Source organism: Oncorhynchus masou, unplaced genomic scaffold, assembly GCF_036934945.1.
Source record: "Oncorhynchus masou masou isolate Uvic2021 unplaced genomic scaffold, UVic_Omas_1.1 unplaced_scaffold_1911, whole genome shotgun sequence".
NCBI lineage: Eukaryota > Metazoa > Chordata > Actinopteri > Salmoniformes > Salmonidae > Oncorhynchus > Oncorhynchus masou.
The window spans coordinates 35,033-101,271 of NW_027008409.1; the positions used below are offsets into that span (position 1 = coordinate 35,033).

General features: G+C 45.7%; 2 protein-coding genes across 7 annotated transcripts; one reads left to right on the top strand and one right to left on the bottom strand.

The window, feature by feature from the left end:
• Window positions 1–10,158: 10,158 nt before the first annotated feature.
• Window positions 10,159–51,676, top strand: LOC135532568 (gamma-secretase-activating protein-like). Of its 6 annotated transcripts, none has more exons than XM_064960048.1 (32): window positions 10,161–10,568; window positions 10,709–10,779; window positions 12,592–12,648; window positions 12,865–12,934; window positions 13,353–13,400; window positions 13,922–14,010; window positions 14,168–14,237; window positions 14,399–14,448; window positions 14,540–14,644; window positions 15,492–15,548; window positions 15,647–15,693; window positions 15,830–15,919; window positions 16,848–16,921; window positions 17,068–17,151; window positions 17,603–17,695; window positions 19,103–19,244; window positions 19,517–19,601; window positions 21,729–21,798; window positions 21,883–22,043; window positions 22,507–22,641; window positions 25,745–25,812; window positions 26,935–26,966; window positions 31,773–31,834; window positions 37,237–37,332; window positions 38,319–38,389; window positions 38,578–38,672; window positions 38,899–39,018; window positions 42,889–42,950; window positions 48,565–48,669; window positions 48,790–48,886; window positions 49,286–49,424; window positions 51,406–51,676. In XM_064960048.1, the coding sequence occupies exons 1-31, from the start codon at window positions 10,481–10,483 to the stop codon at window positions 49,384–49,386; spliced, it is 2,595 nt and encodes an 864-aa protein (XP_064816120.1). In that variant the 5' UTR covers window positions 10,161–10,480; the 3' UTR covers window positions 49,387–49,424; window positions 51,406–51,676. The 6 variants fall into 6 exon arrangements, with proteins under 6 accessions (XP_064816123.1, XP_064816120.1, XP_064816119.1 ...); XM_064960047.1 differs by having other exon boundaries at window positions 49,286–49,403; XM_064960046.1 differs by having other exon boundaries at window positions 49,286–51,676.
• Window positions 51,677–52,304: 628 nt separating this feature from the next.
• On the bottom strand, window positions 52,305–59,176 carry LOC135532570 (coiled-coil domain-containing protein 146-like). The gene is made up of 6 exons (XM_064960052.1): window positions 59,141–59,176; window positions 58,568–58,696; window positions 58,062–58,199; window positions 54,894–54,995; window positions 53,484–53,630; window positions 52,305–53,106 (listed from the first exon to the last, which is right to left on the bottom strand). Exons 1-6 carry the CDS (start codon window positions 59,174–59,176, stop codon window positions 52,906–52,908), a joined length of 753 nt encoding a protein of 250 aa, XP_064816124.1. The 3' UTR covers window positions 52,305–52,905.
• Between the last annotated feature and the right edge of the window lie 7,063 nt (window positions 59,177–66,239).

The following is a 66,239-nucleotide window of genomic DNA, read 5'->3' on the forward strand; positions in this document are numbered from 1 at the left end:
GTAAATGTGATATTACATTATTTATACATTTTTATACAACATTTCTAGAAACCTGTTTTTTCTTTGTCATTATGGGGTAACGTGTGTAGACTGATGAGGGGGATTTTTTTTAATAAGGTTGTAAGGTAATTGTTTTCTTCTAAAAAGTCAAGGGGTCTGAATACTTTCCGAATGTACAGTATCTATAGAAAAATAAATTCATACACATCAATTACACTATACCTATATACACATCAATTACACTATACACATATACACATCAATTACACTAGACCTATATACACTATACCTATATACACATCAATTACACTATACCTACATACACATCAATTACACTATACCTATATACACTATACCTACATACACATCAATTACACTATACACATATACACATCAATTACACTATACCTACATACACATCAATTACACTATACCTATATACACTATACACATATACACATCAATTACACTATACACATATACACATCAATTACACTATACCTACATACACATAAATTACACTATACCAATATACACTATACACATATACACATCAATTACACTATACACATATACACATCAATTACACTATTCATACACATCAATTACACTATACCTATATACACTATACCTATATAAACATCAATTACACTATACCTACATACACTATACCTATATACACATCAATTACACTAGACCTATATACACTATACCTATATAAACATCAATTACACTATACCTACATACACTATACCTATATACACATCAATTACACTAGACCTATATACACTATACCTATATAAACATCAATTACACTATACCTATATACACTATACCTATATACACTATACCTATATACACTATACCTATATACACTATACCTATATACACATCAATTACACTAGACCTATATACACATCAATTACACTATTCATACACATCAATTACACTATACCTATATACACTATACCTATATACACATCAATTACACTATACCTATATACACTATACCTATATACACTATACCTATATACACATCAATTACACTATACCTATATACACTATACCTATATAAACATCAATTACACTATACCTACATACACTATACCTATATACACTATACCTATATAAACATCATTTACACTATACCTACATACACTATACCTATATACACTATACCTATATACACATCAATTACACTATACCTATATACACTATACCTATATAAACATCAATTACACTATACCTACATACACTATACCTATATACACTATACCTATATACACATCAATTACACTAGACCTATATACACTATACCTATATAAACATCAATTACACTATACCTACATACACTATACCTATATACACTATACCTATATACACATCAATTACACTAGACCTATATACACATCAATTACACTATACCTATATACACTATACCTATATACACATCAATTACACTATACCTACATACACTATACTTATATACACTATACCTATATAAACATCATTTACACTATACCTACATACACTATACTTATATACACTATACCTATATACACATCAATTACACTAGACCTATATACACTATACCTATATAAACATCAATTACACTATACCTACATACACTATACCTATATACACTATACCTATATACACATCAATTACACTATACCTATATACACTATACCTATATACAAATCAATTACACTATACCTATATACACTATACCTATATACACATCAATTACACTATACCTACATACACATCAATTACACTATACCTATATACACTATACCTATATACACATCAATTACACTATACCTACATACACATCAATTACACTATACCTATATACACTATACCTATATACACATCAATTACACTATACCTACATACACATCAATTACACTATACCTACATACACATCAATTACACTATACCTATATACACTATACCTATATACACATCAATTACACTATACCTATATACACATCAATTACACTAGACCTATATACACTATACCTATATAAACATCAATTACACTATACCTACATACACTATACCTATATACACTTACCTATATACACATCAATTAAACTAGACCTATATACACATCAATTACACTATACCTACATACACATCAATTACACTATACCTATATACACTATACCTATATACACTATACCTACATACACATCAATTACAATATACTTGCAGTAAAAACATAAAGACATTCAATGTGTCAACGCAGAGACACATAGGGTTCAGTATGGGCTCTCTGTAAATGATATCCCTACCAGATACAGAAGACTGTAGGAATATCAATGGTTCTGAAACTATGAAAAGATAGAAGACCGGTCAGCAAAGAGATGGAATAGGCTGCAACACTCCAACCCTTCACTGAATCCAGGTGCCTTGAGTTGACAGAGACCTCTGGAACAGAATCCTTTCTTGTTCATATTTTGGAAACCTAAACAGCATGGGAGTCCATATACACCCACACAAAGAATAGAAACAACATGGGAGTCCATATTCACCCACACAAAGAATTGAAACAACATGGGAGTCCATATTCACCCACACAAAGAATAGAAACAACATGGGAGTCCATATTCACCCACACAAAGAATAGAAACAGCATGGGAGTCCATATTCACCCACACAAAGAATAGAAACAACATGGGAGTCCATATTCACCCACACAAAGAATAGAAACAGCATGGGAGTCCATATTCACCCACACAAAGAACAGAAACAACATGCGAGTCCATATTCACCCACACAAAGAATAGAAACAACATGGGAGTCCATATTCACCCACACAAAGAATAGAAACAACATGGGAGTCCATATACACCCACACAAAGAATAGAAACAACATTGGGAGTCTATATACACCCACACAAAGAATAGAAACAACATGGGAGTCCATATTCACCCACACAAAGAATAGAAACAACATTGGGAGTCTATATTCACCCACACAAAGAACAGAAACAACATGGGAGTCCAGATTCACACACACAAAGAATATAAACAACATTGGGAGTCCATATTCACCCACACAAAGAATAGAAACAACATGGGAGTCCATATTCACCCACACAAAGAATAGAAACAACATGGGAGTCCATATTCACCCACACAAAGAATAGAAACAGCATGGGAGTCCATATTCACCCACACAAAGAATAGAAACAGCATGGGAGTCCATATTCACCCACACAAAGAATAGCTATATACCTATATATACCTATATACACATCAATTACACTATACCTACATACACATCAATTACACTATACCTATATACACTATACCTATATACACATCAATTACACTATACCTACATACACATCAATTACACTATACCTATATACACTATACCTATATACACATCAATTACACTATACCTATATACACATCAATTACACTAGACCTATATACACTATACCTATATAAACATCAATTACACTATACCTACATACACTATACCTATATACACTTACCTATATACACATCAATTAAACTAGACCTATATACACATCAAATACACTATACCTACATACACATCAATTACACTATACCTATATACACTATACCTATATACACTATACCTACATACACATCAATTACAATATACTTGCAGTAAATACATAAAGACATTCAATGTGTCAACGCAGAGACACATAGGGTTCAGTATGGGCTCTCTGTAAATAATATCCCTACCAGATACAGAAGACTGTAGGAATATCAATGGTTCTGGAACTATGAAAAGATAGAAGAACGGTCAGCAAAGAGACGGAATAGGCTGCAACACTCCAACCCTTCACTGAATCCAGGTGCCTTGAGTTGACAGAGACCTCTGGAACAGAATCCTTTCTTGTTCATATTTTGGAAACCTAAACAGCATGGGAGTCCATATACACCCACACAAAGAATAGAAACAACATGGGAGTCCATATACACCCACACAAAGAATAGAAACAACATGGGAGTCCATATACACCCACACAAAGAATAGAAACAACATGCGAGTCCATATTCACCCACACAAAGAATTGAAACAACATGGGAGTCCATATTCACCCACACAAAGAATAGAAACAACATGGGAGGCCATATTCAACCACATAAAGAACAGAGACAACATGGGAGTCCATATTCACCCACACAAAGAATAGAAACAACATGGGAGTCCATATTCACCCACACAAAGAATAGAAACAACATGGGAGTCCATATTCACCCACACAAAGAATAGAAACAACATGGGAGTCCATATTCACCCACACAAAGAACAGAAAAAACATGGGAGTCCATATTCACCCACACAAAGAATAGAAACAACATTGCGAGTCCTTATTCACCCACACAAAGAACAGAAACAACATGGGAGTCCATATTCACCCACACAAAGAATAGAAACAACATTGGGAGTCTATATTCACCCACACAAAGAACAGAAACAACATGGGAGTCCATATTCACCCACACAAAGAACAGAGACAACATGGGAGTCCATATTCACCCACACAAAGAACAGAAACAACATGGGAGTCCATATTCACCCACACAAAGAACAGAGACAACATGGGAGTCCAGATTCACCCACACAAAGAATATAAACAACATTGGGAGTCCATATTCACCCACACAAAGAACAGAGACAACATGGGAGTCCAGATTCACCCACACAAAGAATATAAACAACATTGGGAGTCCATATTCACCCACACAAAGAATAGAAACAACATGGGAGTCCATTTTCACCCACACAAATAATAGAAACAGCATGGGAGTCCACATTCACCCCCACAAAGAATAGAAACAGCATGGGAGTCCATATTCACCCACACAAAGAATAGAAACAGAGGGGTAATGGGAGGGGTGCTGTGGCTTATGTGGCATTGGGTGCTACATGTGTGTGTGTGTATAGTGACACCCTCTATGTGACCCACATCAATCCCTCAGACTCCAGGCTGCCTGTCTCTGTCCCAAATCATATGTCTGTTTCATTCTTAACTCTCTGATTTTCACACACACACACACACACACACACACACACACACACACACACACACACACACACACACACACACACACAACAGGGTCCCGTCCACCACGACTGTCTCTCCCATTCTGCTGAGAGCCAGATGGAGGCGGTCGGTCCCTCTGTCAGATTTAGAACCTCCACATAATTGCTGTCCCGGCCTGTATGTGTGAGAGCTGTGTGTGTGGAAATGTGTGTGTGTGTATCTGTGTGTGTGTGTTTGTGACCTGTGTGTGCATGTATCTGTGTGTGTGTTTGTGAGCCATTTGTGCGTGCATTTGTGTATCTCTGTGTGTGTGTGTGTGTGTGTGTGTGTGTGTGTGTGTGTGTGTGTGTGTGTGTGTGTGTGTGTGTGTGTCTGTGTGTGTGTGTGTGTGTGTGTGTCTGTGTCTGTGTGTGTGTGTCTGTGTCTGTGTCTGTGTGTGTGTGTGTGTGTGTGTATGTCTGTGTCTGTGTCTGTGTCTGTGTGTGTGTGTGTGTGTGTGTGTCTGTGTGTGTGTGTCTGTGTCTGTGTCTGTGTGTGTGTGTGAGAGAGAGAGAGCCATGTGTCGTGTAAGCCATGTGTGTGTTATTCTGTGTTTTTCCAAGGTCCTGCAGGACCACGGGGGGAAGAGTCCCTCACGGACTGAACCGCAGTTCTGAACAGAAACACAAACACATGAGAACCCACTGGCAGAACAGAACCAGCTGGAACAGGCCATCCATCAAACAATAATGGAACTGAAAACCCAAACTAAAGAAAGACGTGCCCACCCCCCTACCCCACCCCGACGTGCCCACCCTGTCGAGAGGAGGGCGATGGTGTGGTGGCATGGGTGCCGCCATGCCTCAATCCAGACCCACAGTGTGTCTGAAATAGCACCCCGATCCCTATATAGTACACTACTTTTGACCAGAGGGCACATAGGGCCCTAATCAAAAAGTAGTGCACTATATAGGGAATAGGGTGCCATTTTAGACTATCCTGTCTTCAGGAAGTGCTGTCTGGTTGGCTGCAGCAGTGTTGTCCCTGGGTTAGCTGTTGTTAGGCTGTGAATCACCGACCTCATCTGGGGTGTGTTGGTCTCTGGGTCAGAGGAGACTTTGGTCTCTCTAGTCTTCTATGAGCAGTGAACACACATCTGCTTGAAATGCAGTGACGGGAGATTTTGGTTTTCATTAAACTGAGCAATATTTTTAGAACGTTCAACAGAGGTTGAATGAAAGGTCAAGTGCATGTTATGAATGACAACTGTACAGTTCTAGGTTTGCATCTTAAATGGAGCCATATTCCCTAAATAGCACCATATTCCCTAAAGAGCATCCTATTCCCTAAATGGCATCCTATTCCCTAAATGGCATCCTATTTGTTACGGTTTTCTTCTATCGAAAGGGAGGGGGACCAAAATGCGCGTGGTTATTCATAAACATCTTTAATAAAAGATGAAAAATGCAAACAGTATACAAAAACAATAACCGTGAAAAAACCGAAACAGCCTTATCTGGTGCAACAAACACAGAGACAGGAACAATCACCCACGAAACACTCAAAGAATATGGCTGCCTAAATATGGTTCCCAATCAGAGACAACAATAAACACCTGCCTCTGATTGAGAACCACTCTAGGCAACCATAGACTTACCTAGACTACTTCACGAAACCACAATCGCATAACCTACAAAAACCCCCTAGACAAAACACACCACATAAATACCCATGTCACACCCTGCCCTGACCAAAATAATAAAGAAAACACGAAATACTAAGGCCAGGGCGTGACACTATTCCCTTAATAGCATCATATTCCCTAAATGGCATCCTATTCCCTAAATGGCATCCTATTCCCTAAATGGCATCCTATTCCCTAAATGGCATCTTATTCCCTAAATGGCAGCCTATTTCCTAAATGGCACCCTATTCCCTAAATGGCACCCTATTCCCTAAATGGCACCCTATTCCCTAAATGGCACCCTATTCCTTATACAGACAGGGATGTATCAAAGCCTGAAACACACTGGTCTGGTATGAAGGCTTGGCGGGAAGGAAACTCACACTGACAGTATGTCCAGTCATAGTTCAATTCAAATCAATTCCCTCCTAATGAGGACATTGACTCACAAAATCTACAAAACCAACATTCCCCACATGCACAGTGAGTACCAGTCATTACTGAGTCACACCAGCTCAACAATAGAATGGAGTCATGTCAAATGCAGGTACGGACCATTGTAGATACACTCACCATCACTTCTATACACTGTAGGTACACAAGCTGATCCTAGACCTGTGCCTACAGGAAACTACCACAATGTACACTCCCAGGGCCGTCTCTAGGACCTCCCAGGAAGTCCACCATACACCAGGAAGAGGATGTTAATTACTGTAAGATAATTGGACATTATATGAGTCATGTTGATGGTATCTCAGTTATAATGTGTCTAGAGTCATGTTGATGGTATCTCAGTTATAATGTGTCTAGAGTCATGTTGATGGTAACTCAGTTATAATGTGTCTAGAGTCATGTTGATGGTATCTCAGTTATAATGTGTCTAGAGTCATGTTGATGGTATCTCGGTTATAATGTGTCTAGAGTCATGTTGATGGTAACTCAGTTATAATGTGTCTAGAGTCATGTTGATGGTATCTCAGTTATAATGTGTCTAGAGTCATGTTGATGGTAACACAGTTATAATGTGTCTAGAGTCATGTTGATGGTATCTCAGTTATAATGTGTCTAGAGTCATGTTGATGGTATCTCAGTTATAATGTGTCTAGAGTCATGTTGATGGTAACTCAGTTATAATGTGTCTAGAGTCATGTTGATGGTATCTCAGTTATAATGTGTCTAGAGTCATGTTGATGGTATCTCAGTTATAATGTGTCTAGAGTCATGTTGATGGTATCTCAGTTATAATGTGTCTAGAGTCATGTTGATGGTATCTCAGTTATAATGTGTCTAGAGTCATGTTGATGTTAACTCAGGTATAATGTGTCTAGAGTCATGTTGATGGTATCTCAGTTATAATGTGTCTAGAGTCATGTTGATGTTAACTCAGGTATAATGTGTCTAGAGTCATGTTGATGGTATCTCAGTTATAATGTGTCTAGAGTCATGTTGATGGTATCTCAGTTATAATGTGTCTAGAGTCATGTTGATGGTAACACAGTTATAATGTGTCTAGAGTCATGTTGATGGTATCTCAGTTATAATGTGTCTAGAGTCATGTTGATGGTATCTCAGTTATAATGTGTCTAGAGTCATGGTGATGGTAACTCAGTTATAATATGTCTAGAGTCATGTTGATGGTATCTCAGTTATAATGTGTCTAGAGTCATGTTGATGGTATCTCAGTTATAATGTGTCTAGAGTCATGTTGATGTTAACTCAGGTATAATGTGTCTAGAGTCATGTTGATGGTATCTCAGTTATAATGTGTCTAGAGTCATGTTGATGTTAACTCAGTTATAATGTGTCTAGAGTCATGTTGATGGTAACTCAGTTATGATGTGTCTAGAGTCATGTTGATGGTATCTCAGTTATAATGTGTCTAGAGTCATGTTGATGGTATCTCAGTTATAATGTGTCTAGAGTCATGTTGATGGTATCTCAGTTATAATGTGTCTAGAGTCATGTTGATGGTATCTCAGTTATAATGTGTCTAGAGTCATGTTGATGGTATCTCAGTTATAATGTGTCTAGAGTCATGTTGATGGTATCTCAGTTATAATGTGTCTAGAGTCATGTTGATGGTATCTCAGTTATAATGTGTCTAGAGTCATGTTGATGGTATCTCAGTTATAATGTGTCTAGAGTCATGTTGATGGTAACTCAGTTATAATGTGTCTAGAGTCATGTTGATGGTATCTCAGTTATAATGTGTCTAGAGTCATGTTGATGGTATCTCAGTTATAATGTGTCTAGAGTCATGTTGATGGTATCTCAGTTATAATGTGTCTAGAGTCATGTTGATGGTATCTCAGTTATAATGTGTCTAGAGTCATGTTGATGGTAACTCAGTTATAATGTGTCTAGAGTCATGTTGATGGTAACTCAGTTATAATGTGTCTAGAGTCATGTTGATGGTATCTCAGTTATAATGTGTCTAGAGTCATGTTGATGGTATCTCAGTTATAATGTGTCTAGAGTCATGTTGATGGTAACACAGTTATAATGTGTCTAGAGTCATGTTGATGGTATCTCAGTTATAATGTGTCTAGAGTCATGTTGATGGTATCTCAGTAGTTGTAGCTGATGCAATACCTTATAATCTGAGCAGTTTCACACGTTTCCATTTGAAATGTATACTAAGTGCTAGAGAGAGGAGTCACTACAGACACCCAGGTTCGAATCCAGGCTGTATCACAACCGGCCGTGATTGGGTGTCCCATAGGGCGGTGCACAATAAGCTACTGTAGGTTCATTCAGAACAGTGTTCGGCTCGCATGAGGTTTTCTATACACTTCCGCCACCGTGTGGGTACAAAGCTCGGTTGCAGATTTGATGAAAATGGAATTTGAGACGGTGCTGATATAACTAGCCTAATTTATTGTCAGGTAGTATTACATAGCGCTAAAACTAGTAGATTGAATGGTCAATGGGGTAACCTTTTAGCCGCCCCAGGGTTACAGTGTTGGACTAGTAACCGAAAGGTTGCAAGTTCAAATCCCTGAGCTGACAAGGTACAATCTGTCATTCTGCCCTTGAACAGGTAGATAACCCACTGTTCCTAGGCCGTCATTGAACATAAGAATTTGTTCTTAACTGACTTGCCTAGTTAAATAAAGGTACAATAAAAAATCAAATAAATAATAGGATACAATGCATGAGGGACACAAAGACACCAACATAGCAAAACGAAGATAAAGGAGGCTGTTGTGAATGTTAAATAAATAGCCTTCTGTGTTTGTTTATGTTTTACCCTCTGGTGGTCGCACAGCACCTCCATTCTTTTATTTTTTTTTATGTTGTCCATAATCAGGTGACACCCAGCCCAGGCAGGCAGCAAAGGCGGTGAGATATTCTGAGCCACCGGAGTGATCGCTTGTCCGGCCTATCAGAGCGGGCCTCTCCGCTGTCTGACCCGAGAGGGAGGGCTCTATGAAGAGTGCACAGCGAGCTGTGAATATTGTTCGGTGTGAAGTTGAGTAAATTACTGTATGGCTGCAGATCTCAAGGGAAGTGATTCCCTTTCAAATTATGCCTTCTGCTTTATTTTCGGTGCGTTCAACACTGCTTAAACGGCTACTGGACTATCATCAAAACGTTATTTACAACTATCACATGATGCTGCATTGTATGTCAAGTTGTAACTTCAGGCTATAGGCATGGCGTCTTCCGGATAGTGTGAAATCGCAGAGGCTCTAATTGAAGACATTTCTTCATAAGTGTTTGATGCATAATAGAAGTGGAAATCAGTAAGTTGTGGAGGAGGTCAACCGCACACATGTTGCAACTAAGCGCAACTTTCGATTTGCAGCAGGATGTGGTGTCAAGTATATTTAAGAAAGAGGCGACTGTAGGAATAATCAAAGGTAAGAGCTATCTGGTTGTATCGCTCGACCGATATCCAAAACGTATACTTTGTGCCTTTACGCACAAGGTGACAATGTGTGACAAATACCATGATAGTAGTGACACATGTAATGGCAAAATGTATTTTTTTCTACTACAGAATACTCAGGGATCGTTGACACTCGGATCCTCAACATTGAAAGGGATGGAGGAGTCCTCTACTCCTGGAAAGTAAGTGGACACTGGGCAAGGGGCGTCCACATAGCATTATAATGGGTATGTCAAGCGTGACGTTCCACACATAACCAACAGTGTGCTCTTCAGGAAGTGGTGGGGACATTCTCTCTGTCTAGGGTGCATCCCAATGGCACCCTATAGTGCAGCATCCCAATGGCACCCTATACTCTATAGTGCAGCATCCCAATGGCACCCTATTCCCTATAGTGCAGCATCCCAATGGCACCCTATACCCTATAGTGCAGCATCCCAATGGCACCCTATTCCCTATAGTGCAGCATCCCAATGGCACCCTATACTCTATAGTGCAGCATCCCAATGGCACCCTATACCCTATAGTGCAGCATCCCAATGGCACCCTATACTCTATAGTGCAGCATCCCAATGGCACCCTATACCCTATAGTGCAGCATCCCAATGGCACCCTATACCCTATAGTGCAGCATCCCAATGGCACCCTATACCCTATAGTGCAGCATCCCAATGGCACCCTATTCCCTATAGTGCAACATCCCAATGGCACCCTATACTCTATAGTGCAACATCCCAATGGCACCCTATACTCTATAGTGCAGCATCCCAATGGCACCCTATACCCTATAGTGCAGCATCCCAATGGCACCCTATTCCCTATAGTTCAGCATCCCAATGGCACCCTATACCCTATAGTGCAGCATCCCAATGGCACCCTATACCCTATAGTGCAGCATCCCAATGGCACCCTATACCCTATAGTGCAGCATCCCAATGGCACCCTATACCCTATAGTGCAGCATCCCAATGGCACCCTATACCCTATAGTGCAGCATCCCAATGACACCCTATACCCTATAGTGCAGCATCCCAATGACACCCTATAGTGCAGCATCCCAATGGCACCCTATACCCTATAGTGCAGCATCCCAATGGCACCCTATACCCTATAGTGCAGCATCCCAATGACACCCTATACCCTATAGTGCAGCATCCCAATGGCACCCTATAGTGCAGCATCCCAATGGCACCCTATACCCTATAGTGCAGCATCCCAATGACACCCTATACCCTATAGTGCAGCATCCCAATGACACCCTATACCCTATAGTGCAGCATCCCAATGGCACCCTATACCCTATAGTGCAGCATCCCAATGACACCCTATACCCTATAGTGCAGCATCCCAATGGCACCCTATACCCTATAGTGCAGCATCCCAATGGCACCCTATACCCTATAGTGCAGCATCCCAATGACACCCTATACCCTATAGTGCAGCATCCCAATGGCACCCTATACCCTATAGTGCAGCATCCCAATGGCACCCTATAGTGCAGCATCCCAATGGCACCCTATACCCTATAGTGCAGCATCCCAATGGCACCCTATACCCTATAGTGCAGCATCCCAATGGCACCCTATAGTGCAGCATCCCAATGACACCCTATACCCTATAGTGCAGCATCCCAATGGCACCCTATACCCTATAGTGCACCACTTTTGACCAGGGCCCATGGGGATCTGGGACGTAGGCTCCAAATAGAAGCCCAAAGACTCATGACAGACCACTGCAGCTGAATAAGATACTGGTTAAGAGCTACTGGTTAAGAGGTATTCCGTTTCTCTATAACATAGAGTTGTTCATAAAGTATCCTCAGACTGTGAGGGAGTGTTGAGCCCCACATAGACAGCTGAGATGTCATGGGCATAAGTATAGATCATTACACACACACACACACACACACACACACACACACACACACACACACACACACACACACACACACAGTCATTATGAGCCGTAATGGCTTTGCTCCTCTCATCTCTCAGGGGGAAACCGGGACCACCAGGATCGGGAAATACGACCCCAATACCAGACAGAATAAGGTAGAGCTTCCTCTGTGTGGGTGTGTGTGTGACTGTGTGTGTTTGACTGTGAGTGAGTGTGTATATATGCCAGTCCATAGTCTTAATGGAATGTGAGGTTACTCCTAGTACACTGCCTGATCACCACCAGCTGTTTGTAGTGTTCATCATGGGCCCTAACCCCTGTCCTCTGTCCCCTAACCCCTGTCCCCTTACCCCTCTCCCCTCTCTTCACAGCTCCTCTACACATTTGACAAGCAGGTGTGTGTCAGCAGCTGTTCTCTGAATAAGGAGGAGACTCTGCTGGGTAAGGACCTGTTCATGGACTAAGAAATATAATGTGTAGAACATAGAGATACATTAATTGTTCTATTGAATTCTATGGTGTAGAACAGATAAAACTCTAGAATCCATACTTTTCTAATTCTATGTGACACACATGCGTAGTACAAAGACACACAGACAGTGAAACAAGGATCCTCACTGAAGTGTTGAGCCAGTGTCTCCTCCCCTAGTGTGTCAGTGTTAGACTAGATACAGGTTTTCCTACATACAGCCGACTGACATTTCCAGTCCAAGATTGTGATCACCCCGTGGGAGAACCTTATCATCACGAGAGAGGAACAATGTCTTGTGACTGAGCCGACAGCCAAGAGCCATTGTATTGAAGTCACGTCACTGAACCCACATCAACTCACATACTTGTCTTTTAATCTAATTTTTAGCGGTCAGTTTGGCACAGAGGACAAGAACAGAGGAGCGCCTCAGACCAGGTACCTGTCTCCCTTGGCTCGACCCCCACAAACACACTGACACACACACACCTCCCAACTCTGATACAGACAAACAAACACAGAAGCTGAAGATTAGAGAAATGCAACTCGACAGAAAACCATGTAAATCTACAGTATGTCATGAAGAGGGAAGTGGTAAGCTATATCCTGCTGATAACTAGCTCTCTGTTTCCCTCTGGTTCTCTGAGCCTTTAGGGAGACAGACCCGTGGCTGTATTCACTACAACTCTAATAGTCAGATGGGTAACATTCAGGATGTTATGAAGTATCTATCCACACATGCACCACAGGTTTTTGAGTGTTTCAAGTGTACTCTACACGACAGGTTCAAACTGTACACAACTATTGGCTGTAGGCCGCACGATATCGGTCACCTGTGTGTGTTGAATGAGTAGCAGTGATCACAAGGGCAGCGCAGGCACTGAAGCAGTTTTCTGCTGTTTCAGGTCAGGGAAGTTAATCATTACCATATATAACACCTTTCAATTGTCTACTCCTAGTTTCAAAATGTCTGACCCTCCTCATTGAGATCCATCCCATTAACAACACTAAGGTCCTGAAGGCTGTCGACTGCCGGGTCAGAGTTCAGGTATAGAGCTGTTTTGTACTTGGACTCTACTGTACTCTTATCAGTTACACCTATTACAGTAAGCTTCCCCTCGGTTGTTATTACATTGATGTAACAACGTGCTATAACCTGGTTCTACTACAAAGAATGTTAACCAGTCATCTTTGGTTCCATACAGTTCCTCCATCCAGACACAGAGAGGGACTCGGTGCTGGAGAGTCACCTGCTGCTGGTAGCAGAAGATGGCTGTGAGTATCTGGGAAGTGAAGTGGTGTGGAGTCTCTGAGGGTCACAGCTTTTAACTATGATAGTACAAAGACATTAGATGACACTGTTCTGTGTTTTTGGGAGGGTAGGGCCACTGGGCCTTCAGGGTTTAGGTTTTGAACTTTGACCTTTGACCTTTTAGATGTGGAGCAGCTCCATGTGATGCTGGTCAGACAAGAGGGTTACAGAGTGGTAAGAAACACTGTCACAGACTATAGAGAACTGGAATGGAATGCAACTGTTCCGTAGTGACATCACTTCCGGTTGACTGATGTTCTAACAGGTGATGTTGAGCCCAGAGTGCCTGGCCAGAGACAGGGTGGCAGAGGAGTTCAGCTGGGTCCAGTGGGACAGCCAGACACAGAGACTCTTCTACCTCACACACAGGGTAACATACCACATATATACAGTACCAGTCAAAAGTTTGGACACACCTACTCATTCAAGGGTTTTTCTTTATTTTTACTATTTTCTACATTATAGAATAATAGTGAAGACATCAACACTATCAAATAACACACAAGGAATCATGTAGTAACCAAAATATTCTTAAACAAATCTAAATAGATTTTATATTTTAGATTCTTCAAAGTAGCCAGCCTTTGCCTTGATGACAGCTTTGCACTATTGGCATTCTCTCAACCAGCTTCACCTGGAATGCTTTTACAACAGTCTTGAAGGAGTTCCAACATATACCGAGCACTTGTTGGCTGCTTTTCCTTCATTCTGCGGTCGTACCCATCCCAAAACATCTCAACTGGGTTGAGGTCGGGTGATTGTGGAGAACTAGGTCATCTGATGCAGCACTTCATCCCTCTCCTTGGTCAAATAGCACTTACCCAGCCTGGAAGTGTGTTGGGTCATTGTCCTGTTGAAAAACAAATGATAGTCCCACTAAGCACAAACCAAAGTAGGGTGGCTACTTTAAAGAATCTCAAATATAAACTATATTTGGATTTGTTTAACACTTATTTGGTTACTACATGATTCCATATGTGTTATTTTCATAGTTTTGATGTCTTCACTATTCTACAATGTAGAAAATACTAAAAATGAAGAAAGACCCTTGAATGAGTAGGTGTGTCCTAACTTTTGACCGGTACTGTAGGTAACACACTGTAGGCTCTGACCTGGGCAACAACACCTTAAACTAACCGGTTCCTTTTGAACTGTGAAGAAGAACGCAGAAATTCCTCCTGATAATGAAATAATGACCTCCCTTCTTTCTCTGTCAGGAAAAAGCTGTGCTGAAATGTGTGCAATTCAGCCATGACCGCGACTGTGAGACCTTGGTGAGACTTAGCAGCAGAAATCATTTAATCATGAACACTTTATGGGTAGTGTTTGATTTCAGGTCCGGATTCTTAATGCTTCCCCCTCTTTCCGACAGTTTGAGCTTGTACTGGAGTTGCCCTCTAACCCTTTCACCTGTATGAGGTAAGAATGAAAAGTGAAATTGAATTAAATAAGATAACTTTTCAGCTAAACTGTGTATTTCCTGAAAACACTTCATCAATATTCAGCCATTTCTCGTCATGCTGTATGGATAACTCCTTGTGTGTTTGACCCCTAGGTTTGTTAATCTGGGCTTTGACCATCACCAAGAGACGCAGCAGGAACGGGAGGAGATGAGGATGGTGGTGATCACCAATAACACAGGCAGGTTTTGGTTGAACGTAAACTGATTCACCTCCATACTGTACTGTGTTGATAATGTTCTATGCTCGGAGAACATTCCTCTTTCATTAAGTTTGTCGTTACTTTTTGTTTGACATGGGACGTGAATGGAAACAGAGGGTAAGTGCTGTAGCTACTGTGATCTAGATGAACTGTGTCACTCCTTGATCAATGGACAGTTCAGTCCACCACCAGCACAATCACACTCCCTTCACAAAGCCCAGATTTAATACAACTTCTCAATTCTCAAGATTGCATTAGTCAAGCTGCACAATTGGAAATGCTGCAGGCTTCTCAATCGTAAAAATAATTTGTGTCTCTTTGAAAGGCCTATCAAATCTAAAGATGGTTGACGACGGCCCAGGGCCAGGATCATAATCACTTCATTGTGCTACTTATTCCAAATGACATTCAAGATTCAACCAATGAAACACTGTTGCTTTTAATAAGACCCCAATCAATACCACATTGTTAAAATTCTTCTGCTTCTTCTTCTGGTTCTGCTTCTTCTTCTGGTTCTTCTGCTTCTTCTTCTGGTTCTTCTTCTGGTTCTTCTGCTTCTTCTTCTGGTTCTTCTGCTTCTTCTTCTGCTTCTTCTTCTGGTTCTTCTGCTTCTTCTTCTGGTTCTTCTGCTTTTTCTTCTGCTTCTTCTGCTTTTTCTTCTGCTTCTGGTTCTTCTGGTTCTTCTGATTCTGCTTCTGCTTGTTCTTCTGCTTCTTCTGGTTCTGCTTCTTCTTCTGCTTCTTCTGCTTTTTCTTCTTCTGCTTCTTCTGGTTCTGCTTCTTCTATTTCTTCTTCTGGCTCTGCTTCTACTTCTTCTTCTGGTTTAGCTTCTTCTTCTTCTTTGTATTAATCTGTTGTTAGAGTGTAATTGGTTGTTTTAATACCTGCTCCTTACTGTTGATTGCAGGGAGTATGTGTGTGTGTTACAGCCAGCCTGCTTGTGTCAACCAGGAGATCACATACACCATAGTCCTGGTGCACAGAGGTTCAGTATTATACGTCTTACCATGTTGCATTGGTTCCATACATTATTCACAAATGACTAATTCAGTTCCGTCAGAGAAAATCCTAAATTCTTCTAAGTTTCAAGTTGTACATTGTAATCTACCAGAGCCTCTTTGCCCTCTACAGGCTGCAGTAAAACGTTCTCAGTGGCTCTGGATGGCACCCCTAGTCCATGTAGTACAGATCTCCTCCCTCTCTTCATCCCTATAGGTCAGTCAATACATCTGTCTCACAGATGTCCCGTCCATCCTGTCACAGCCCCTTCAGAACCTGCTGGAACACTCTCACACAGCCCATCCATCCTATCACAGCCCCTTCAGAACCTACTGGAACACTCTCACACAGCCCATCCATCCTATCACAGCCCCTTCAGAACCTACTGGAACACTCTCACACAGCCCATCCATCCTATCACAGCCCCTTCAGAACCTACTGGAACACTCCCAGACAACCCATCCATCCTATCACAGCCCCTGATAGTGCTACTTCTACTTGGGACTGAGGAAGTGGTTTTAGGAGTTATTTGTGATAGGATGTTTATTATTATTGTACAGTAGACATTTACATAAGAGAACAAACAAATAAACCAACCAAAAACATTTGAGATCAGTCCAAGATAGCTGATGAATAAATGTAGACAAGCCTGCTGTTCTCTGCCCAGGTTACTATGTGGTAGTCTACCTGTCTGGTCACTTCCTGCACTGCATCAACACCAGGCAACAGGAGCTGCTCTGCCACAGCCTCTTCCTCTCAGGTAAGGCTCGACCTGGGGCATGTTCATCAGGACACACCGTAGCCAATTGTTTTGCAATGGAAAAGGAAATAGAGTTTTTATTTTTACGGTTGAGACACCTCTTTGTTTCACTCCATTACGTGTCTATGAACACGACCCTGGTTACCGACAGAAGTGGACTATATGAGGAATAGGGAGTCATTTCAGATGCAGCCCAAGTGTGTGTTTGTTAAACTGGCCTCAGTGTAACTGTGTTGCAGGTGTTGATGATGGCCCCAGTGTAACTGTGTTGATGATGGCCCCAGTGTAACTGTGTTGATGATGGCCCCAGTGTAACTGTGTTGATGATGGCCCCAGTGTAACTGTGTTGATGATGGCCCCAGTGTAACAGTGTTGATGATGGCCCCAGTGTAACAGTGTTGATGATGGCCCCAGTATAACTGTGTTGATGATGGCCCCAGTATAACTGTGTTGATGATGGCCCCAGAGTAACTGTTGATGATGGCCCCAGTGTAACTGTGTTGATGATGGCCCCAGTGTAACTGTGTTGATGATGGCCCCAGTGTAACTGTTTTGATGATGGCCCCAGTGTAACTGTGTTGATGATGGCCCCAGTGTAACAGTGTTGATGATGGCCCCAGTGTAACAGTGTTGATGATGGCCCCAGTGTAACTGTGTTGATGATGGCCCCAGTATAACTGTGTTGATGATGGCCCCAGAGTAACTGTTGATGATGGCCCCAGTGTAACTGTGTTGATGATGGCCCCAGTGTAACTGTGTTGCAGGTGTTGATGATGGCCCCAGTATAACTGTGTTGATGATGGCCCCAGTGTAACTGTGTTGATGATGGCCCAGTGTAACTGTGTTACAGGTGTTGATGATGGCCCCAGTGTAACTGTGTTACAGGTGTTGATGATGGCCCCAGTGTAACTGTGTTGATGATGGCCCCAGTGTAACTGTGTTACAGGTGTTGATGATGGCCCCAGTGTAACTGTGTTACAGGTGTTGATGATGGCCCCAGTGTAACTGTGTTACAGGTGTTGATGATGGCCCCAGTGTAACTGTGTTGCAGGTGTTGATGATGGCCCCAGTGTAACTGTGTTGATGATGGCCCCAGTGTAACTGTGTTGATGATGGCCCCAGTGTAACTGTGTTGATGATGGCCCCAGTGTAACAGTGTTGATGATGGCCCCAGTATAACTGTGTTGATGATGGCCCCAGTGTAACTGTGTTACAGGTGTTGATGATGGCCCCAGTGTAACTGTGTTGATGATGGCCCCAGTGTAACTGTGTTGATGATGGCCCCAGTGTAACTGTGTTGATGATGGCCCCAGTGTAACTGTGTTGATGATGGCCCCAGTATAACTGTGTTGATGATGGCCCCAGTGTAACAGTGTTGATGATGGCCCCAGTGTAACTGTGTTACAGGTGTTGATGCAGAGCTGGGTGTGTTGGGATCAGACAGTGTGGTGTTGTCTCTACCCGAGTCCTCTCTGCTGGACCTGAACACAGGCAGGATGTACACTGTAGACCTCAACCCCTCCTTCCTCATGGACCTACTGCACTGCAGGTAGAATGGACTCGAATAGAATAGAATAGAATAGAATAGAATGGACTAGAATGGAATGGAGTAGAATGGAATGGAGTAGAATGTAATAGAATGATATAGAATAGAATAACATAGAATACAATATAGCTCAATCCATTGTTGAATGGAAAATGGTCTTGAGTGTGTATTTCGTGCTTACTGCATGTAGAAGGTACTGGAGCATTGAGTGTTATAGTGATGGTACACTCCTCTGTTTATGTCGTATTCATGATGTCTTATGCTCTGTGCTGTAGCCACAGGAGACCTGACGCTCAACGCCTGGCTGCCCTGCACTGTCTGCTGCTCTACATGGGACCCAACGCTGCACTAGAACTGAAGGTAGGAGATGCAAGCAAAACCCACGAGAACACTTTGTTCAGAGAGGGAGAGAGAGCAAGAGAGACACAGTGTGTTTAAAATATATATATTTAACCTTTATTTATCCAGGTAGTCTAGTTGAGTTCTCATTTACAACTGCAACCTGGCCAAGATAAAGAAAAGCAGTGCGACACAAACAACAACACAGAGTTACACATGGAATAAACATACAGTCAATAACACAATAGAGAAAAAGTCTATATACAGTGTGTGCAAATGAGGTAAGATAAGGGAGGTAAGGCAATAAATAGGCCATAGTGGCGAAGTAATTACAATATAGCAATTAAACACTGGAGTGATAGATGTGCAGATGATGAATGTGCAAGTAGAGATACTGGGGTGCAAAGGATCAAAATAAATAAATAACAGTATGGGGATGAGGTAGTTGGATGGGCTATTTACAGATGGGCTATGTACAGGTGCAGTGATCTGTGAGCTGCTCTGACAGCTGGAGCGTAAAGTTAGTGAGGGAGATATGATCTCCAGCTTCAGTGATTTTTGCAGTTCGTTCCAGTCATTGGCAGCAGAGAACTGGAAGGAGAGGCGGCCAAAGAAAGAATTGGTTTTGGGGGTGACTAGAGAGATATACCTGCTGGAGCGTGTGCTACAGGTGGGAAATGCTATGGTGACCAGCGAGCTGAGATAAGGGGGGACTTTACCTAGCAGGGTCTTGTAGATGACATGGATTCAGTGGGTTTGCCGACGAGAGTGAAGCGAGGGCCAGCCAACGAGAGAGTACAGGTCGCAATGGTGGGTAGTATATGGGGCTTTGGTGACAAAACGGATTGCACTGTGATAGACTGCATCCAATTTGTTGAGTAGGGTATTGGAGGCTATTTTGTAAATGACAACGCCGAAGTCGAGGATTGGTAGGATGGTCAGTTTTACTAGGGTATGTTTGGCAGCATGAGTGAAGGATGCTTTGTTGCAAAATACGAAGCCAATTCTAGATTTAACTTTGGATTGGAGATGTTTGATATGGGTCTGGAAGGAGAGTTTACAGTCTAACCAGACACCTAAGTATTTGTAGTTGTTCACGTATTCTAAGTCAGAGCCGTCCAGAGTAGTGATGTTGGGCAGGTGCGGGTAGCGATCGGTTGAAGAGCATGCATTTAGTTTTACTTGTATTTAAAAGCAGTTGGAGGCCACGGAAGGAGAGTTGTATGGCATTGAAGCTCGTCTGGAGGGTTGTTAACACAGTGTCCAAAGAAGGGCCAGAAGTATACAGAATGGTGTCGTCTGCGTAGAGGTGGATCAGAGAATCACCAGCAGCAAGAGCGACATCATTGATGTATACAGAGAAGAAAGTCGGCCCGAGAATTGAACCCTGTGGCACCCCCATTGTCCGGACTGCCAGAGGTCCGGACAACAGGCTGTCCGATTTGACACACTGAACTCTATCAGAGAAGTAATTGGTGAACCAGGCGAGGCAATCATTTGAGAAACCAAGGCTGCTGACTCTGCCGATAAGAATGTGGTGATTGACAGAGTCGAAAGCCTTGGCCAGGTCGATGAATACAGCTGCACAGTATTGTCTCTTATCGATGGCGGTTATGATATCATTTAGGACCTTGAGTGTGGCTGAGGTGCACCCACGACCAGCTCTGAAACCAGATTGCATAGCGGAGAAGGTACGGTGGGAATCGAAATGGTCGGTGATCTGTTTGTTAACTTGGCTTTTGCAGACCTTAGAAAGGCAGGGTAGGATAGATATAGGTCTGTAGCAGTTTGTCTAGAGTGTTGCCCCCTTTGAAGAGTGAAAGAGAGACGTTTTGGAGGGAGAAGTTTAGGACTGGATGTTGACCATGAGTCAGGTTGTTTATAATAGAGAAAGTGCTGCACTTGAAATCTCCATCTGCAGTACTTGTTCTAAACGGTGTCTCTGTGGCCATGACAACACAGTTAGAGAGGTAACCCGTTTTAGAGGTCCGGGAGGACGAGGCTGCTGTGGTTTCATCCACTCTGTGGAAACCCTTTACATAACATGGCTTCATGCATGTGTGGTAACACTGGAGTTACTATAGTAACACTACCAAGATGTTGTTACATAGCATAGCACTGCTGTTACTTCATGTGTTTTCTCTGCAGATCATAGATTGGATCTGTGACAATGTCATGCCGTTCGACACCTTCGATCAAATTCAGGAATTTATTCTGGGTAAGTGGAACAAGACTTATCATCGTTTTAAAATCTATTTTTGTGGTGTTTTATGGAAGACTCATCGTCTCCCTTCAACGACAGCGTCACTGTACAGGATCATCTATAAGAAGTGTCTCAGTCTGGATGAAGTCCTACCCTACTCCTCTGTGTTTGAGAAGAAGAAGGTACCTGAGGCTCTAGACCAGGTCCCCGGTGTCACCTGCACCACAGAGCTCCATGCTGAACCAGTGTTCAAAGGAAAGGTAAGATGTCTTTCACCCACTCGAGCTATTCAACTACCTGATCAGTCACGTGTGTAATATTTAGTGATTTATTTCCAGGTTAGACACTAGGGGGCAGACAAGAGTGGGAAGCAGATCCAGTGCTCAGTAACAGATAAAGAATGCATATCTAATGAATTAAATGAAGAAGAGTTGTGTTGAAAGTAAGGACGTAATAATATTATATAAACTGGGCTATTTACAATGAAATACCCAGTGATTATTCTGTAGATGGAGGCTGTCTTTAATTAAAGGCAAAACATGAACCATTTGTTACAATCAAGTGCATTTCATTTAATGTTATGTAGTATGAACACCGTGCCATAAATCATTTAGTTTCCAAGGAGGTCTCAAGATGACCATAACAAATGGACTTAATTTGCACAAACTGTAAAAGTAGTAAACATCTGGTGTTTACTAGATGTTTGGTGATGTTTGGCTGCAGGCCAGGAGTCTCCAGGGTTATTGGGAAGAGCTGCAGTGGAGCACAGAAAAGATGAAGTACTTTGAGGCGGTTCCAAACCCACGATACAGAGCATCTCAGAACCTGCCAGACTGGACCAAGCTGCTCACTACCCTGGTGAGTTCTGTTCAGACCTAGAAATATGTAGCAGCATTGGTGAGTTCACACATATTAGAGGATCAAACTGCAGATCCAGAACCTCTCACAGTCTGCCAGACTGGACCAAGCTGCTCGCTACCCTGGTGAGTTCACACAGAGAGACTGGAATATAGATTATCTCTGGGAGCTCAGTGCACCACAGGAACCATGGTCTCTCTCTCTGATCCCAAGCTTTACACTGCAGCTAAGCAGTAGGACAGTATGGAACCATGGTCTCTCTCTCTGATCCCAAGCTTTACACTGCAGCTAGCAGTAGGACAGTATGGAACCATGGTCTCTCTCTGATCCCAAGCTTTACACTGCAGCTAACAGTAGGACAGTATGGAACCATGGTCTCTCTCTCTGATCCCAAGCTTTACACTGCAGCTAGCAGTAGGACAGTATGGAACCATGGTCTCTCTGATCCTACGCTTTACACTGCAGCCAGCAGTAGGACAGTATGGAACCATGGTCTCTCTCTCTGATCCCAAGCTTTACACTGCAGCTAGCAGTAGGACAGTATGGAACCATGGTCTCTCTCTCTGATCCCAAGCTTTACACTGCAGCTAGCAGTAGGACAGTATGGAACCATGGTCTCTCTCTCTGATCCTACGCTTTACACTGCAGCTAGCAGTAGGACAGTATGGAACCATGGTCTCTCTCTCTGATCCCAAGCTTTACACTGCAGCTAGCAGTAGGACAGTATGGAACCATGGTCTCTCTCTCTGATCCCAAGCTTTACACTGCAGCTAGCAGTAGGACAGTATGGAAACATGGTCTCTCTCTCTGATCCCAAGCTTTACACTGCAGCTAGCAGTAGGACAGTATGGAACCATGGTCTCTCTCTCTGATCCCAAGCTTTACACTGCAGCTAGCAGTAGGACAGTATGGAACCATGGTCTCTTTCTCTGATCCTACGCTTTACACTGCAGCTAGCAGTAGGACAGTATGGAACCATGGTCTCTCTCTCTGATCCCAAGCTTTACACTGCAGCTAGCAGTAGGACAGTATGGAACCATGGTCTCTCTCTGATCCCAAGCTTTACACTGCAGCTAGCAGTAGGACAGTATGGAACCATGGTCTCTCTCTCTGATCCCAAGCTTTACACTGCAGCTAGCAGTAGGACAGTATGGAACCATGGTCTCTCTCTCTGATCCTAAGCTTTACACTGCAGCTAGCAGTAGGACAGTATGGAACCATGGTCTCTCTCTCTGATCCTACGCTTTACACTGCAGCCAGCAGTAGGACAGTATGGAACCATGGTCTCTCTCTCTGATCCTACTCTTTACACTGCAGCTAGCAGTAGGACAGTATGGAACCATGGTCTCTCTCTCTGATCCTAAGCTTTACACTGCAGCTAGCAGTAGGACAGTATGGTACCATGGTCTCTCTCTCTGATCCCAAGCTTTACACTGCAGCTAGCAGTAGGACAGTATGGAACCATGGTCTCTCTCTCTGATCCTACTCTTTACACTGCAGCTAGCAGTAGGACAGTATGGAACCATGGTCTCTCTCTCTGATCCCAAGCTTTACACTGCAGCTAGCAGTAGGACAGTATGGAACCATGGTCTCTCTCTCTGATCCTACGCTTTACACTGCAGCTAGCAGTAGGACAGTATGGAACCATGGTCTCTCTCTCTGATCCTAAGCTTTACACTGCAGCTAGCAGTAGGACAGTATGGTACCATGGTCTCTCTCTCTGATCCTACGCTTTACACTGCAGCCAGCAGTAGGACAGTATGGAACCATGGTCTCTCTCTGATCCCAAGCTTTACACTGCAGCTAGCAGTAGGACAGTATGGAACCATGGTCTCTCTCTCTGATCCCAAGCTTTACACTGCAGTATGACAGTATGGAACCATGGTCTCTCTCTCTGATCCTAAGCTTTACACTGCAGCCAGCAGTAGGACAGTATGGAACCATGGTCTCTCTCTGATCTTAAGCTTTACACTGCAGCTAGCAGTAGGACAGTATGGAACCATGGTCTCTCTCTCTGATCCTACTCTTTACACTGCAGCCAGCAGTAGGACAGTATGAAAACATTCATCACTTCCAATTCCTGACATATTCCCTTATAGAACCACTTCAACAGGTAGCCTAGCGTTTAAGAGCGTTGGGTCAGTAACCGAAAGGTCGCTGGCTCAAATCCCTGAGACGAATCTGTTGATGTTTTCTTGAGCAAGGCAATGAACCCTAATTGCTCTTGTATGTGCTAAATGACTAACATGGACATGCAACATGTAGTACAGTATACCTTCATAAGAGGAAGTTAGAGAACACTTTCTTCACTCTGTCTGTTCCAGAAGTCAGAGAACATGTTCCTCCCTCTGTCTGTTCCAGAAGTTAGAGAACACTTTCTTCACTCTCTGTTCCAGAAGTCAGAGAACATGTTCCTCCCTCTGTCTGTTCCAGAAGTTAGAGAACACGTTCTTCACTCTGTCTGTTCCAGAAGTTAGAGAACACGTTCCTCACTCTGTCTGTTCCAGAAGTTAGAGAACATGTTCCTCCCTCTGTCTGTTCCAGAAGTTAGAGAACATGTTCCTCCCTCTGTCTGTTCCAGAAGTTAGAGAACACGTTCTTCACTCTGTCTGTTCCAGAAGTTAGAGAACATGTTCCTCCCTCTGTCTGTTCCAGAAGTTAGAGAACATGTTCCTCCCTCTGTCTGTTCCAGAAGTTAGAACACGTTCCTCCCTCTGTCTGTTCCAGAAGTTAGAGAACAAGTTATTCACTCTGTCTGTTCCAGAAGTTAGAGAACACGTTCCTCCCTCTGTCTGTTCCAGAAGTTAGAGAACATGTTGCAAGTACAAATCCCGAGCTGACAAGGTACAAAATCTGCCGTTCTGCCCCTGAACAGGCAGTTAACCCACTGTTCCTAGGCCGTCATTGAAAATAAGAATTTGTTCTTAACTGACTTGCTTAGTAAAATAAAGGTAAAATAAAAAAAATAAAAAATAAACTCTGTCTGTTCCAGAAGTCAGAGAACATGTTCCTCCCTCTGTCTGTTCCAGAAGTCAGAGAACATGTTCCTCCCTCTGTCTGTTCCAGAAGTCAGAGAACATGTTCCTCCCTCTGTCTGTTCCAGAAGTTAGAGAAGTCAAAGAACAAGAAGGCTTCTAACTATCTACGTCACATTGAGGAGAACACTAAACAGTAGGTGGAGAACCGAAGAGCGAAGGGTCTCTTGTGTGTTGCAGAATGTTGTGTGTGTTGGAGGAAGTGTGTTGGTGGGGTACAGGGGGAACTTGACTATTGAAAGCACAGGGAGACAAACTCACAGGGATCAATGACATTGATAGATATTAACACAGGGATCAATAACACTGATAGATATTAACACAGGGATCAATAACACTGATAGATATTAACACAGGGATCAATGACACTGATAGATATTAACACGGGGATCAATGACACTGATAGATATTAACACGGGGATCAATAACACTGATAGATATTAACACGGGGATCAATAACACTGATAGATATTAACACGGGGATCAATAACACTGATGGATATTAACACGGGGATCAATGACACTTATGGATATTAACGCGGGGATCAATAACACTGATGGATATTAACGCGGGGATCAATAACACTGATGGATATTAACGCGGGGATCAATAACACTGATGGATATTAACGCGGGGATCAATAACACTGATGGATATTAACGCGGGGATCAATAACACTGATGGATATTAACGCGGGGATCAATAACACTGATAGATATTAACACTCAAACATACAGACACGTAGAGATACTGTATACACACAGACGCGTAGAGATACTGTATACACACAGACACATAGAGATACTGTATACACACAGACACGTAGAGATACTGTGTACACACAGACGCGTAGAGATACTGTGTACACACAGACGCGTAGAGATACTGTGTACACACAGACGCGTAGAGATACTGTGTACACACAGACGCGTAGAGATACTGTGTACACAGACGCGTAGAGATACTGTGTACACACAGACGCGTAGAGATACTGTGTACACACAGACGCGTAGAGATACTGTGTACACACAGACGCGTAGAGATACTGTGTACACACAGACGCGTAGAGATACTGTGTACACACAGACGCGTAGAGATACTGTGTACACACAGACGCGTAGAGATACTGTGTACACACAGACGCGTAGAGATACTGTGTACACACAGACGCGTAGAGATACTGTGTACACACAGACACAGTTTCCACTTAAAAGTCAAGTAAGTCATATCATCTGATATTTCCTCTGTTATTTTCAGAGTTCTGTCGAAGGTGGACAGCTGGAATCTTGGTAAGATGTCACATTCTAAAAGCCACTATCAATTTATAGAAGGATTGTAAGAAACCTTATCTCTAGGAATGTGAGAAACCTTGTCTCTAGGAATGTGAGAAACCTTGTCTCTAGGAATGTGAGAAACCTTGTCTCTAGGAATGTGAGAAACCTTGTCTCTAGGAATGTGAGAAACCTTGTCTCTAGGATTGTGAGAAACCTTGTCTCTAGGATTGTGAGAAACCTTGTCTCTAGGATTGTGAGAAACCTTGTCTCTAGGAATGTGAGAAACCTTGTCTCTAGGATTGTGAGAAACCTTGTCTCTAGGATTGTGAGAAACCTTGTCTCTAGGAATGTGAGAAACCTTGTCTCTAGGATTGTGAGAAACCTTGTCTCTAGGATTGTGAGAAACCTTGTCTCTAGGAATGTGAGAAACCTTGTCTCTAGGAATGTGAGAAACCTTGTCTCTAGGAATGTGAGAAACCTTGTCTCTAGGAATGTGAGAAACCTTGTCTCTAGGATTGTGAGAAACCTTGTCTCTAGGAATGTGAGAAACCTTGTCTCTAGGATTGTGAGAAACCTTGTCTCTAGGATTGTGAGAAACCTTGTCTCTAGGAATGTGAGAAACCTTGTCTCTAGGAATGTGAGAAACCTTGTCTCTAGGATTGTGAGAAACCTTGTCTCTAGGAATGTGAGAAACCTTGTCTCTAGGAATGTGAGAAACCTTGTCTCTAGGAATGTGAGAAACCTTGTCTCTAGGAATGTGAGAAACCTTGTCTCTAGGAATGTGAGAAACCTTGTCTCTAGGAATGTGAGAAACCTTGTCTCTAGGAATGTGAGAAACCTTGTCTCTAGGATTGTGAGAAACCTTGTCTCTAGGAATGTGAGAAACCTTGTCTCTAGGATTGTGAGAAACCTTGTCTCTAGGATTGTGAGAAACCTTGTCTCTAGGATTGTGAGAAACCTTGTCTCTAGGAATGTGAGAAGCCTTGTCTCTAGGATTGTGAGAAACCTTGCCTCTCTAGACCTTGATATTGGTCCTTTGGCTATGAAGCTGTTATTGTGATTATTATACCTAGAATAACAGTGGTATATTAAGATGCTGGCAGGTCAGTTAACGTGAGCTCATTTACTCTTGACTACAGACAGGAAATGTCTTCTGCTTCAGTTAATGAAATCCTCCAACTTGAGTTTCAGGGTCACATACTTGAGTCCACTGGAGAACATCGCTCTCGGAGCCCACAGTTGTTGATGATTTCTCATTCAGGGAGAGAGAGGGAAAAGAGGGGAAGAATGCCACATGGTTATATAAGAATGGGAGGAGAAGGGCGTCTCTCTCGTTTGCTTTCCTTCTTTCTCCCTGTCTTGTTTCTCCTCTCCTTCACTGCTTCCTGACCCCAGTGCAAATGTGGCTCAACCACGAGATTGAACATCGCTCTACCTCAACCTCCCATGGGCCACACACGGACAATACACAACCTCACTCTCTGTCACACACACTGCTCTCTCGCTCTTGCTCTGTCTCACTCTCTCTCTGTCTCTCTGTCTGTCTCTCAACCGTACATACTCTCTCCCATACCGACCACCATTCATCATTCTCCACACCAATATCCGAACTCACAGAAACTACCCTCTGCAAGTTGACTTTTTCCTCTCCCCCCTTCATTGTCCTTGTCATCTTCTGACTGTATTGTTTCAGTTTATCCATGGAGATGTCCCTCTGTAATGAAGACCATGGAGATGTCCCTCTGTAATGAAGACCATGGAGATGTCCCTCTGTAATGAAGACCATGGAGATGTCCCTCTGTAATGAAGACCATGGAGATGTCCCTCTAATGAAAAGACCATGGAGATGTCCCTCTAATGAAAAGACCATGGAGATGTCCCTCTGTAATGAAGACCATGGAGATGTCCCTCTGTAATGAAGACCATGGAGATGTCCCTCTGTAATGAAGACCATGGAGATGTCCCTCTAATGAAAAGACCATGGAGATGTCCCTCTAATGAAAAGACCATGGAGATGTCCCTCTAATGAAAAGACCATGGAGATGTCCCTCTAATGAAAAGACCATGGAGATGTCCCTCTGTAATGAAAAGACCATGGAGATGTCCCTCTGTAATGAAAAGACCATGGAGATGTCCCTCTGTAATGAAAAGACCATGGAGATGTCCCTCTGTAATGAAGACCATGGAGATGTCCCTCTGTAGTGAAAAGACCATGGAGATGTCCCTCTGTAATGAAGACCATGGAGATGTCCCTCTGTAGTGAAAAGACCATGGAGATGTCCCTCTGTAGTGAAAAGACCATGGAGATGTCCCTCTGTAATGAAGACCATGGAGATGTCCCTCTGTAATGAAGACCTTGGAGATGTCCCTCTGTAATGAAGACCATGGAGATGTCCCTCTGTAGTGAAAAGACCATGGAGATGTCCCTCTGTAATGAAGACCATGGAGATGTCCCTCTGTAATGAAGACCATGGAGATGTCCCTCTGAAATGAAAAGACCATGGAGATGTCCCTCTGTAATGAAGACCATGGAGATGTCCCTCTGTAGTGAAAAGACCATGGAGATGTCCCTCTGTAATGAAGACCATGGAGATGTCCCTCTGTAATGAAGACCATGGAGATGTCCCTCTGTAATGAAGACCATGGATATGTCCCTCTGTAGTGAAAAGACCATGGAGATGTCCATCTGTAATGAAAAGACCATGGAGATGTCCCTCTGTAATGAAGACCATGGAGATGTCCCTCTGTAGTGAAAAGACCATGGAGATGTCCCTCTGTAATGAAGACCATGGAGATGTCCCTCTGTAATGAAGACCTTGGAGATGTCCCTCTGTAATGAAGACCATGGAGATGTCCCTCTGTAATGAAGACCATGGAGATGTCCCTCTGTAATGAAGACCATGGAGATGTCCCTCTGTAATGAAGACCATGGAGATGTCCCTCTGTAATGAAAAGACCATGGAGATGTCCCTCTGTAATGAAGACCATGGAGATGTCCCTCTGTAATGAAGACCATGGAGATGTCCCTCTGTAATGAAGACCATGGAGATGTCCCTCTGTAATGAAGACCATGGAGATGTCCCTCTGTAATGAAAAGACCATGGAGATGTCCCTCTGTAATGAAGACCATGGAGATGTCCCTCTGTAATGAAGACCATGGAGATGTCCCTCTGTAATGAAGACCATGGAGATGTCCCTCTGTAATTTGCTGGATGCAGAGTTCAACAGAGTTCAAGTGAAGGTCAAGCAAATCGTAGAGAAAACAGACTGTATTGCAATCATCTCTTAATGGGTGGTGAAATGTTCGTGGGCAAGGAATAATTAACGACATCATCTCCACCCCTCAACCAGTATTCTACAAGAGCACAGACACAACAGACACACAGGTCTCTACATTGCAGATGAGCTGAAGGCAGTCATCAATGACCTTGGACCACAGAAGGTATGTGAGAAGAATAAGATCACCACATTGAAGCTGCCCAGCAACACCCGTTGGGGTGCCGTCATCATGTTTGACAGTCTCCTGGAGGGGAAGGAGTCTCTCCAAGGAATGGCCATATCACAGTCTGCCAATATGGACAGCCCCATCAAGAGGATCCTCCTGGATGATGTATTTTGGGAGAGAGTGGTAAGCAGCCTGAAACCTATAGCAGTAGCCATTATACGGATTGAGGGAGACAATGCCATCCTGTCTGATGTTCAGACTCTGCTTGCAGATGTAAGAGAATAAATCCATACTGCCCTGCCCACTTCACTGTTGCTCCAAGCAGAGGAAACTGCAGTTCTGAAATACATCAAAAAGCGTGAAGACTTCTGCCTGAAGCCCAAACACCCCACAGTGTACATGTTGGACCCCAAGTATGCTGGTAAGAGCATCCTGTCTGGTGCAGAGATCAACAAGGCCTATGGTGTCATCACTACCGTGTCTCGCCACCTTGGCCTGGATGAGGGCAAGGTTCTTGGCAGTCTGGCGAAGTACACTTCCAGGCAAGGGCTTTGGGATGGAGATGCAATATGGTAGTCGTGCCAACATATCTCATCAGCCACCTGATGGAAGGGACTTAGTGGATCTGAGGCTCTTTTCCCTGTTGCCTCCATCATACTCCAAATCACACCCCCCCCAAAAAATTGGTGGCCATCCAGGCAAATATGAGGCTTTTGAGCCTGACATCAAGCCATCCTCAACAAGGTTGGAAAGTGACAGTGAAGATGAGGCCTCAGAGTCTGATGTTCAAGATGTGGACATTAAGGAGGTCCAGGGAGAAGACATGGAAGCCGGAGAGGAAGACAACCAAAGCTTTAGTTTCTAGACTATAATTTTATAGATTTATGTTGAAAACGTTTTTGGGAGATGTGATGGATCATTCAAAATTCCCTTTCTGTTGTTCAGTGAAATCATCCCATTTGAAGAGTCAACTCGTTTAATTCAAGTTCAATTCGTACTAAATATTTTTTTGCATTTCTATTGGAAGGATTTAATCATTTGAATTATGTCTACATATGATGAGGGAAAAGGTTTATGTTTCTGTCTCCATATGAAATGGTAAATATATCCAATGCAAAAAACATCTACATTTAAATGGTATTAATATTAATTCCCATATATTTCCGTTAATTCCCATATATTCATGTCAATTCCCACGGAAAGTTTCCACCTCTGAATATTCCCCAAAATGTGCAACCCTACTTACTCATCTCTCTTAAATCATTAGGCAATCCTCTTCCTCGTCCTGACTCATGACTGTTTGTTTTGCCTTATGTCCAACTCTTTGACATGTAATGAAAAGTCTAAATCCACTGTGTTATGGTGTTCCTCTGCAGATCAGAAAGTGGTTCTGTTGTTCCAGGAGGAGGATAGCCAGCAGAGGGCGCTCATAGGCCTGGTGAGTCACAAGATACAGCAGCCATGATACTCTGGGTGGAAGGTGCCCTCGGGCACAGACAGCTCTAGGATCAGTTTACCCTCCCCAGATCCTAATCTTAACCATTAGGGGGGGAAATGTTAAACTGATCTTAGATCAGTGTCTGCACTATTTTAGTGCTGGGTTGGAATGCAGGCTTGTCCAGCTTACCAAGACCAAGGTTCATCAGGGCAAGCAGTTAGCTGACAACACACAACACGCATGATAAAAATAGTTGTCCCTTTTTGATCCTGACATTGCAGTCTTTTCCCAGGAGTTTTTAGCCTTGCAGCAGCAACTATTTCCATCCTGAAATTGCTGTCCCTGAGGTTTAAGTGACGTTAGTGTTTCAGCAGGTTCTATTCTACCTATCCCCAGTTGTAAAACACTAGGGTAGTCTAGCTGTGGTCCTCTCAGCATCAACCAGCAGGGTAACTATTCTACCTATCCCCAGTTGTTAAACACTAGGGTAGTCTAGCTGTGGTCCTCTCAGCATCAACCAGCAGGTTCTATTCTACCTATCCCCAGTTGTAAAACACTAGGGTAGTCTAGCTGTGGCCCTCTCAGCATCAACCAGCAGGGTAACTATTCTACCTATCCCCAGTTGTAAAACACTAGGGTAGTCTAGCTGTGGTCCTCTCAGCATCAACCAGCAGGGTAACTATTCTACCTATCCCCAGTTGTAAAACACTAGGGTAGTCTAGCTGTGGTCCTCTCAGCATCAACCAGCAGGGTAACTATTCTACCTATCCCCAGTTGTTAAACACTAGGGTAGTCTAGCTGTGGTCCTCTCAGCATCAACCAGCAGGGTAACTATTCTACCTATCCCCAGTTGTTAAACACTAGGGTAGTCTAGCTGTGGTCCCCTCAGCATCAACCAGCAGGGTAACTATTCTACCTATCCCCAGTTGTTAAACACTAGGGTAGTCTAGCTGTGGTCCTCTCAGCATCAACCAGCAGGGTAACTATTCTACCTATCCCCAGTTGTTAAACACTAGGGTAGTCTAGCTGTGGTCCTCTCAGCATCAACCAGCAGGGTAACTAGTCTACCTATCCCCAGTTGTAAAACACTAGGGTAGTCTAGCTGTGGTCCTCTCAGCATCAACCAGCAGGGTAACTATTCTACCTATCCCCAGTTGTAAAACACTAGGGTAGTCTAGCTGTGGTCCTCTCAGCATCAACCAGCAGGGTAACTAGTCTACCTATCCCCAGTTGTAAAACACTAGGGTAGTCTAGCTGTGGTCCTCTCAGCATCAACCAGCAGGGTAACTATTCTACCTATCCCCAGTTGTTAAACACTAGGGTAGTCTAGCTGTGGCCCTCTCAGCATCAACCAGCAGGGTAACTATTCTACCTATCCCCAGTTGTAAAACACTAGGGTAGTCTAGCTGTGGTCCTCTCAGCATCAACCAGCAGGGTAACTATTCTACCTATCCCCAGTTGTTAAACACTAGGGTAGTCTAGCTGTGGTCCTCTCAGCATCAACCAGCAGGGTAACTATTCTACCTATCCCCAGTTGTTAAACACTAGGGTAGTCTAGCTGTGGTCCTCTCAGCATCAACCAGCAGGGTAACTATTCTACCTATCCCCAGTTGTTAAACACTAGGGTAGTCTAGCTGTGGTCCTCTCAGCATCAACCAGCAGGGTAACTATTCTACCTATCCCCAGTTGTTAAACACTAGGGTAGTCTAGCTGTGGTCCTCTCAGCATCAACCAGCAGGGTAACTAGTCTACCTATCCCCAGTTGTTAAACACTAGGGTAGTCTAGCTGTGGTCCTCTCAGCATCAACCAGCAGGGTAACTATTCTACCTATCCCCAGTTGTTAAACACTAGGGTAGTCTAGCTGTGGTCCTCTCAGCATCAACCAGCAGGGTAACTATTCTACCTATCCCCAGTTGTTAAACACTAGGGTAGTCTAGCTGTGGCCCTCTCAGCATCAACCAGCAGGGTAACTAGTCTACCTATCCCCAGTTGTAAAACACTAGGGTAGTCTAGCTGTGGTCCCCTCAGCATCAACCAGCAGGGTAACTATTCTACCTATCCCCAGTTGTAAAACACTAGGGTAGTCTAGCTGTGGTCCTCTCAGCATCAACCAGCAGGGTAACTATTCTACCTATCCCCAGTTGTTAAACACTAGGGTAGTCTAGCTGTGGTCCTCTCAGCATCAACCAGCAGGGTAACTATTCTACCTATCCCCAGTTGTTAAACACTAGGGTAGTCTAGCTGTGGTCCTCTCAGCATCAACCAGCAGGGTAACTAGTCTACCTATCCCCAGTTGTTAAACACTAGGGTAGTCTAGCTGTGGTCCTCTCAGCATCAACCAGCAGGGTAACTATTCTACCTATCCCCAGTTGTTAAACACTAGGGTAGTCTAGCTGTGGTCCTCTCAGCATCAACCAGCAGGGTAACTATTCTACCTATCCCCAGTTGTTAAACACTAGGGTAGTCTAGCTGTGGCCCTCTCAGCATCAACCAGCAGGGTAACTAGTCTACCTATCCCCAGTTGTAAAACACTAGGGTAGTCTAGCTGTGGTCCCCTCAGCATCAACCAGCAGGGTAACTATTCTACCTATCCCCAGTTGTAAAACACTAGGGTAGTCTAGCTGTGGTCCTCTCAGCATCAACCAGCAGGGTAACTAGTCTACCTATCCCCAGTTGTAAAACACTAGGGTAGTCTAGCTGTGGTCCCCTCAGCATCAACCAGCAGGGTAACTATTCTACCTATCCCCAGTTGTAAAACACTAGGGTAGTCTAGCTGTGGTCCTCTCAGCATCAACCAGCAGGGTAACTATTCTACCTATCCCCAGTTGTAAAACACTAGGGTAGTCTAGCTGTGGTCCTCTCAGCATCAACCGGCAGGGTAACTATTCTACCTATCCCCAGTTGTAAAACACTAGGGTAGTCTAGCTGTGGCCCTCTCAGCATCAACCAGCAGGGTAACTATTCTACCTATCCCCAGTTGTAAAACACTAGGGTAGTCTAGCTGTGGTCCTCTCAGCATCAACCAGCAGGGTAACTAGTCTACCTATCCCCAGTTGTAAAACACTAGGGTAGTCTAGCTGTGGTCCCCTCAGCATCAACCAGCAGGGTAACTATTCTACCTATCCCCAGTTGTAAAACACTAGGGTAGTCTAGCTGTGGTCCTCTCAGCATCAACCAGCAGGGTAACTATTCTACCTATCCCCAGTTGTAAAACACTAGGGTAGTCTAGCTGTGGTCCTCTCAGCATCAACCAGCAGGGTAACTATTCTACCTATCCCCAGTTGTAAAACACTAGGGTAGTCTAGCTGTGGTCCCCTCAGCATCAACCAGCAGGGTAACTATTCTACCTATCCCCAGTTGTAAAACACTAGGGTAGTCTAGCTGTGGTCCCCTCAGCATCAACCAGCAGGGTAACTATTCTACCTATCCCCAGTTGTAAAACACTAGGGTAGTCTAGCTGTGGTCCCCTCAGCATCAACCAGCAGGGTAACTATTCTACCTATCCCCAGTTGTAAAACACTAGGGTAGTCTAGCTGTGGTCCCCTCAGCATCAACCAGCAGGGTAACTATTCTACCTATCCCCAGTTGTAAAACACTAGGGTAGTCTAGCTGTGGTCCTCTCAGCATCAACCAGCAGGGTAACTATTCTACCTATCCCCAGTTGTAAAACACTAGGGTAGTGTAGCTGTGGTCCTCTCAGCATCAACCAGCAGGGTAACTATTCTACCTATCCCCAGTTGTAAAACACTAGGGTAGTCTAGCTGTGGTCCTCTCAGCATCAACCAGCAGGGTAACTATTCTACCTATCCCCAGTTGTAAAACACTAGGGTAGTCTAGCTGTGGTCCTCTCAGCATCAACCAGCAGGGTAACTATTCTACCTATCCCCAGTTGTAAAACACTAGGGTAGTCTAGCTGTGGTCCTCTCAGCATCAACCAGCAGGGTAACTATTCTTAGACCAGCTCTGCTCCCAGCAGGCAATTCCATCTGCAGGTCAGATAGGTCTCTCCTGCTCCAGGAGTGTGTACCTGCAGTGTGTGTGTGTGTTTGTACCTGCAGTGTGTGTGTGTACCTGCAGTGTGTGTGCGTGTGTGTACCTGCAGAGTGTGTGTGTACCTGCAGAGTGTGTGTGTGTACCTGCAGAGTGTGTGTGTGTACCTGCAGAGTGTGTGTGTGTGTACCTGCAGAGTGTGTGTGTGTACCTGCAGAGTGTGTGTGTGTACCTGCAGAGTGGGTGTGTGTACCTGCAGAGTGGGTGTGTGTGTACCTGCAGTGTGTGTGTGTGTGTGTGTGTGTGTACCTGCAGTGTGTGTACCTGCAGTGTGTGTACCTGCAGTGTGTGTGTGTGTACCTGCAGTGTGTGTGTGTGTGTGTATGTACCTGCAGTGTGTGTGTGTGTGTGTACCTACAGTGTGTGTGTGTACCTACAATTGTTTGTGTGTACCTGCAGTGTGTGTGTATGTACCTGCAGTGTGTGTGTGTACCTGCAGTTTGTGTGTGTACCTACCTGCAGAGTGTGTGTGTGTACCTGCAGAGTGTGTGTGTGTACCTGCAGTGTGTGTGTGTACCTGCAGAGTGTGTGTGTGTACCTGCAGAGTGTGTGTGTGTGTACCTGCAGTGTGTGTGTGTGTGTGTGTACCTGCAGTGTGTATGTAAGTCCCAGTAGGCTCCTGCTCCACTCTCCTTCCTGATAATAATAATGTAGGACACTGTTAGAGGAGCAGGGAAACAGGGGAACAGGGAAACAGGGGAACAGGGACACAGGGGAACAGGGACACAGAGGAACAGGGACACAGAGGAACAGGGAAACAGAGGAACAGGGAAACAGGGGAACAGGGACACAGGGGAACAGGGACACAGGGGAACAGGGACACAGGGGAACAGGGACACAGAGGAACAGGGACACAGAGGAACAGGGACACAGAGGAACAGGGACACAGAGGAACAGGGACACAGAGGAACAGGGAAACAGGGGAACAGGGAAACAGGGGAACAGGGACACAGGGGAACAGGGAAACAGAGGAACAGGGACACAGAGGAACAGGGGAACAGGGACACGGAGGAGCAGGGAAACGGGGGAACAGGGACACAGGGGAACAGGGACACAGAGGAACAGGGACACAGGGGAACAGGGACACAGGGGAACAGGGACACAGGGGAACAGGGACACAGGGGAACAGGGACACAGGGGAACAGGGACACAGAGGAACAGGGACACAGGGGAACAGGGACACAGAGGAACAGGGACACAGAGGAACAGGGACACAGAGGAACAAGGACACAGAGGAACAGGGACACAGAGGAACAGGGACACAGGGGAACATCAAGGGAACCACACAGACAGACAGACAGACAGACAGACAGACAGACACCTTCAATGTGAAGTGTTGTGTTTCCTATAGATGGTGGACAAGCTGAGAGAGCACCTCAACAGACACCTGCCTCGTCTGGGGAAGAAGAAGATCGACGTGCTGGTGGTGAACTACGTGGCCAAGCTGGTGTGTGTTCTTATTCTACATGACCCAAACACTGTTTCCATTGTTTTTGCGGTTACACAAAGAAAGGCCTGAGACAGACAGATTGTGGTTGAGAAATGACAACAACCATTATCCTCCAATACATGTACTTCCTCCTGTGGATGACAGATCCACGTCCCAGTGTTCACAGCTCAGCTATGACGTCAGAGAGGCTCTGTACGGTACATCATACATAGATATCACTGACTGAAGAAAACCCTGAACCTCACGTGGAAATAGCGCACTCCATATCAGGAAGACACAAGCCTTTCCATAAAGTGTGTGTGAGTGTGAGATTGTGTGTGTGTGTGTGTGTGTCAGGATGTAAATGTGGTAGTGTTTCTTCCTGTTATTGCGGTAAGAGAGAGAGGAGAAGAGGATGTGAGTGGTCATGCTTGGTCAGTCACAGTGTGTGTTAGTTGGCTAGCGGTGTGTGTGTGTGTGTGTTAGTCGGCTAGCGGTGTGTGTGTGTGTTAGTCGGCTAGCGGTGTGTGTGTGTGTGTGTTAGTCGGCAACCGGTGTGTGTGTGTGTGTTAGTCGGCAACCGGTGTGTGTGTGTCGGGTTGTGAAAGTGGCAGTGTATAAATACATCATAGTAACACCTGTTTCTCTTGCTACGTGTTGCAACAGACAACTATTCATTTGTTGCTCAGTAGAGAAAATAGGAAGTGTTACAGTGTGTGAAACTGTGGAAACAGGAAGTGAATGTGAAACGTTTTAATAGTGGTCTTATCATGTAACATTTGAGTAAATCAGATGTTTAAATACTCAGAGTATTCATCCCTGACCTCTTTTCTGTGTTTGGTGTGTGGGTGTTTGATGTGTGTGTTTGGTGTGTGGGTGTTTGGTATGTATGTGTGTGTGTGTGGGTGTTTGATGTGTGTGTGTGTGGTGTGTGTGTGTGTTTGATGTGGGTGTGTGTGTGTGTGTGTGTGTGTTTGGTGTGTGGGTGTTTGGTGTGTGTGTAGCTGGAGCTGATCAGACGCATGCTGGAGTCTGTGTGGCTGAAGTACAAACTAGGCCCTCTGGTGCTGTGCTTGTAAGTTGCTCCCTGTGTGTGTTTGTCTATTAGTGTATGTGTTATTGTGTGTTTAGTTTGTGTTAGTGTGTGTTTGTGTGTGTTTTAGTTTGTGTTAGTGTGTGTGTGTTTAGTTAGTGTGTGTGTGTGTGTCTCCAGTGTGTATTCAAGTCCTGTTCCATTGATGTTGACTATCCTATCTGCTGTAGAAAGCAGCAGGGCAGTTCAGCGGAGTGGACCGTGTTTCACGTGATGTGTCGGATACTGGAGGCTACAAAGACTCTGTGTCTCCCCCTCCCTCCTGGTAAGAAGAACCCCGTTTAATCTTCTCAAAATAACACTGTTTATTCTTGTATTTTACCTGGTTCAACCTCCTCGAAATAACCAAGGCGTTAAACTTATTTTAACCTCCCTGTCCAGTGTCTCAATATAACAGAGCACTTCAACAGAGCTTATAGAGAGCCTGCCTCTACAATATTAAATAAATATTCAAGCAAATGGCATCTGACGTGGTGCTGCTGTGTCTGCAGGGTATCACACTCTACTGTCCGTGTTGGGGGTTCGCTGTCTCCCCAGACACACCTTCCTGCAGTACGTTGACCATGGTGTGCTGCAGCTCACCGAGACCTTCGTCTCACGACTCATGACAGGTTCACGCTGCACTACACACACACACACACGCACTGCACGCACACACACACACACACGCACGCAATTCACACACACACGCAATACGTGCATATACCCTGTATATACACACAAACACACAATTTATCAGATGGCATGATTCAGCTATTGTGCCATAATGTAATTTCTCAGTAATTACTACAGGAAGGTGTGTCCTCATGAACACTGAGTCAGAGAGCTGGCAATACAGTTCTGTACTTTTCCACAGTAAGCTGGAACCTCTTAGATTCATTATTGTCTTACTTACAGTGTAACTGTGTCTGCCTCCTCCGTGCTTCAATACAGATTAATACTGTAACCGTGTCTGCCTCCTCCATGCTTCAATACAGATTAATGCTGTAACCGTGTCTGCCTCCTCCGTGCTTCAATACAGATTAATACTGTAACCGTGTCTGCCTCCTCCATGCTTCAATACAGATTAATGCTGTAACCGTGTCTGCCTCCTCCGTGCTTCAATACAGATTAATACTGTAACCGTGTCTGCCTCCTCCATGCTTCAATACAGATTAATGCTGTAACCGTGTCTGCCTCCTCCGTGCTTCAATACAGATTAATACTGTAACCGTGTCTGCCTCCTCCATGCTTCAATACAGATTAATGCTGTAACCGTGTCTGCCTCCTCCGTGCTTCAATACAGATTAATACTGTAACCGTGTCTGCCTCCTCCATGCTTCAATACAGATTAATACTGTAACCGTGTCTGCCTCCTACATGCTTCAATACAGATTAATACTGTAACCGTGTTGAAAGTGGGTTCTGGTCAAAAGTAGTGCACTATATGAGGAATAGTGTCGCATTTGGGATGTACACCTAGGGGTCAATCTAATCTAACAGAGGACACGAACAGCAATAGCTCAGTCACTAAATATAAGATGCCACTCTGTTCATTGATTTATCATGGTCACTGTAACTGTCAAAACGCCTTTGAGTTATAGGTCTTGGGAGTTCAGTGTGAAGGTGACATTACAAAGTTATAAAGATACAGTACACACACACACATACTATGAAGTACATGTTCATCAAAGTTTATACAACAGGTGGGCCTAGTCCTGAATGCTGATTGGTTAAAACCGCATTCCAGCCGGTGTCTCTGTCACAAATGACCACCGGCTAAATCTATGACGTTGAACTGGAAGGATGCTAAACTCTTCCTTAGTGACAGTTTTGATGAAGTCAACAACTTTTTCTTCTTCTCTGCTCGTCAGCCCTCGAAGCAACGACGCACATCGCAGGTTGTATTCTTAACTCTGGGTTTTTTCCGTTGCGGCTTTTCTCTGGGTCATTCAATGCAGTGTCGCCCAAATCTGAAAAGATCAAAACAGCTAAATGTTCCACTCATCCATTTTAGTTTTGGCAACAAAGTGTTGATTTAGGTAGTCAACTGGGGGGGGAAAAGTTGTGTATGTTGCTATGACAACCAGCTCAATTTGTTGTCTGTCTAGTTCGGAACCATTCACTTTATATGAGAAGGTAGAGCAAAGATAATTAAGAAAAGGAAGGAGAGACTGACAGCAAGTTTTATACAAATTTCTGCTGTTGAAAACCAAATGACACTCTATAAGAAATGGGAGATAATGTCTAGATGCTTTTTATAGTGGAGTTCAAGTTTATACATTTCCTGGCAGGGTTGATGAGGCAGTCATAAGGAGCTAATGAGGCACGGTTTAGCCTGGCATAGAACATGTGCTCTCTCGTTAGGACACTGTTGTTTCATCATAGTGCTTAATAGTTTTTGCGACTGCACTTGAAGAAACATGAAAAGTTCATTAAATCTCCCGGATTGACGGACCTTCATGTCTTAAAGTAATGACTGTCGTTTCTCTTTGCTTATTTGAGCTGTTCTTGACATACTATGGATTTGTTATTTTACCAAATAGGGCAATCTTCTGTATACCACCCCTACCATGTCACAACACAACTGATTGGCTGGTACTGTAGTAGGAGTGAGGGACTGGAACGAGGGACTGGAACGAGGGACTGGAGAGAGGGACTGGAACGAAGGACTGGAGTGAGGGACTGGAGAGGGGGACTGGAGAGGGGGACTGGAACGAAGGACTGGAGCGAGGGACTGGAGCGAAGGACTGGAGTGAGGGACTGGAGTGAGGGACTGGAGTGAGGGACTGGAACGAAGGACTGGAGTGAGGGACTGGAGTGAGGGACTGGAGAGAGGGACTGGAGAGAGGGACTGGAGAGAGGGACTGGAGAGAGGGACTGGAGCGAAGGAGAGGGACTGGAGTGAGGGACTGGAGTGAGGGACTGGAACGAAGGACTGGAGTGAGGGACTAGAGAGAGGGACTGGAGGGACTAGAGTGAAGGAGAGGGACTGGAGTGAGGAACTGGAACGAAGGACTGGAGTGAGGGACTGGAGTGAGGGACTGGAACAAAGGACTGGAGTGAGGGACTAGAGAGGGACTGGAGGGACTAGAGCGAAGGAGAGGGACTGGAGTGAGGGACTGGAGTGAGGGACTGGAACGAAGGACTGGAGTGAGGGACTGGAACGAAGGACTGGAACGAAGGACTGGAGTGAGGGACTGGAGAGAGGGACTGGAGAGAGGGACTGGAGAGAGGGACTGGAGAGAGGGACTGGAACGAAGGACTGGAACGAGGGACTGGAGTGAGGGACTGGAGTGAGGGACTGGAGTGAGGGACTAGAGTGAGGGCCTGGAACGAAGGAGAGAGGGACTGGAGAGAGGGACTGGAGAGAGGGACTGAGGGCCTGGAAAGAAGGAGCGAGAGGGACTGGAGAGAGGGACTGGAGAGAGGGACTGGAGCGAGGGACTGAGGGACTGGAACGAAGGAGTAAGGGACTGGAACGAGGGACTGGAGAGAGGGACTGGAGCGAGGGACTGGAACGAAGGAGTAAGTGACTGGAGAGAGGGACTGGAGTGAGGGCTGTGTTGTGTAGATGTTGCACAGTGTAGTGTTTGCCAAGACAATGATCATGGAATGTAAGAGCTAGAAGCCCAAGTGCCAGTACCACTCCCCTACAGTCCTGCAGGGTTTTATCCCTGTTAGATACAAGCTCAGACTAAACATGCCCTCATCCCTCATCCAGTTTGAAATGCAACAATACTTGCATTCATATCTTCATATCTATAGTTGTTTCTTTACAAAGATATTGAAGTGTTATTGCTATACCCAAACAGTTTGCTTGAGAGAATCTAAATGTCTTGACTTACACTCTTGTAATACAAAGGTCAACCCGTACAAACCCTCCCAGACAGACAGTCAGTACCTAGTAGGAAGAATAGTGCAATGCATACAGCCCTCGATACCCTTTCATGCTTGGACAGGTTTCTCAATACTTGCATTGACATCTCAATCTTTTAAGATATCCCATTACAATACAGTCTTGTGTTAAGATGTTACAATCCCCAAACAGTGGGATGTTAGTGTTCCTGTCACCACACTGACTCTTTTTGTACCTGGTAACAATCAGAAGGCAATACTAGAAAGTGTTTCATGCTTGGCCAGTTTCCGTACAGTTTATATCACAGCTCTTCCTCGGGGGACAAACAAAACAATCTCTGAAGATGAAAGGAAAGTACAAAACATGATTGTTTTCAGTATTTCATCGAGACGGTGATAAGGAAAATGTCAGAATTCTGGGGAATAAGTTCTGCGTAAGAAAGTGGCTAAATGAATTGGTGTATTGGTGTTTTGAATAATGTAGTAGTCAGAGATGGTTGATAATGTTTGATATGGACTTTACCTTGGTGTTTTTCACACTCCCAAAAAGTCCTCCAGGGACAATAGAAACAGTATTACTGAAGATGAAAGGTTTGGATGATTTTAAGCTAATTAAACAACGGTCTATTTTTCCTCTTGTGTAGATCTAGACAACAGTGATGCCAACGAGGAGCTGAAGTTCAGCATTGTGAAGAGACTACCAGAGGTAAAGTTACATTTCTCTCAAAGGTGTTAATTGCATCTTGTAGTTGCTGATGTTTGTTACTTCCAGCTGTCGAAGCAGTGGAATGTGATTATTTATTTTTTAGCCAATCAGATGATTCTTGGACTGTTGTTGCAGCCCAGAGGGGAAGTGAAGAAGGAACAACAGAGAAACAGACTCATTCCTTCTGCTCTTCATTCTCATATTTATTGGGGGGATTCCGTCCCGAGTTAAGCGAGCGGAAATGGAATGTAAATTCCCTTTAGATGCACTTCTCTCTCTGCATATTCTGACCTCGGTTTTGTTTGGGGTGGAGAACAGAGTGTGGCGGAGGTGTCCACAGATCCGTCGTATTCTGACCTCGGTTTTGTTTGGGGTGGAGAACAGAGTGTGGCGGAGGTGTCCACAGATCCGTCGTATTCTGACCTCGGTTTAATTCCCTCATAATTCCACCACCTTTTACGCACGATGAAACCATGAATAAGGTCTAATGAACCTACTGGTCTCAAGTGGGACAGTGAAATAGGCTATAAATAGCTGAGCCGTTATTCAGAATTTTAATTGTATGCCCTCATAATTTGCAGGGATGAAATGTGGAGATCCAGGCTACAGGCGTCTGTAGGGCTCAACCTGCCGACTTGATGTATGCACTTTAAAATGTTTGAATTATATGCCTGGGCTTTTCGCCGGTTTATTTGACTATTTGTATCATGTTAAATATTAGTCCACTATCAGGAGCCACCATCAGTAATACCCACATACATTTATAAGTGTTAGTTTTCTTGAATTTGTACCTTGCATTTAGCATCATTCCATTCTGTTGACCTTTCTGTCCTCTGTCACGTCAGTGTCGTTGTTCCTGAAGGTCGCTAGTATTACTGGATCATATAGACTAACGTTGTGCGATAATGTAGGACATGTAGCCTATTAGATCATTATGGAACTCAGACCACACGTAGCAGGTTAAACCTGGAGCATGACTCACGGTTCACCACGACTGGACCGGTGTGAGAATCAGGGTAGACTCACGGTTCACCACGACTGGACCCGGTGTGAGAATCAGGGTAGACTCACGGTTCACCACGACTGGACCGGTGTGAGAATCAGGGTAGACTCACGGTTCACCACGACTGGACCGGTGTGAGAATCAGGGTAGACTCACGGTTCACCACGACTGGACCGGTGTGAGAATCAGGGTAGACTCACGGTTCACCACGACTGGACCCGGTGTGAGAATCAGGGTAGACTCACGGTTCACCACGACTGGACCCGGTGTGAGAATCAGGGTAGACTCACGGTTCACCACGACTGGACCCGGTGTGAGAATCAGGGTAGACTCACGGTTCACCACGACTGGACCCGGTGTGAGAATCAGGGTAGACTCACGGTTCACCACGACTGGACCCGGTGTGAGAATCAGGGTAGACTCACGGTTCACCACGACTGGACCCGGTGTGAGAATCAGGGTAGACTCACGGTTCACCACGACTGGACCGGTGTGAGAATCAGGGTAGACTCACGGTTCACCACGACTGGACCGGTGTGAGAATCAGGGTAGACTCACGGTTCACCACGACTGGACCCGGTGTGAGAATCAGGGTAGACTCACGGTTCACCACGACTGGACCGGGGTGAGAATCGGGGTAGACTCACGGTTCACCACGACTGGAACGGGGTGAGAATCAGGGTAGACTCACGGTTCACCACGACTGGAACGGGGTGAGAATCAGGGTAGACTCACGGTTCACCACGACTGGACCGGTGTGAGAATCAGGGTAGACTCACGGTTCACCACGACTGGACCCGGTGTGAGAATCAGGGTAGACTCACGGTTCACCACGACTGGACCCGGTGTGAGAATCAGGGTAGACTCACGGTTCACCACGACTGGACCCGGTGTGAGAATCAGGGTAGACTCACGGTTCACCACGACTGGACCGGTGTGAGAATCAGGGTAGACTCACGGTTCACCACGACTGGACCGGTGTGAGAATCAGGGTAGACTCACGGTTCACCACGACTGGACCGGTGTGAGAATCAGGGTAGACTCACGGTTCACCACGACTGGACCGGTGTGAGAATCAGGGTAGACTCACTGTTCACCACGACTGGACCGGTGTGAGAATCAGGGTAGACTCACGGTTCACCACGACTGGACCGGGGTGAGAATCAGGGTAGACTCACGGTTCACCACGACTGGACCGGGGTGAGAATCAGGGTAGACTCACGGTTCACCACGACTGGACCGGGGTGAGAATCGGGGTAGACTCACGGTTCACCACGACTGGACCGGGGTGAGAATCGGGGTAGACTCACGGTTCACCACGACTGGACCGGGGTGAGAATCGGGGTAGACTCACGGTTCACCACGACTGGACCGGGGTGAGAATCGGGGTAGACTCACGGTTCACCACGACTGGAACGGGGTGAGAATCGGGGTAGACTCACGGTTCACCACGACTGGAACGGGGTGAGAATCGGGGTAGACTCACGGTTCACCACGACTGGAACGGGGTGAGAATCGGGGTAGACTCACGGTTCACCACGACTGGACCGGTGTGAGAATCAGGGTAGACTCACGGTTCACCACGACTGGACCGGTGTGAGAATCAGGGGAGACTCATGGTTCACCACGACTGGACCGTTGTGAGAATCAGGGTAGACTTATAGCGCTATTGTTCAGATTCTGATTCAGAGTGTTTTTAATAGTCACATGTACAGGGTTTCAGGTGTAATTACAAGGTACAGTGAACATCTTAGGCTCCAAGCTCCAACATGCAGGACTAAGCCAAATAAAATAATGACAATGGTAATAAAACAATAGAAATAGCACCATACACATCACAATAACTGTGGCAGTGATGAATAATACATGTCCATTAGGGTGGAGGCAGAGTACAGACTGTTGAGGAGGTGGGGGAAATGACTGCAGGGGAGCAGAGTACAGACTGTTGAGGAGGTGGGGGGAATGACTGCAGGGGAGGCAGAGTACAGACTGTTGAGGAGGTGGGGGAATGACTGCAGGGGAGCAGAGTACAGACTGTTGAGGAGGTGGGGGAATGACTGCAGAGGAACAGAGTACAGACTGTTGAGGAGGTGGGGGAATGACTGCAGGGGAGCAGAGTACAGACTGTTGAGGAGGTGGGGGAATGACTGCAGGGGAGCAGAGTACAGACTGTTGAGGAGGTGGGGGAATGACTGCAGAGTACATACTGTTGAGGAGGTGGGGGAATGACTGCAGGGGAGCATAGTAGACTGTTGAGGAGGTGGGGGAATGACTGCAGAGTACAGACTGTTGAGGAGGTGGGGGGAATGACTGCAGGGGAACAGAGTACAGACTGTTGAGGAGGTGGGGGGAATGACTGCAGAGTACAGACTGTTGAGGAGGTGGGGGGAATGACTGCAGGGGAACAGAGTACAGACTGTTGGGGAGGTGGGGGGAATGACTGCAGGGGAACAGAGTACAGACTGTTGGGGAGGTGGGGGGAATGACTGCAGGGGAACAGAGTACAGACTGTTGAGGAGGTGGGGGAATGACTGCAGAGTACAGACTGTTGAGGAGGTGGGGGAATGACTGCAGGGGAGCATAGTACAGACTGTTGAGGAGGTGGGGGGAATGACTGCAGGGGAGTAGAGTAAAGACTGTTGAGGAGGTGGGGGAATGACTGCAGGGGAGCAGAGTACAGACTGTTGAGGAGGTGGGGGAATGACTGCAGAGTACAGACTGTTGGGGAGGTGGGGGGAATGACTGCAGGGAGCAGCATGATCATTGAGGGGTGTGGGGACCAAGTGAAATCAAATCAATAACAATTATTAATAAAACATGAATTACAATTATAATAATAATATACATATTAACAACTGCAACAGTGATGAATGTCGTTGGGGCAAAGTCAGTTGGGGGGTGGGTGGGAAATGTCCATAGAGGGAGTAGCAGGGGGGGGCAGGTAGCTGACTAGTGGTGGCTATTTAGCAGCCTGATGGTCTCAGGGCAGAAGCTATTGGCCAGTCTGTTCGTTTTTGTCATGATGCTCCTGTACTGCCCGCGTCTAAGTGATGGAAGCGGGGAGAACAGGGCGTGGCTCAGGTGGCTGGGTCCCTGATGATCTTCTTGGCCTTCCTGAGACACCTGGTGGTGTAGGTGTCCTGCGGGGCAGGCAGTGTGCCCCCAATGGTGCGTTCGGCTGCACTTATCACCCTCTGAAGGGTCTTGCTGTCCGCGGCGGTGGAGTTTCCGCAGCAGGCTGTGATGCAGCCCAACGGTATGCTCTCGATGGTGCTCCTATAGAACACTCTGAGCGCCCTCGGGGACAGGCCGAAGTTCAACCCCTATTCTACACTTTATCCACTTTCTCTTTCACTTTTTATTTCATACATCGAATCAAACCACTATTTTTTATTCATAAATATATTTTGTGAGTAAAGGCTCTCCAAACCGGTTGGTTTATGACTCATACATACTTTCCTAAGACTAAAATGTGCCTAAATAATCTAACAAATCAGAGTATTTTTTAAATCTACCAGTTGAAACGGAGACGAAGATGTATAGATGTCTTTCTTTCATTGATCCCTATTTTCTGAACCCGTTCTCTCCATCTATTCTAGACTGTCAACAACATTATAATTAAAGGTACACCGTATTTAAAGGGATGTCTTAAGCCGGGTGTGCACTACATTATTTTGGCCCTGATTTAGCTGTCCCAGACAGGTTTTTGAGATCGGAGACACAATCCCCAGAAGAAGCCAGTGAGATGACGTTGTTTCGCAGGATGTGTCTCCAGAAGGAGCGATGACTACTACTAGTATGTGTTTGTACTTGCCTTCAAAGCCAAAGTGCGCATCCAAGTTGGTTTGAAATCGTTACAGCTCTGAAGCTCACAAGCAATGTTATTCAATTAAAAAATGTTGGCTTGATATTTCAACTCTGTATGGCAAGAGTTGAAAACGTTTGAGGCTGCTTTGAGCCACAGCTCGTTGTAGCTACGTTATATTTAATCACATCATTTAGTGTGCACCACTAGGTTAGCAAGACAACAAAAAAACAACAGGAAAAATGGTGGTTCAATGTGAGGTTTAGTGATGTTAGGATTTTGAAAGTTGTGTAGTGTACACCCGGCTTTAAGAGAAATGTACGGAAAAACATATTGGCTTTAAGAGAATGGACTGAAAACCATATTGGCTTTAAGAGAAATGGACTGAAAACCAGATTGGCTTTAAGTGAAATGGACTGAAAACCATATTGGCTTTAAGAGAAATGTACTGAAAACCATATTGGCTTTAAGAGAAATGAACTGAAAACCATATTGGCTTTAAGAGAAATGGACTGAAAACCATATTGGCTTTAAGAGAAATGTACTGAAAACCATATTGGCTTTAAGAGAAATGTACGGAAAACCATATTGGCTTTAAGAGAAATGAACTGAAAATCATATTGAATACCGACGACCGAGAAGCGCGTAGGAAAGGCGTCGTTCCCCAAGTCGGAGTCGGGCCCATAGCGAATAGCGACTCATTTACCAGTCAACCCGATAGGTTTTACACAGGTTGAGAAAGTTCTGTTGAAGGCCTGGTGATAGAGGACATGGGGTAACTAGATAACTGTTGTTGTTATTTCCAGTCCATGGAGCAGAGGATCTGTCACCTGTGGGATCACCCCATCAGTTCAGCCTGTATCTCCAGAGACTATGTCAGAGGCCTGCTGGAGAAACACGCCAAAACCAAAGTAACACTGTCTTATTCGGCTTCCACTAATCAACTGTACAATCACCAATTCAATATCACCAAGAGCAGGAAGTAAATACTGCTGGACTTGATTAGTTAGATGGTTTGTCTGTTGTTCCAGGGTTCTATGTTCATGGAGAGAGACGAGCCTGGCTTCAGGCCTGAGTTCCTGCCTCTCACCTTCCTGACCAAAATTCTGTTGGATGTGGAAGACCGAGGTATTTATTCAGAGGATGTTTCTTTTGTCTCCACAAGTGAAACTAGCTTATTAAACAGCCAAGCCAAACTGTGTGTTCTGTGTGTGTTCTGTGTGTGTTCTGTGTGTGTGTACTGTGTGTGTACTGTGTGTGTACTGTGTGTGTACGTGTTCTGTGTGTGTACGTGTTCTGTGTGTGTACGTGTTCTGTGTGTGTGTGTTGTGTGTGTTCTGTGTGTGTGTACGTGTTCTGTGTGTGTACGTGTTCTGTGTGTGTGTGTTCTCTGTGTGTGTGTGTTCTCTGTGTGTGTGTTCTGTGTGTGTGTGTACTGTGTGTGTGTTCTGTGTGTGTGTTCTGTGTGTGTACTGTGTGTGTGTACTGTGTGTGGGTGTCTGATGGTGTGTCTATTCTGTGCTGCAGTTCTGAACCCTTTTGAGGAGCAGGAGAATGTGGATGCCAGGTTTGTGGAGGAGACGGCTCTGAAACAGACTCTGATCCTGATGGGCTTCCAGGACAAGTGAGGGAGGGAGAGACCGAGGTGAAGAAAGAGGGGGAGCAGGTCAAGGCTCCAAGTTTTCACTCAACACTCCATATTCCACTAGTACTCAGTGAGCATGGACTGTGTCAGTGAGCGTGGACTGTGTCAGTGAGCGTGGACTGTGTCAGTGAGCGTGGACTGTGTCAGTGAGCGGGGACTGTGTCAGTGAGCGGGGACTGTGTCAGTGAGCGGGGACTGTGTCAGTGAGCGTGGACTGTGTCAGTGAGCGTGGACTGTGTCAGTGAGCGTGGACTGTGTCAGAGAGCGGGGACAGAGAGCGGGGACTGAGTCAGAGAGCGGGGACTGAGTCAGAGAGCGGGGACTGTGTCAGAGAGCGGGGACTGTGTCAGAGAGCGGGGACTGTGTCAGTGAGCGTGGACTGTGTCAGTGAGCGGGGACAGAGAGCGTGGACTGTGTCAGAGAGCGGGGACTGTGTCAGAGAGCGGGGACAGAGAGCGGGGACTGTGTCAGAGAGCGGGGACTGTGTCAGAGAGCGGGGACTGTGTCAGAGAGCGGGGACTGTGTCAGAGAGCGGGGACTGAGTCAGAGAGCGGGGACTGAGTCAGAGAGCGGGGACTGAGTCAGAGAGCGGGGACTGAGTCAGAGAGCGGGGACTGAGTCAGAGAGCGGGGACTGAGTCAGAGAGCGGGGACTGAGTCAGAGAGCGGGGACTGAGTCAGAGAGCGGGGACTGAGTCAGAGAGCGGGGACTGAGTCAGAGAGCGGGGACTGAGTCAGAGAGCGGGGACTGAGTCAGAGAGCGGGGACTGAGTCTGAGAGCGGGGACTGAGAGCGTGGACTGTGTCGGTGAGCGGGGACTGTGTCAGTGAGCGGGGACAGAGAGCGGGGACTGTGTCAGAGAGCGGGGACTGTGTCAGAGAGCGGGGACAGAGAGCGGGGACTGTGTCAGAGAGCGGGGACTGTGTCAGAGAGCGGGGACTGTGTCAGAGAGCGGGGACTGTGTCAGTGAGCGGGGACTGAGTCAGTGAGCGGGGACTGAGTCAGAGAGCGGGGACTGAGTCAGAGAGCGGGGACTGAGTCAGAGAGCGGGGACTGAGTCAGAGAGCGGGGACTGAGTCAGAGAGCGGGGACTGAGTCAGAGAGCGGGGACTGAGTCAGAGAGCGGGGACTGAGTCAGAGAGCGGGGACTGAGTCAGAGAGCGGGGACTGAGTCAGAGAGCGGGGACTGAGTCAGAGAGCGGGGACTGAGTCAGAGAGCGGGGACTGAGAGCGTGGACTGTGTCAGTGAGCGGGGACTGTGTCAGAGAGCGGGGACTGTGTCAGAGAGCGGGGACTGTGTCAGAGAGCGGGGACTGTGTCAGAGAGCGGGGACTGTGTCAGAGAGCGGGGACTGTGTCAGAGAGCGGGGACTGTGTCAGAGAGCGGGGACTGTGTCAGAGAGCGGGGACTGAGTCAGAGAGCGGGGACTGTGTCAGAGAGCGGGGACTGAGTCAGAGAGCGGGGACTGAGTCAGAGAGCGGGGACTGAGTCAGAGAGCGGGGACTGAGTCAGAGAGCGGGGACTGAGTCAGAGAGCGGGGACTGAGTCAGAGAGCGGGGACTGAGTCAGAGAGCGGGGACTGAGTCAGAGAGCGGGGACTGAGTCAGTGAGCGGGGACTGAGAGCGGGGACTGAGAGCGGGGACTGAGAGCGTGGACTGTGTCAGTGAGCGGGGACTGTGTCAGAGAGCGGGGACTGTGTCAGAGAGCGGGGACTGTGTCAGAGAGCGGGGACTGTGTCAGAGAGCGGGGACTGTGTCAGAGAGCGGGGACTGTGTCAGAGAGCGGGGACTGAGTCAGAGAGCGGGGACTGAGTCAGAGAGCGGGGACTGTTTAAAGTACACTTTAAATGTTGATCACTCAATATTCCAATACATGAGAATCTATGAAAATACATCAGATTCTGATGAACAATGGGTCTGGTGACAATAGTCATCGGTTAAGCATTCATTTGACAGATTTATATTTCTGCCCTCTCTGCCTGTTGCTCAACCCTCCCACACAGACCAGATGGATGAGGCTCTTACAGTAAGAAGGGACGTTCTCTGGAAGGTGTCTGAATTACCACAACATGTCCTGTATGATGTCTGTATATTTCCATTCCTGAGGAACTGATGCATGGTCAGATTTCAGGAATAACACCGTTATGTGGAATCCAGGAAATGTGTTGATCAGGTACAATAATAAACAGGAAAAGGGATTTTTGTTGTAATGTTTACACGTGTAAAGCCATATTGTATCAATGAAACTCTAAATAAAATATTTGTTGCTAACAACTGTCTGTCTTCGTTCAATAAGACTGCTCATGATAGCGTGGCAGCGTCACATTGACACTATTCTCTATGACTCATACAGTGACATTAAGGGACAGATAAGTCAACCATAAATAAGTACATTATCCCATCATCACATGCTAATGTTAGCCACTCTGCTGCAGTGTGGAGTGTTATGGTTGAGACAGTCAGAGACACACCCTGTTAGCTGAGGGAACAGACTGAGACCTGGCCAACTCCACAGATACAGTCGCTCAGGAGATTAACAGGCGTTCTACAGAATATCTGATGTCACTGGTTTGGGTGCTTCCACAAGTCAGAACACCAGGCACACTTCTCCCAAAGCCAAACTTTGATTCTCAGAATCGCAGAACACACACACACAAACTCCAATGTAACTCATTACCACACACACTCCACTTTCTCTTCCTCCTTCACCATAAATGTAAAGAATGATCAGTGAAATCCCTCTGAAAGATTCTGTGTGAGGTCTAGGTTACTGGAGGAGGGTAAGTAGAAACAGTGCTGCCAGTAAGACCTCGTGCCTGTGACTTCAGCAGAAACCCAGATGCATGGCACGCTCCCTGCTGCTCTTCTCAGGAAGGAAGAGGGATTAACACAGCAGACGAGGTTCAAATATACCTGCTGTTTAATGAGCTCGTGTTGAGAATCTAAAGGCCCTGTGATGATTGGCTGCTACACTCCTAGATTATACATATTGTCCTGTCACTGGTAACCCAAGTATCTCATACGGAGTGCTATTAGTGCCAGCAGAAATTTAACTGAATTAAATGTTGATTAAATGTATGTTGTCACTCTATAGTCCCAGATAGATCTAGGTGAGTTAGACGTAGTACTGGAGGGTTTGGTCCAGGTCTACAGTATATATATCAATGGGTTTGGTCCAGGTCTACAGTATATCTCAATGGGTTTGTTCCAGGTCTACAGTATATATCAATGGGTTTGTTCCAGGTCTACAGTATATATATCAATGGGTTTCGTCCAGGTCTACAGTATATATCAATGGGTTTGGTCCAGGTCTACAGTATATATCAATGGGTTTGGTCCAGGTCTACAGTATATCTCAACGGGTTTGGTCCAGGTCTACAGTATATATCAATGGGTTTCGTCCAGGTCTACAGTATATATCAATGGGTTTGGTCCAGGTCTACAGTATATATCAATGGGTTTGGTCCAGGTCTACAGTATATCTCAATGGGTTTGGTCCAGGTCTATATCTCAATGGGTTTTGGTTCAGGCTTGCGAATGTGTCTGATGTTGGTGCCGGGCTCAGAGGGTTTGAAGGGGGCCAGGGCTCCGTAGGGCTTGGGCAGGGGCAGGGTGTCCCCCAGGGGGATGTAGGCGTTGGGTCGGGCCTCGGCCGTGGTGTACACCCCACTAGGGAGTTGGGACCTCTCCTCCTCCTCCACCAGCTGTAACAGAGGAGAGAAACCAGGTCCTCAACATAGTATACCATATACTGGTATTTAACTCATGGTATACTGTACATCTTAAAAGAGTATCTAGGAATGTACTGGAGAGAACAGGATTCAATGTACTGAACATTGCAGATAGAAATACCATGAATAGAGCTGACAAGATTCCCCATTCGCTACATGTCAGAGAGGCACGTCTATTTCTACATAAAACGTTTCTATCTGATTGCCAGACAGTCAAAGTGTTAAATGCAGTGTTAACTTATCAGTGTAGAAGTACAAAAGTTCAGCATCAAGTTCAGCATTTATGAATTCCTCCATGAATTATCCCTAATTCAAAGCCCTGTGGTAGAGGGTCATGGAGGGTGACTGACCCTGTCTTTCTCCTGCTGGTCGGCCTGTCTGCGCTGCTCATCCCTGAGGATGTGTTGCCACTCCTGCTCCAGGTCTTCAGAGGGGGGCAGCCCCTGGTCCAGGCGCCGGTGACAGGTGTCCAGGAACAGCTCCCTCTCCTTCAGCTCCTGACAGGGGTGGGATCAACACAACATGGAATGTCAGGAAGAGGTAGATTATTAGGAGGATATTTGTGCCTCGGTAGATCAATGTAGGGAAAGAGGATGATGTCGTAACAGTTGGAAATCCTTAGACTTGACCTTAGCCTGGTCCCAGTTGGTTACAGGGATCTACAGTATAATCCTTAGACTTGACCTTAGCCTGGTCCCAGTTGGCTACAGGGATCTACAGTATAATCCTTAGACTTGACCTTAGCCTGGTCCCAGTTGGCTACAGGGATCTACAGTATAATCCTTAGACTTGACCTTAGCCTGGTCCCAGTTGGCTACAGGGATCTACAGTATAATCCTTAGACTTGACCTTAGCCTGGTCCCAGTTGGCTACAGGGATCTACAGTATAATCCTTAGACTTGACCTTAGCCTGGTCCCAGTTGGCTACAGGGATCTACAGTATAATCCTTAGACTTGACCTTAGCCTGGTCCCAGTTGGCTACAGGGATCTACAGTATAATCCTTAGACTTGACCTTAGCCTGGTCCCAGTTGGTTACAGGGATCTACAGTATAATCCTTAGACTTGACCTTAGCCTGGTCCCAGTTGGTTACAGGGATCTACAGTATAATCCTTAGACTTGACCTTAGCCTGGTCCCAGTTGGTTACAGGGATCTACAGTATAATCCTTAGACTTGACCTTAGCCTGGTCCCAGTTGGCTACAGGGATCTACAGTATAATCCTTAGACTTGACCTTAGCCTGGTCCCAGTTGGTTACAGGGATCTACAGTATAATCCTTAGACTTGACCTTAGCCTGGTCCCAGTTGGCTACAGGGATCTACAGTATAATCCTTAGACTTGACCTTAGCCCGGTCCCAGTTGGCTACAGGGATCTACAGTATAATCCTTAGACTTGACCTTAGCCCGGTCCCAGTTGGCTACAGGGATCTACAGTATAATCCTTAGACTTGACCTTAGCCTGGTCCCAGTTGGCTACAGGGATCTACAGTATAATCCTTAGACTTGACCTTAGCCCGGTCCCAGTTGGCTACAGGGATCTACAGTATAATCCTTAGACTTGACCTTAGCCTGGTCCCAGTTGGCTACAGGGATCTACAGTATAATCCTTAGACTTGACCTTAGCCTGATCCCAGTTGGTTACAGGGATCTACAGTATAATCCTTAGACTTGACCTTAGCCTGGTCCCAGTTGGCTACAGGGATCTATGGGTCCACCAGACTAGGAAATGCTGGTCAATCTAAAATAGTCTCCTATTTACCTGCTGCAGGGTCATGGCGCTGGCTTGGCGCATCGACAACTCAGACACCACGGCCATCATCCTCCTGGTTGACTCCTTGATACGGCCCTGCAACTCATTCACCTGAGAGAGAGGAGAGAGGGGGTTGGTTAACGCACAGACAGCCTGACAGACTGACAGATAGACAGCCAGACTGACAGGATATTTGAAAAGACAGAGTTTCTCTAGTCGGCGGGGTAGTTGGGAACATGTTCTACTAGTCTGGTCTGAACAGTACTAGCCTGGTCTGAACAGTACTAGTCTGGTCTGAACAGTACTAGCCTGGTCTGAACAGTACTAGCCTGGTCTGAACAGTACTAGTCTGGTCTGAACAGTACTAGCCTGGTCTGAACAGTACTAGTCTGGTCTGAACAGTACTAGCCTGGTCTGAACAGTACTAGCCTGGTCTGAACAGTACTAGCCTGGTCTGAACAGTACTAGCCTGGTCTGAACAGTACTAGCCTCGGGCTAGCGGGCTACATTCATTTCCATCCCTGCCTCCAATACACACACAATATGTATATACTCAGATCAATCTAACATCCTCTAGATCAAACTAACATCTAACATCCTCCAGATAAACTAATATCCTCCAGATAAACTGATATCTAACATCCTCCAGATAAACTGATATCTAACATCCTCCAGATAAACTAATATCTAACATCCTCCAGATAATCTAACATCCTCCAGATAAACTGATATCTAACATCCTCCAGATAAACTAATATCTAACATCCTCCAGATCAATCTAACATCCTCCAGATAAACTGATATCTAACATCCTCCAGATCAATCTAACATTCTCCATATAAACTGATATCTAACATCCTCCAGATAAACTGATATCTAACATCCTCCAGATCAATCTAACATCCTCTAGATAAACTAATATCTAACATCCTCCAGATCAATCTAACATCCTCTAGATAAACTAATATCTAACATCCTCCAGATAAACTGATATCTAACATCCTCCAGATCAATCTAACATCCTCCAGATAAACTGATATCTAACATCCTCCAGATCAATCTAACATCCTCTAGATAAACTAATATCTAACATCCTCCAGATAAACTGATATCTAACATCCTCCAGATAAACTAATATCCTCCAGATAAACTGATATCTAACATCCTCCAGATAAACTGATATCTAACATCCTCCAGATAAACTAATATCTAACATCCTCCAGATAATCTAACATCCTCCAGATAAACTGATATCTAACATCCTCCAGATAAACTAATATCCTCCAGATCAATCTAACATCCTCCAGATAAACTGATATCTAACATCCTCCAGATCAATCTAACATCCTCCATATAAACTGATATCTAACATCCTCCAGATAAACTGATATCTAACATCCTCCAGATCAATCTAACATCCTCTAGATAAACTAATATCTAACATCCTCCAGATCAATCTAACATCCTCTAGATAAACTAATATCTAACATCCTCCAGATAAACTGATATCTAACATCCTCCAGATCAATCTAACATCCTCTAGATAAACTAATATCTAACATCCTCCAGATCAATCTAACATCCTCTAGATAAACTAATATCTAACATCCTCCAGATAAACTGATATCTAACATCCTCCAGATCAATCTAACATCCTCCAGATAAACTGATATCTAACATCCTCCAGATCAATCTAACATCCTCTAGATAAACTAATATCTAACATCCTCCAGATAAACTGATATCTAACATCCTCCAGATAAACTAATATCTAACATCCTCCAGATAAACTGATATCTAACATCCTCCAGATCAATCTAATATCTAACATCCTCCAGATCAATCTAATATCTAACATCCTCCAGATAAACTAATATCTAACATCCTCCAGATAAACTAACATCCTCCAGATCAAACTGATATCTAACATCCTCCAGATAAACTAATATCTAACATCCTCCAGATAAACTGATATCTAACTTCCTCCAGATCCCAGAGCCTCAGCTTGGCATGCTGGCCCAGTGAGGTTATCTAAGCGTGCTGAGAGGATTTGCCTCAGAGTGCACAGCAACTTTGGCTCATTGGCTATGTGTGTGTGTAACATGACTCATTGGCTGTGTGTGTGTTAGGGAGCGTGTGTCTTTGTGAGGCTGTGTGTGTGTGTAACATGGTTCATTGGCTGTGTGTGTGTTAGGGAGCGTGTGTCTTTGTGAGGCTGTGTGTGTGTTAGGGAGCGTGTGTCTTTGTGAGGCTGTGTGTGTGTTAGGGAGCGTGTGTCTTTGTGAGGCTGTGTGTGTGTTAGGGAGCGTGTGTCTTTGTGAGGCTGTGTGTGTAACATGGTTCATTGGCTGTGTGTGTGTTAGGGAGCGTGTGTCTTTGTGAGGCTGTGTGTGTGTTAGGGAGCGTGTGTCTTTGTGAGGCTGTGTGTGTAACATGGTTCATTGGCTGTGTGTGTGTTGGGGAGCGTGTGTCTTTGTGAGGCTGTGTGTGTGTTAGGGAGTGTGTGTCTTTGTGAGGCTGTGTGTGTGTTAGGGAGCGTGTGTCTTTGTGAGGCTGTGTGTGTGTTAGGGAGCGTGTGTCTTTGTGAGGCTGTGTGTGTAACATGGTTCATTGGCTGTGTGTGTGTTAGGGAGTGTGTGTCTTTGTGAGGCTGTGTGTGTGTAACATGGCTCATTGGCTGTGTGTGTGTTAGGGAGTGTGTGTCTTTGTGAGGCTGTGTGTGTAACATGGTTCATTGGCTGTGTGTGTGTTAGGGAGCGTGTGTCTTTGTGAGGCTGTGTGTGTAACATGGTTCATTGGCTGGGTGTGTGTTAGGGAGCGTGTGTCTTTGTGAGGCTGTGTGTGTAACATGGTTCATTGGCTGGGTGTGTGTTAGGGAGCGGAGCGTGTGTCTTTGTGAGGCTGTGTGTGTATAACATGACTCATTGACTCATTGAGATAACTAACAGCCTTGGCCTGGTGGGCAGGTGATACTTCATCCAGGAGACACTGGGCTGGGCCCTGCAGGGAGCCGGGGTGAGAGGGCAGTCAGTCTGCTAGGCTGCACCAGGCACATGGAGCCACCACGCTCCAAGATCCTCTACCCCGACTGTGAGTGTGGGAATGGATGAGTTTGGCAGTAGATGCCTTCTTGGCTGCTTCCTTTGTGTGTGTGTGTGTGTGTGTGTGTGTGTGTACCTTCTTGGCTAGCTGCAGTGTGTCCTGCTTGCCGTTCTCTGCCTTAGCTCTGATTCGCTGAGAAAGCCGGGTCACCTGCTCAAACACCAAGTCCTTCTCCAGGAGCAGCTCTTCCCGCTCCGCCAAGCCAACCTCCAGCTGCACACACACACACACACACACACACACACACACACACACACACACACACACACACACACACACACACACACACACACACACACACACACACACACACACACACACACACACACACACACACACACACACACACACACACACACACACACACACACGAGACAGCTTCAACCTCAATCAATTATAACGACAGGAGATGATTAATTGGTGGTAATCTTGATTGATGACTTCACCTTCCCTCAAGAAAAGTGGCATAGTTTGTGTTCCTAGTCTCCTTCAGATACACTGACCGTTTAGACTCAGATCTTCCCACTGTTCTGAAATCTGCCTGCAGGACTGTAAAGCAGCTTCAGTACTGTAGGCTTTACCTGTTCTATCTTCTGGATGAGTTCAACAGGAGATGGGTCGTTCCCCTCCAGCTCTCTGGCCCTGTTCTCCTGTCTTGGATCCTCCAAGGCCTTCTCGAGCTCCAACATACGCTCCTTACACTCTGACAGCTACAGGACAGGACAGGAGAGGGAAGAGAGGAGAAGAGAGGAGACAGAAGAGAGGAGAAGAGAAGAGACAGAAGAGAGGAGAAGAGAGGAGAAGAGAGGAGAAGAGAGGAGACAGAAGAGACAGAAGAGAGGAGAAGAGAGGAGACAGAAGAGAGGAGAAGAGAAGAAAGGAGAAGAGAGGAGAAAGAAGAGAGGAGAAGAGAAGAAAGGAGAGGAGAAAAGAAGGGAGAAGTCGACTTTTATTATCCATGAGGATATTCAGAGCCCATTGGAGGCTGCTGAGGGGAGGATGGCTCATAATAATGGCTGGAACGGAGCGAATGGAATGTCATCAAACACTTGGAAACCATGGAAACCATGTGTCTTATGTATTTGATACCATTCTACTGATTCCGGTCCAGCCATTACCACGAGCCTGTCCTCCCCAATTAAGGTGCCACCAACCTCCTGTGTCAGAGACCAACTCGACCTCACAATCATCTAAATTGTGTTGGGATGATGTGTTAGACAACACCATGATAGAAGTCATTATGTTTTGTTTCAGCATGACAAGCAGCTTAACAGATACACTAGGCTTCCTTTCCTGGTAACCATTACATCAATTAGCATTCATAGGGTTTGTTTCTGCATGATTTGCAAGTTAATATGAGTTGCAGGTTAATAACGTGTAGGTTTCCTATCCCGGTAACTATTATATCATTTCTCATTATTCACAGAATTACTGTAACTCAGCTGTTGACCCCAGAATGGAGATTTGGGATGAGCACATCTTTCACACAGCCATGGTTTCTACACATGTCCGTGCATGGAGCTCCACGCCACGGTATGAATGAACCCGTCGGGGAGACACATCACCACCCTCTCCTTCTGCGTGTGTGATGCACATTCTCTTCCAGCTGAAGCTGTCTAATGAAGCAGAGCTGATCGGGAGGAGAAGAGGTCAACAGACAGGAAGAGAAAAGAAGCTCCTTTACGTCTTCTCTTCTGCCTTTAATGAAGGAGGGATGATCCTAGCAGGTCTGTGATAGGACGAGCGTAGCTGCATTAGTCCTGTTTAACACCATACATCTCATATGCTCAACCTCATGGAGTCCAGTGGAAGTAAGCACGCTCAGAGACAGTCTCACACTTTCTCCAGTGTCTTCGTGTCATGTGATGTAATGTGTACGTGTTCTCAGCAACATCCTCCATGGACTCTAACAACAGAATGAGATTTTCAAATGCCTCTGCTATTCATAATCAAACTCTGATGGACTAAAAGATGACTGTACTGTAGACTGAGACCACCCTCAGAGAGAGACCGAGAGGAAAGAGAGAGACAGAGAAAAAGAGGGAGAGGGGGCACGAGAGAGAGAAAGAGAACAAGAGAATGTGAGAGTGAGAGATTGCATCTGAGACCTTCATTACATTAGAGGCTGATGATTTACTATGTGATTTAATCACTCTGCACACCAGCCTCACATCACTCACATCAGTCAGAGAGAGAAACAGAGCTGCATGCTGAGGCCCATACTGGAGTACGTCACTGTCTCACTGACTGACTGGCTGGTTGGTTAACTGTCTCACTGCCTGACTGACTGTCTGGTTGGTTAACTGTCTCACTGCCTGACTGGCTGGTTGGTTAACTGTCTCACTGCCTGACTGGCTGGTTGGTTAACTGTCTCACTGACTGACTGGCTGGTTGGTTAACTGTCTCACTGCCTGACTGACTGTCTGGTTGGTTAACTGTCTCACTGCCTGACTGGCTGGTTGGTTAACTGTCTCACTGCCTGACTGGCTGGTTGGTTAACTGTCTCACTGCCTGACTGACTGTCTGGTTGGTTAACTGTCTCACTGCCTGACTGGCTGGTTGGTTAACCGTCTCAGTGTCTGACTGGCTGACAGTGACTGACTGTCTGGTTGGCTAACTGTCTCACTGCCTGACTGACTGTCTGGTTGGTTAACCGTCTCACTGCCTGACTGGCTGGCTAACCGTTTCACTGCCTGACTGACTGTCTGGTTGGTTAACTGTCTCAGTGCCTGACTGACTGTCTGTCTGGTTGGCTAACTGTCTCACTGCCTGACTGACTGTCTCTGTACTGTAAAACCCCCACGCCCTCAGAGCACTGATAAACCAGGGCATCTCTGTACTGTAAAACCCCCACCCCCTCAGAGCACTGATAAACCAGGGCATCTCTGTACTGTAAAACCCCCACCCCCTCAGAGCACTGATACACCAGGGCATCTCTGTACTGTAAAACCCCCACGCCCTCAGAGCACTGATAAACCAGGTCATGTATTTAAAAAAAGTTGAATTGTTTATTTGGAAGCGATTAAAGGTTGCTTCTGGCTTGGGTCAAGGAAAGCTATCCAGAGTGTATATTGAATTTCACACACAAACTTTAATATTTTTTACTGTGTGATCTTAAGTGCATTCTAACAACAGACACATTCCTCTCTGAAGTGTAAACAGCCTGAGAACAAGATACATCTGTTTCACAGTAACACATTGTTGTTTAATGTGATCACATCATGGTGGATCGGGAACGCTGTTTACTTCCTCTCTGCCAATACCACAATCCCCCTGACTGTCTAAATCACACAGTCTCCCCCTGACTGTCTAAATCACACAGTCTCTCCCTGACTGTCTAAATCACACAGTCTCCCCCTGACTGTCTAAATCACACAGTCTCTCCCTGACTGTCTAAATCACACAGTCTCCCCCTGACTGTCTAAATCACACAGTCTCCCCCTGACTCTCTAAATCACACAGTCTCCCCCTGACTCTCTAAATCACACAGTCTCCCCCTAACTGTCTAAATCACACAGTCTCCCCCTAACTGTCTAAATCACACAGTCTCCCCCTAACTGCCTAAATCACACAGTCTCCCCCTGACTGTCTAAATCACACAGTCTCCCCCTGACTGTCTAAATCACACAGTCTCCCCCTGACTCTCTAAATCACACAGTCTCCCCCTGACTCTCTAAATCACACAGTCTCCCCCTGACTCTCTAAATCACACAGTCTCCCCCTAACTGTCTAAATCACACAGTCTCCCCCTAACTGTCTAAATCACACAGTCTCCCCCTAACTGTCTAAATCACACAGTCTCCCCCTGACTGTCTAAATCACACAGTCTCCCCTGACTGTCTAAATCACACAGTCTCCCCTGACTGTCTAAATCACACAGTCTCCCCTGACTGTCTAAATCACACAGTCTCCCCTGACTGTCTAAATCACACAGTCTCCCTGACTGTCTAAATCACAGAGTCTCCCCTGACTGTCTAAATCACACAGTCTCCCCCTGACTGTCTAAATCAGAACAGTCTCCCCTGACTGTCTAAATCACACAGTCTCCCCCTGACTGTCTAAATCACACAGTCTCCCCCTAACTGTCTAAATCACACAGTCTCCCCCTAACTGTCTAAATCACACAGTCTCCCCCTGACTGTCTAAATCACACAGTCTCCCCTGACTGTCTAAATCACACAGTCTCCCCTGACTGTCTAAATCACACAGTCTCCCCCTGACTGTCTAAATCACACAGTCTCCCCCTAACTGTCTAAATCACACAGTCTCCGCCTGACTGTCTAAATCACAGAGTCTCCCCCTGACTGTCTAAATCACACAGTCTCCCCCTGACTGTCTAAATCACACAGTCTCCCCCTAACTGTCTAAATCACACAGTCTCCGCCTGACTGTCTAAATCACAGAGTCTCCCCCTGACTGTCTAAATCACACAGTCTCCCCCTGACTGTCTAAATCAGAACAGTCTCCCCTGACTGTCTAAATCACACAGTCTCCCCTGACTGTCTAAATCACACAGTCTCCCCTGACTGTCTAAATCAGAACAGTCTCCCTGACTGTCTAAATCACACAGTCTCCCCCTGACTGTCTAAATCACACAGTCTCCCCCTGACTGTCTAAATCAGAACAGTCTCCCCTGACTGTCTAAATCACACAGTCTCCCCCTGACTGTCTAAATCACACAGTCTCCCCTGACTGTCTAAATCAGAACAGTCTCCCCTGACTGTCTAAATCACACAGTCTCCCCCTGACTGTCTAAATCACACAGTCTCCCCCTGACTGTCTAAATCAGAACAGTCTCCCCTGACTGTCTAAATCACACAGTCTCCCCTGACTGTCTAAATCACACAGTCTCCCCTGACTGTCTAAATCACACAGTCTCCCCCTGACTGTCTAAATCACACCGTCTCCCCCTGACTGTCTAAATCACACAGTCTCCCCCTGGCTGACTGTCTAAATCACACAGTCTCCCCCTGGCTGACTGTCTAAATCACACAGTCTCCCCCTGGCTGACTGTCTAAATCACATAGCCAACAGCACAGCTAAGGAACAGAGGGGTTGATGGATAGATGGATGAATGGCTTGACTGATTTATGGATGGAAGGCAACAGAATAGGACAAAACTATGGTAGAATTGCCCACTGTCAGAAAGCAGCTGAGCAGGGTTTGGAGAGTTGAGGAGTCTGTCCCAATTCCACCCATACTCTCCAGTGGGCACTGAGAGCCCTGTGAGACTTGGCGCCATAAGAAGCCACTGCCCCTTAGTTATTGGGGCCAGGTTCCAGAATCCAGACAGAGACATTGGGGCCATCAGGGGACATCCACTGCCTGTTGGTCATTATGCTCTCAGTAAAGAGCAGTGGGCCAATTTTTTCTCCAGGGTGTCCTTGTCAGGTCCCTACTGGCAGATGGTGTCATGGAGAAGCTATCTGAGGCCCATACTCTCCAGTGGGCACTGAGAGCCCTGTGAGACTTGGTCCCAATTCCACCCATACTCTCCAGTGGGCACTGAGAGCCCTGTGAGACTTGGTCCCAATTCCACCCATACTCTCCAGTGGGCACTGAGAGCCCTGTGAGACTTGGTCCCAATTCCACCCATACTCTCCAGTGGGCACTGAGAGCCCTGGGAGACTTGGTCCCAATTCCACCCATACTCTCCAGTGGGCACTGAGAGCCCTGTGAGACTTGGTCCCAATTCCACCCATACTCTCCAGTGGGCACTGAGAGCCCTGTGAGACTTGGTCCCAATTCCACCCATACTCTCCAGTGGGCACTGAGAGCCCTGGGAGACTTGGTCCCAATTCCACCCATACTCTCCAGTGGGCACTGAGAGCCCTGTGAGACTTGGTCCCAATTCCACCCATACTCTCCAGTGGGCACTGAGAGCCCTGTGAGACTTGGTCCCAATTCCACCCATACTCTCCAGTGGGCACTGAGAGCCCTGGGAGACTTGGTCCCAATTCCACCCATACTCTCCAGTGGGCACTGAGAGCCCTGTGAGACTTGGTCCCAATTCCACCCATACTCTCCAGTGGGCACTGAGAGCCCTGTGAGACTTGGTCCCAATTCCATCCATACTCTCCAGTGGGCACTGAGAGCCCTGTGAGACTTGGTCCCAATTCCATCCATACTCTCCCGTGGGCACTGAGAGCCCTGTGAGACTTGGTCCCAATTCCATCCATACTCTCCCGTGGGCACTGAGAGCCCTGTGAGACTTGGTCCCAATTCCATCCATACTCTCCCGTGGGCACTGAGAGCCCTGTGAGACTTGGTCCCAATTCCACCCATACTCTCCAGTGGGCACTGAGAGCCCTGTGAGACTTGGCGCCATAAGAAGCCACTGCCCCTTAGTTATTGGGGCCAGGTTCCAGAATCCAGACAGAGACATTGGGGCCATCAGGGGACATCCACTGCCTGTTGGTCATTATGGATGGATTCCAGTAAAGAGCAGTGGGCCAATGCCACCTGTTGTGGAATAATCAGAATTTGTTGGTAACATAGGTAAGATGTTTTATATTCATCATATGTTTGTAAGTTACTTCTCATCAAGAATGTTATTTTTGTATAATACTGTGGCAGAGTTGCAGTATCTGTTCTATGTCAAGACTAAGTTGCATGGGCTGCAGAGAGGGGAGAGGTCAAAGTGTCATCATGTGTAAACATATCTTTTGCTCCACTGTGTTTGTGTGCCAGTCACTCCCTACTTTTCCCATCGGGGAAAGGAGGATGGCAGTGTCTGGAATCATTCTATGCTCCCTCTAATGTTGTCCCTATCTTAACCTATAGCAATCATTCTCCTCTCCGTGAGTTTGTCCAGGATTGGTTGTATTTAGAATTGGTTGTATCTAAATGACAATTTGATATATGCCTGTTGATATGGAGGATTGGTTTATGGTTCTAGGGTTTGAGAAAGGAGACAAAGCTGAACAATGAATTATGCCGATGCTGTCTTATCCTGTGTATCTTCGCTATAAAGGATACCATTTGCCATTATGTGGGGACTCTCAACTTTTCATTAGAGATACTGAACTGTTGAAAGTCAAAATGCTATTGCAAGGTGGAAGGGGCTCTCAGAGAATTAATTGATAGACACTGAATTGATCTGAGAGTCACAGGATTGTGATAGAGCTCATATAATTAAAGATGGACTTTGATAACTAACTCTGACTTGTGTGTGGTTTGCGCTCATGATTTGGTAAATAGAGGAAATTTCCACGACACACCCCAACCCAGGCCTCAACCCTCAGCTCCGTCCCCGGCTCCAATGCCACCCCAACCCAGGCCTCAACCCTCAGCTCCGGCCCCGGCTCCAATGCCACCCCAACCCAGGCCTCAACCCTCAGCTCCGGCCCCGGCTCCAATGCCACCCCAACCCAGGCCTCAACCCTCAGCTCCGTCCCCGGCTCCAATGCCACCCCAACCCAGGCCTCAACCCTCAGCTCCGGCCCCGGCTCCAATGCCACCCCAACCCAGACCTCAACCCTCAGCTCCGTCCCCGGCTCCAATGCCACCCCAACCCAGGCCTCAACCCTCAGCTCCGGCCCCGGCTCCAATGCCACCCCAACCCAGGCCTCAACCCTCAGCTCCGTCCCCGGCTCCAATGCCACCCCAACCCAGGCCTCAACCCTCAGCTCCGCCCCCCGGCTCCAATGCCACCCCAACCCAGGCCTCAACCCTCAGCTCCGGCCCCGGCTCCAATGCCACCCCAACCCAGGCCTCAACCCTCAGCTCCGGCCCCGGCTCCAATGCCACCCCAACCCAGGCCTCAACCCTCAGCTCCGGCCCCGGCTCCAATGCTGGCCTGTCTGGCTTGTAGACAGAGAGAGGAATGTCTCTATAAAAGTGCCAGGTTATGGAACGACAAAGGTCACCTATTCAGCCGAGGAACAACCGAGGCACGGAATCCTAGAACAGTTCTGAATTCATTCACCCTTAGTAAAAATCTAACTAGAGTAACTAAGAGCAATGGGTGAGGTCAGGAAATTAAAGCTCAATTACCCCCTGTCTGATGAGGCAACAGAGGCTGTCTCTCTCAGACTTAGCCTTTGTGACAGTGTTTGGGTTATATGATCGGTTACATTGGCACTGTAGCTAATGAACCTCCCCTCCAACCCAGTGGTATTCAAAGTCAGGGTTGCAACCCCTAGTGGGGTCATGGTGGAACTGCAGTGGGGTCACCACCCCCCAAAAAATATATACAGATTATTGTTATACGTTTTTGAAAAATATCATTTATTGAGTAAAAGTATTTATTGG

Bases quoted from the DNA above. Each gene is read 5' to 3' on its own strand.
- LOC135532568 (XM_064960046.1), top strand. From the start codon at position 10,481: ATGTTGCAACTAAGCGCAACTTTCGATTTGCAGCAGGATGTGGTGTCA. The intron at 14,238-14,398 runs GTGAGTATCTGG...TTGACCTTTTAG, and splicing joins GCTGGTAGCAGAAGATGGCT to ATGTGGAGCAGCTCCATGTG. The intron at 14,645-15,491 runs GTAACATACCAC...TTTCTCTGTCAG, and splicing joins TCTTCTACCTCACACACAGG to GAAAAAGCTGTGCTGAAATG.
- LOC135532570 (XM_064960052.1), bottom strand. From the start codon at position 59,176: ATGATTGTGAGGTCGAGTTGGTCTCTGACACAGGAG. The intron at 58,200-58,567 runs GTAAAGCCTACA...GTGTGTGTGCAG, and splicing joins TCATCCAGAAGATAGAACAG to CTGGAGGTTGGCTTGGCGGA. The intron at 54,996-58,061 runs GTACACACACAC...CCTCTCTCTCAG, and splicing joins CACTGCAGCTAGCCAAGAAG to GTGAATGAGTTGCAGGGCCG.